The sequence below is a fragment of the Ciconia boyciana genome, chromosome 18 (genome assembly GCF_034638445.1).
Source record: "Ciconia boyciana chromosome 18, ASM3463844v1, whole genome shotgun sequence".
Classification (NCBI taxonomy): Eukaryota; Metazoa; Chordata; class Aves; order Ciconiiformes; family Ciconiidae; genus Ciconia; species Ciconia boyciana.
In genome coordinates, this window is record NC_132951.1 from 3,868,930 (window position 1) to 3,929,877 (window position 60,948).

Below are 60,948 nucleotides of genomic sequence, written 5' to 3' on the forward strand. Positions count from 1 at the left end.
AGGGCTGCCGCTCACCTCCATGTTATTGAGTGTGGCAGTCACAAATACCAGAAAAAAAGGAATGCAAATCCCTAGCAAACTCTGCCATCTGCCCCGTTATCCTCTGTCATCCTGGCCATCATACGTGTACTTTTCCTGGAAACATCTCCTGTGCTGTAGGTTGGGTGTCCATCTCAACAGGACAGCAAGTCTCTCTTGCTCTTGGCATGTAGGTAAGCTGCCCAGGTAGTATTTCTGTTCCCCCATCCATCCAGGAGTTACAGATGGCATGCCTCTTCAATATTTTATTAACTTCTGCTGCCATCTAAAATCCCCAAGCAGTTTAATTTCTGCTTTCCTAAATCTACTGAAATGGAAAGTTTACCCAGAGTGATTTTCAGCCAAGATGACTCAAGACAGAGTCCTCAACTGAACTCATTTCACTCTTCAACGGTAAAGCCATTCTGAGCTCTTTTTATTTGCAAGTAGAGATGGAATACAAGGACTGCCCTCTCGGACGGTTCAGCGGAGCACAGCTGATCTCTGCCAACGGGGTGCCTGGCCCCAGTGATGGAGACTGCTGCAGCTTTGCCAAGTGTTATTATGTGCAAACATACAACTGATTCTTGTAGCGTCCCAGGGCCCATCAGAAGAAACTAGTGGTCCAGGGAGGACGTGCAACCTCACTTGCAAGTAAACTCCAAGCTGCTTTCGAGTGTCTTGGAGAATCACTGGAAAAATAGCAACCTTTTCTCCAAAACACTTAGAGAAAGCAATCCACTACAGCTAATGCCTAACACTATGTCCTGAGAAAGAGTTAAAATATTTATTTTTAGCCACATTAAAACTAAGAGTGGGTTTAATAGCCATACCTAGTTTAATGCTGCCAAGGGAAGCTGGGTTGTGTTTAACACAGGCTGTCACTTGTGGGCTTGAAGCCTGGCACCGTGCAGGGGTACGACCCTTCCTCGCTGCTCACGTTGCCAGCACTGCTCAGCACCTGGTGGGTTCCTCCTCTAACCACGCCAGTGACTAACGCACACCCAAACCGGGGAGAAACCAGCCCACTTTTCCACCGAGGAGGTGACACTTACCTCTCCCTTGTCACATCATCACCAGTGACCGAAAGCAGACAGAAGGATGGATGACAGAGGCAAGTTCAAAGAGGTCCAGTTTCTTCCCTGCCACAGCCTCCACAAGCAAACCCCAAACCCAGGCTCCGGAGAGCAAATGCTGATGAGGCTCTGCCCTTCAGACAAGGGCCTCCCGTGTTTCTGTGGCAGCGGCTGCCCAGCCTCCTGCATGGCACACGCAGATGGTCAGGGCTGCTTCAAGGAAACCGAGGAAGGAAAGCAAAGTGATAGGATCAAGGGTGTAGACAGCAAGGATACCCGGTACTCACTCAGATGCAGGATTCCTCTCTCTGTCTGGCTGACAAACAGCAATTACTGTCCTCAGCTTGGTCCCCGGCACAGCTCCAGCTCTGGTCAAAGGCAAACTCCCACCCAGGGGAGGTGAGCTCCTCAGCTGGGGGTACTTCATGGCTTTGGGAGGGTGGAAGCTAATCAGCCTTCATTCTCACCAATTTCCCTTTCACCTGGCTCACTTGCTAATCCCTTGGCCATTCAGCCTCTTCAATTAGCACCCTCTCTGCAGGGGCTGAGGGCAGAGGAGCAAGCCTTGCTGGTACAGGTTTAATCCTTTTGTAGCCAGAAACGATGGTGTGCGACCACAGCCAGGGAAATGCCCTTCTCTCCCTGTGTCCTGTAGCACGGTGGTTTTGGCACTGGTACTGGTACCTCCTTGCTCGTGGTGATGGCTTCCTTGGCTGCAAAGCAGTTTGAGGAGATGCACTTCCCAGCTGGCATTCGCTGCTCGAGGCAACACTTACTTTCCTACAGATTCACCCCTCTGTTTAGTCGACAGGAGCAATTACCTGCTTTGTTGGATTTGTAGCGTAGCAAGCAGAAGGAGCTGGGGAACTGCTTGATCACCCAGACCTCCCTGAGAAGACTGAACAAATAAAGGAGTTGTTCTCTTTCGTTTATTTTGACCCTGACAGTTTAAGATTCTGCATAGTGGCTGCTGATAAATGGCAATTCCTTAAGCCCCCGTAACTCAATCTCCTGCAACCATCTACCCACATCTTGAGCACTGCCAACAGGAAGAAACCTTGTCTATGCAAGAAACATTGTCTATGGCAATTCACATTCATGGGGATGCTTTAGGCACCCAGAACAATCTAATCCTTATATGTGATTTGTATACACATTTACACATGTACCTTTACAGAAAGCACCTTTGTCTCTTCAGCTGGATGTTAAACTGCCATAAACAGAGCACCCAGAACCCAAAGCAACCGAATTCCCTGGTTCCTCTTGACAACTTTTGGATATTGGTGTTTATTGGTATATCTGCAGTGACTCCTGTAGTGAAGTTTCCACTGGTTCACAAGCAGGTAGATCACAAGGCCGCTAATTGGGATTCCCCGTGTGGCAGAGCAATCTGGCAGGGCGTGCTGAGCCCCTGGGCAAGCACAGCAGCCTGCATTAGTATTCCAGAGCGGCTCTGCTCGTCAAATTTTCCCTGGAATAATTATCTAGAATCCAGAACTGATCAACGAGTGGGTGACATGGCCCAAGAAAAATACACAGCTGGAAATGTACCAGTATGTCTGATTTCTCCAGCTTGCATTATAATCCTACATCATACTTTATAATGACTAACCCTCCGGCCGTGTTTTCACTCCTGAAATATATTAACGTCAGCTGCTTTGCCCGGTTCCAGGCATTAAAAGCACTGCTGGATTTGAACTGTAATCCTTGATGCAAAAGTGTAATCCAAGCAGGACTAGTACGTGTGTGTATAACTGGCCAAAATACCAGATTAAAGGAGTAGCATCTGCCTCCAGTCTTTGGAATTCCTGTGCCATTCAGTGCAAAGAAATGAAACGACTCACTGGTTTAATTTTCATTTCAAACTAACCCAAATCCCCATTTCTCATCTTCTGCCTGAATTTTGGGGAGGATTACAGGGAACCTTTTGGACATGCTCTCCCTCCCCAGCACGCAGGTACTGACATGCCTGGGCTCGTGCTGCAGCGGGGCAGGCAGGCAGGGTCCCACGCACCCCAGAGACACGAGCCCCCTTCCCCAGCCCTGCTCTCATGGAGGGTGCAATGAAAGGCACCAAAAACCAGGGGCTGTTTGTTTGGCACTTCAACATTCCTCCCAGGTTTCGGGTTGGCAGGAGGAGGGACGCGTGAGAGGCGCCTGGAGTTTAGGGAGGCTGCAGGACCGAGTGGAATAGTTTTCAATTATCATGAGCCTCAGACATGGTAATGAAAATAGCATCCTGCCGAGCTGCAATCGCTACCAGCAAGGACAGCTTCCTAAAGCATGCAGCAGCCTGTGGTTTCTCTCCTGCGTGGCTGTGTATCCTGCCTACACGCAAGCCGTGTTGGGCTGCAGAGAAACAGATACGAAAGGGGACAGACTCCTTGAAGCAGAAGGAACAAGACTAATTTGCAGCAGTTGAGGATCTGGCTGCTGGGTTTCTTGCTCTTGCTGGACCTGGACATTGGTGGCTGTTGCCTGGACCTTTAGGACCAGGTGCCACCCCACACTGGAGGCATTCACACGTAGCTTGGAAAGCTCACCTTGGAAAGTGGCAGGGATCGCTGTCTCTGCTCCAGGTTTTACTTGTCTCAGCTTGGATGTTATAAGCTGGAGCCCTGCAGCCAAGCTGCTTGGATGTCCCCGAACACCGTCCCCTGTCAGAGCATAGTGGGAGAAAGACCCATTTGCACATCCGCATCGTAGTCACTTCTTGTCTTCTTGCCTGTGCTCCTCCCAGCACCCTTATTTGCAATTTTCACATGTTTCTGCTCTGTCTCCCTGGACCATAAATCATATACCCAAGAAAGGCAAGCTGGGCTGACAGAAGACATCAGCAATAAGCCAGACAAGACAAGAGATACCATGGCAGCAGAAAACAGGACAGTGCTTTAATAATAGCATCTATTTTATTTATCATGCCATCTAAAAGTTCTCACTGTCTGTTTCTCAATACTCTGTGCCAGGGGACGGGAGGGACAGCTGGAATGTAATAAGAGCTGACCTGAGCTGTTGTGGAGAGCTTAAACAAAAGACAACTAGGAAAGAACCCAAATGTTAAAAAATAGTCTCAACAATACAGTTCTTCTGCTATTGCCTTGTCTTTCTCAAATATTTCATGGGTGATACACACTGATCCAACAGCACTGCTGGATCTGTCTCCCCATTTGGAATTAACGCCTGGGATGGGGTTATTGGGTTCTCCGTTATACCCGGTATTATTATTTGCATCAGAGCCAAACGGGTGTGAAATGCCACCACTGTGATGGAGAGCGCCTACCACCAGCTTTGCTTGGGAGGAGGTGATGACCCTAAGTGCCACGTGATGACAACCAGACTCCTCTGGCTTACAAACCTTCCTGGAAGAACATGCCATGCTTTGTCCTAGACGTACTCATCCAAAGCGTTGTCCTTCCTCAAGCTGTGCCGCTGCCTGGCAAGCAGCAAAGTGGAACAGGACCTTCTAAATATAGAGGGTTTTTAATGGCTGCAAGAGGTGAAAAATATCCTGGATCCATCTATCTTTGCAAGGGAGCACCATGGGGATTTCATAATTAAACTGTGCATATCCAGTTGCTATGGAGCTTTTACCAGTCCCTGTATCCATCATCCAGAGGAAAATGGGTCAGTGTAGCTTGCTGCAGTCACCGGTTCCCAAATCTGGTTCCTCCCTCATAGACCAGCGTTGGAGCCCGTTGCATTGGCGGAGGTGGCCACTGTTTGCACCAGCAGCAGGCTCGGTGCTGAGCAGGGTCCTCACGGGGACTCAGCAGCATTTTGTAGCTCCCAGTCTCACATCCATAACGCGGCCAAGCCTATGGGAGTCTTCCCCATGTCACACCGATGTGGGGACTCTGAACTCAAACCTTGCAAGGACCCATTAGAAAATCTGGGTTAATTTTTCATATCTTCAGCAGTGTCGGTCCCAACTTTCAAGAAAAAAAATAGAAGAAAAACCAGCCTTGCTGAAGACCACAGAACAGGCTGGTTGCTGTTTCTCTCCTTCATTTTCTGGTGATAAAATTACAATTCCAATTTTAGACAGGGATGTTCTTCCTGGAGGTAGCCTTTCTCTACTTAATTTTCTGTAAAAAACAGTCAAGAGCCTTGCCACCCTGTGAGTGATTCTTTGAGAGAGTTGGTATGACAAATAAAATACATCCCAGACACTTCCTTCAAACTGCTTTGGGAAATGCACGTGTGTTTCTTCATCACCTTTAACTAGGTTTATGTAAAAGGTCAGAGCAGCTGTGTCCTCCCTGCATCCAGAAGAGGAAAAGCCAAAACAGACAGCCGAGCAGCTGTCCTCAAGGTGGTTTTGACCTTATTAGATGTAGGAAATGTAGGAAAGCACATTAAAAAAATATTGCTGGTGCAATTAGGCAGATGCCTCTGAGACTGGGACAGTGCAAACTCCTGCACAGCCAGCATGGGCCCGTGGCGTGGGCTGGAGCAGCATCACCTCCGAAAAGTGTCAAGCGATGGAAAGCAGTGGGGTATGTGCATAGATTACGGGTTTAATTATAATCTCCCAGCCCCCTGTTTGGAGCAGTCAGAGGGCTACATTATTATTACTCACGTTCGGTGCAAGAACTTTCGGATTTTCGCTTTTTTAATCAGTCAAACCGCTGGAGATGATTAGTGCTTTGCTGTCTCAAAAATATGGTTCTTGGCAGGGAATTGCATCCCGGGAGCCAGCTACATCAGCTTGCTGCCTCCGGCAAGGGACAGCCACCTTCCCCCGGGCTCCGGGCACGGCCACGCACGCCACAAAGACCAGCTTCTCTGCGGCAGCAGGACGGGACCAGCCCGGTCCCCCCCGCGGGAGGGCAGGGATGGGCGAGGACTCTTCCCATTATTTTACCGTTGGCTCGTGTTAGCCCTAGGACAGAAGTGACACCGTAAAAGCCCTAATGAGCACTGCGTGCGGAGGGGAGACGCCAAGGGATTTCTTTTCTCACAAACACCCAGAGCTCCTGGCCAAGGTGGTAATTTATAAACCTCATTATGCCATCAAAACAAATTGGCTGGATGCTTCAGCGCGCCACAGCTTTTATGCAAACGCAACAAAGGCATTTTTTGGGACATTAATAGTAAGAGCTCAAAGAGGAAAAGGGCCATAAAAATGATGATGCATAGTTTTATGGTAAGGAGATACTTCTGAAGGGAAGACGTGATACTTGTGCACATCCAACGGCCATGGAGACCTCAGCCAGCCTTGGCCAGCTGCTCAGGCTGGGAAAACAACACTGAGCAACCACTAGAGGTTTGCAAAGCCTGGGAAGATGCTGGGGGACAGGGCAGGGGAGCCCCCGCAGCCCCCTCCCGAAGCCGTGGTTTTTCAGAAAAAAAGCTGAATAATTCCCCACCCCAAGTCTGGGCTCTTGTTAGCACAATCCTCACTCCTGCTGCAGGACTAAGCCAGGATCCGACCGCTTTCTGAGCAAAATGCAAAGTCCACTTAATGAGGCTTAATTAAAACGTAGAGACTAGTGCCGCGTCCTGCAGCTGCAGGCACCTCAGCTTTGCCATTAGTACCAGAGGGTGCTGGCAATTAAACAGCACTGGCAATTACTTGTTTACTGTTTCTGTCGGACTTGCTGTTGTTTTTCACTCTCTTCTGAAAAGGGATGCAGACCCCACGCACCCTTTGATCGAGCTGGAAACTGGGCCCCACTCCGAGTTAGATTTGGAGGGTTATCAAAGACTTGGTGTACCCGAGAACTGCAGGGAAAGAGAAAATTACCTAATTTTAATGTAAAAACTAATACTGCAACAGAAAAAAAAAATCCCATTCTTTGATATTTTCTAAACAAAGGGGTAGTCCCAGAGGTGAGCTCTGGCCCTGCCAGAGAGGAGGAAAAGCATATTGTGCAATTCTGAGATTTTCCAGTGCTGTTCTGTGCTCCTGAGGTTATACCTTGTACATTTATTTATATGCCGGTGACTTAATTAGATGTTTTTTGTCTCAAGTGGCAGCGAGATGAATCAGCACTCTCCGTACGCGTGCAAGGTCTCTGCTCAGGACCGGCTCCCGGCAGCCACATCCCTCCGAAAAGCCACGGCAGGGGAAGGGGGGGCTGCTCTTGCCCCTGGCCCAAAGCCTCCAGTGCTGCATTTTCTCAATGTGCCTTTGACAGCACTACCACCAGTGGGTAAAAGCAAGGGCATCCCCACACCATCAGTTGCACCTCAGGCTGAAGAAACCCAAGCCCTGACGTGTGCCCAGGGACGATGGGCTCGCTCAGGGGCAGAGGGTGGGGGCACAAGTGGAGCTGGTCCTGCCTCTCCCTCCCCTCTCATCTGAGGGACTCACCATAGATCAATTGGAGCTTATGTTGCTACAACTTGTCAGGCAGAAGAGCCGGAGAAAGCAGATGAAAAGGCTTCTTGTGATTAACCTCTTTTTGTTTTTTTCTTTTGCTCATGATCCCAGAAAAGAGCGGTGCCCCGCTGTCCTGTATGCTGCCTGGCTCCCAAGCCCTGGGAGCCCTGGGTGCTGGGGGATGGCTCTCACCTTTCAGCACAAGCAATGTGTCCTCTGAGACCGCTGCAGGGAACCTGCTCTTTGCAGAGCTGAGGTCATTTAACCAACAGCCCATTAACAAACCCAGATAAGCACCTGCAAACGCAGGGCTATGGTGGGGGTATCAACATCCTGCTCACCCCAAGCCAGCCCAGCTGGGCAGGTCACAGCCTGCAAAGCCACCCACCCTAAGGACCCGGATGAGATGGAGCCAGGGGACATTTGGGTCCTCAGAAGTGCTAATCTGCTTCAGGACATGGGTGGATGCCCCATCTGCCCCGCGCAGGACCCCGAGGGTGGCCCGTCACCCAGCGGGAGCGGCCGCATCCCAGTGCGTGGGCAGAGGCCCCCAGCACGTGTCGGTGCAGCTGCTGCAAAGGGACCCTGACTTCTGGGCTGACTTTTGCTGAACTGATTTTTTTTCCAGCAGAAGAACTGGTCTCTTGCTGTTTTATAAGCTAAGCCCACACAGTCATGTTCGAAGTGATGCAAGTCTGAATTACAAAGTTTTACACATTTCCCCCAGTATCTGGCTTCATTTTTCATCAATGTTTTCATGTAACATTGCCAATACCGTATTATAAAGAAAACGCACGACTCTGTCAGCCAGATGTCTGCACTCCAGCACATTCATTTGCAACCAGCAAATTCCTCCCGGCTCAGGAGAGGTGCTGCCCACCCAATTCCTGCGCCAGCAGCGCGAGGGGTGCGAAGCATGAAGCAGGTGCAGGATACAGCGATTCTTCCCAGCTCTCTCTTGCTTTCACTTGGGCAGGATTTTGCACTAGCAGATGGGAGTGGGTTGCAGCATTATTTGATTGCTACCTATTTATGGCAGTCTCACAATATTCTGTTCCACCAGGGCAAGAAGCCATTTGCAGGGGGTTGGACGTGTGAGTGGGAAGTCGTTATGAGTTGCTTTCCTTCAGCCCAGTGATTATGCAAGAGAAGATGGAGTGTCCAACCTGCAGCATTTGGCTGGAGGTCTGTCCTGCACAGACGGGTCTGTTAGAGGGGCAGGGAGAGCTGTGCCACCCCCCCAGCAGTGGCTGGTGGGACGTGGTGTCCCACCCGAGGATGGAGGTGACAAACCACCCTGCTCCCCCCGGCCCAGCTGCCAGGTGCCTGCATTGCTCGGCGCTTCATGGGAGTTGTAGTCCGCTCCCGTCTCTTCATCACACCCAGCTTGCTGCCAGACTTTGCTCCTCCAGACGCAGTTGGTTTTAGGGCTTGGACAAAACCTCTTTGCATTTGTATTTTCAGTGAGAAACTGTGATTTAGCAAGGAAAAGCAAAGAACAAGAGCCTGGCTAACCTTGCATTGCACACGCTGCCTGCTGAATGTCCCTTACAAACCAGCCTTCCTCAAGCGAACAACCCCATTACAAAGAGTTAAACAGCTCCCCAGGGCAAAAATCTCCTAAAATAATGAGAGAACAGTCCACACTCCAGCAAAGGAGTGAATTCAATAGGAACAGAGCTTCCCAGGCCTTTGCGTGGCTCTGGATGTCCCCTGCACCCCCAGCCCAGCCACTGAGCCCCGCTGCCCGTGGGAGCAGCTCCAACCGCGCCCGGAGGCGGTCGGGAGGATTTGGCAAGCACTTGCCTCGCTCGCAGCCACGATGCATCGGGAGCTGGTGTCAGAGCAAACTTCTCCCTGTACCTGGGGTTGCTGGTGTTATTACTTCTGCGGCAGAGACAATATGATTTATTGAAGCTTTTTTTATTTCCCAGTGGCTCATCCAGTGTTGTATGTGTAGGGAAGATAAACTGTCTCATTATTGCCCTGATCTCTAATCATGTCACATTTTCAGTTGCTCTGTGGTGACAGTGACATGTTGGCGTTTTGGTCTGCTCTGGTGCAAACATAAAAACAAAAAGAGGGGAAAGAGGAAGGGGAGCAAATGCAAGTGTGACGCTAACACCAAAATAACATTGTCCTGGCCTCTCCTTGAAGACCAACGCACACCTACGTGACTCTGCTCGGATCTGGAGGTGACGTGACGGCAGCGTGTGATGTTATCTGCGTGCATGAAGGAAATTTGGAGGTTTCTGAGTGGAATGTGCTGTACCACATGGAGCTGGAGCGCGTGCTCATCGGAGCAGCCGGGCAGCGAGCTCTGACGCGGGTGTGAGCCCAAGGTGAAAGCTGCGGTTCAGCCCATCGCCTGAGCTGCAAGCTGGCTCTCTGCCACGGCCCCCGAGCATCCTGCTGCTGGAGGCAACAGGGGCTTTGCTGCCTGCGGGTATCGCAGAGACTGCGCTGGTACAGCCCGTGCACCCTCCTAGCTCTGCCTGCTGGGGGCTGCATGCCCAGAGTGAAGGGAGATTGCTTACCCACAGAAGAGACCTCCACTTCTCATAGCATCGGCTCCAGGAGGTCCTGAGCAAGGGCAGCAGAGGTTTGTAAAGGCTCTGGGAAGCTTATTCCAGTTTGCAGAAGAAAAATGGGATTTTTTTTTATCCCTCCATATAGCAAGGCAACACACAGAAAGCAGGGAAAAAAACCCTGAAACCGGCCATCCACCTCGAAGCTAGAAAGGCGCTTGCAGAGAGGCCTTTCATCTGCCCCAGTGATGAATTCCCACATTTCTAAGCATACTGATGGCATGCTGCCGAAACACCTCTGGTGCCTCTCGGCCCTGGCAGGATTTTCCCTTCCGACAGCAGCATCTCCTTCCCTGGGCTGGGGTGCTCCTGGGTGCAGCGAGGGGTGCGAGTCGGGGCCACGCACAGCCCTCCACCCTGGGCACAGCCTCGACACGCAGGGGCACGGGCTGAGCATCGCTGCAGGCTGCGAGCCTCTGGTTACAGGACCTCTTCGTTGCCTTCCCTACAAGATGGCATTCGATATGTAGGGCAAAAGCTCCACAGAAAACGCTTAGGTTTTTTCATGCTATCATTAAGCAAGGGAATAATATGACCAGATGCTCTAAAAGGGACTGCTGGATTCATCAGTGAACAACAGAGAAGCCGTAATGATTAAACATATTAGATAGTGAAAGACAACAGAGGATTAATTTCAGCACTTAATTAGAGTACCTCTAATCTTCCCCTTCATCACTATTTTACTTCTCTTCTCTTCCCTAGTTTGTCCACATGTGCTTCCAGAGAGCATCCTTCAGGGAAGAGGGAGGTGTGAGATATGCCAATGTTTATTTTAACAGCTCCTTTTTTAGGGCTCTGCTGTGAACACGCTCCTCCTGTTGAACAGGCTTGTTGCTATGGGATAAAGTAATCCAAGTTCTCTGGTTTTGTGCTTTTCCTCCCCTCTGCGTACGCGCAGCTCTCGTTCCTCGCTGAAGGACACCCTTGGGTGCGCTCCCCAGGCACCGGGGCCCCGGCTGCACAGTCCCATGGAGTGTCCCTATCCTGCCCCTCCATTCCCTTCGTTAGTGCTTCCAGGGAATTAACTAGCTGCCACCAGTTTTATGCCTTCATGGAGTTTCAGCTGCAACTGGGCTGAAACCAAAACCAGCCAAAACCACCGGGCTGCCTGGGCTCCTGCAGTGAGCAGGCAGAGCCCCGGCAGCGTCTGCAGTGCCCGAGGACTCCTGCAAGGGTCAGGGCGGGTGTTTGACGTAACAGAGTACTTACGATATTGATTTAACAGATGGGAATTACAATATTAATACTGCATTTAATATTTAAAATGCAAAACGTATTACAGCAACACTGTGGACTATCAGGTCCGGTAGCCTGTTTCCAGCAGCAGCAGCTACTGCTGCACGCTTTCAGCAGAGAGCATTACAACTCCTAACACAGTCCATTAGATAGCGTCACCCCCAGGACAAATTTCCTCCTGACCCTTAGCTGACAACCATCATGCGCCCTGGTGCACGAGGTTTGATTGCCCTTCCGCAGGTTTTATGCCATCTGGTTTCACTGCAGAGGCTATTTTTATGCCGAAGGCTGGAACATTTTACAGCTCTTTATCCCAGCTTTGTGCGTGCCCGGGGCGGCGGGGCTGGGGTTCCTCGCCCTGGCTCCCAGCCGGGGACGGGCAGCGCCGGGCTCATCGCTGCTGTAATGAGCGGGAGCGTGAACATCTGGCAGTCGCAGAGCAGCTTCTATTCGCTCGCATTATGATAACACAGTAACGATGGCTGGTAATGAAAAGTCTGACAGTTTTTCCTGTGCAGAACACGGGTTTATTGAGTTTTTGAAAGAAAGTGTTATGGCTAAAACCTGGGCACAGAGCCCTGTTCGTTTACAACAGCTTACCCTCCTCTGTCTTTACTGCAGCAACGGCTGCGCTCCAAGCACCTGCACTTGAGCGGCGCGTGTGTCGGTAACGTGTTAGGTACTTCGGGATGCTCAGCAGAAATTCGGGATCTCCTCCTGCAGAACGCCCTGCATTTCCAGAGGCTGGTTTCCCTCCCGGGGACGAGTGGGGTTTTGATCCTAAAATCTGCAGAGGAAAACCGGCGCCCAGCCCTGTGTCCAGCAAGGAGACAGGCGCTCAGACCTGGCCTGGTATCGTCATCGTCATCACTGCTGTCACTGCAGCTGTAGCAGAGGATTGCAGCCCTGTTTTGCTCCATTCACCACAAGTCCCGAATGCCTCTGGCCACTGCTGCGTCAGTGATTTGGGCTGATTCTTCCTGCTGTTTCAGGGGAAATGATAAGAAAGAAGAAACGTGGAAGTTTGGAAACATTTCTCAGCTCCTGTATGAGCTCTTCAATGTGCCATGCAGCCTGTGCGTTAGCAGCTGAAGGCTGCCAGCTCTCGAACGGTGTTTGCAGGAGGAAATCTTTCTGGAGAGCACAAATACTTGTGCTCATAGACAGTGGGCCTCACCTGACACCTTTTCTTCATGCAAACTCCTCCTGGATTGCAGGACTCACCCAAGCATCATTTCTCAAAGTGCTCTCTGAAGCCCAGCTCCCAGAGCCACCCCCTGTCCCCCGGATGGTCCCTCTCACCATGGCACTCCAGAAAGCCAGATCTGCCCTTTCATCCTTCCACCACGTCTGCTCCCAGATGATCCCACCCTTGTGCTTGCTCATCCTGCTAGTCATGGAAAGCAAAGCCGAGTGCGTGGTGCCACCAGTGTATTTTCCCTGGACCTTGCCCCTGCGGCTGAGCACAGCTGACTGCCCGGTGCTCACGGCCAGGATCACTGGCAAATTCGTACTCAGCTGCTAATTTAAAATCCCAGCACAGCTATTGAGACTCACCCTTGTGGCTTCACATTGCAGAATTGCAATAAAACTTTAATTGAATGCCTCCTTCGAAAGGGGACCTCCCTGAGTTAATGTCAGCCCCTCCGAGTGACCCTTCGCAGCCACAGTATGTCTATTTTATTATGGTACGCCACGGCCAATTTGATGGGAAAAGGAGACTGCTCAGGCCACAGAGAGGAAATGCTTTAACATTCATTCAAAGTGACAGTGCCCTAGTGCAATATGACTGGTAAATGCTAAATTGCCACAGATGGCAGATTTATGTTTCCTTTCCCCAAGGTCCCTTGCCTGAGTTGCTGGGGGCTCGCTATGCGTGCTTGAGGAAGGGCCCACATTGCTGTGCAGGTGCTGATCTGCCTTGTAGACACCTTTTTTTTGGTAGCTGGGTGCTCAGAAAGTGCAAAAATGGGAAAGTATGCACAGAAGGGCATGAAAAAATGATCCTGAAAGTGATGAGGTCTTTAAAAGCCAGCTCAAAAAGCCAGAGGGAGGGCGAGAAAGAGCTCAGCCCTTGTCTGTCGAAAGGGAGCTGATTCACTGCAAAGCAGCCCCAGAGCTCGGAGGATGCTGAGGGCCAGGAGGGAGGAAGCAGCCTGTGGACACACAGCAGCTGGACGGGCCCTGAGCCCGTCTGGGTGCTCAGCCGGTGGGTGCTCGGTGGGTGCTCTGGGTGCTGCTGCTCTCTGTTCCAGACCAAAGCTGGTTCTCAGGGTCATTTCTAGCTCCTCTTGGAGGACAGCAAAGCCACGAAGCCGCCGGTGCCTGGAGTGGCCACGGCTGCCTGTGCCGTGAATTCCTTATGTAATCACTCCTTTGCATTCCGCTTTTCATTCTTTTTTTGGTTTTATTTGACAGATTTGCTTAAAAAACAGCGTGGGAATACAAATGACATGTTCAATACAGATCAGCTCATGGCTTTACAACATCCCAAAGAACATAAGTACCATATTATCACAAGTCCTCGGCACAGACTGAGAACAAAAGCCCAGCGCACGTCGCTTCGGCATGGTGCTGTTTGTCATGGCTTGCACAGATCCCTCCTCACGGCTCTGCCGCACGCCAAAGCCGCTTCCCTCGGTCTGCTCCCCTCGGTGATACGTGTCCTCATATGATGATTATACAACAGACTCTTAATGGCCATGAACTTATTCAGCCTGGTGCACCTGGGGACTATTTTACAGGAGGAAGAAGCTGTTTGGGGTTAGTTAAAGCTCTGCGGGCTTGTCTGCTGCAGGCAAGCTGCATCCCTCCTTTATACTCATCGGCTGCGATGTGAAGATGGCCATCCCTTCCAAATGGCTCGGGAACCATTTTTAAGAGGTTTTAAGCAAATCACTTAATCCCTCTCCAGGTCAGCGGAGCCATTGCTGCTCCCCTCGCTTCACGTTGGCTCTGCAGACTGTAGGAAGACCTCGGTCCTGAGCTTGTCAATCGGCCGCCCACCTCCCCATGTTTTTGGCCACCGCAGTAGATCAGGCCATAGGCTCACCCGAGGAACCCAGGCGAAGCCTGAGCAACAATATGCTTCGTAGGAGAGACCCATTTTTCCTCTGTGTTCATATCTGGTAGCTGCACTCCTCCAGCTAACAGCTTGCGCAATACAGTGAATATAATCCATGCCCATCTGGCTTTTATTTATTCATGATGGGCCTGATCCTGCTGTTGATCCTGATCATGATCCTGATCCTGCTGTTGGGAGGAGCTGAGCCTTGCTAACTTCTTTTTCACCCCTGCAGAAACGGAGGGTCTCGGCACCCACCGTCATCTGGTAGGAACATATCCAGGGTAAATTAATATGAAGAGGGATGTGTACATTTGTTTTTACAGTGCTGTAAAAGTGGAGTTATTAGGAAATCAGCCTATAATTGCCCTCTTAATGATTCTTACTCTTCTGCACTCATTCAGAGAGAGTCATCTCTATTGTATCAGGTATAAAAAGAGCAGCTTCATTGACATGGTTTATGACTTTATTAAAACCAAGGATTTTATATTAATAACTATCAGCTCCTCAGCTATATTTCCCCAGTGAAGAAAATGCGTGTATTGGTGTAGGTCCAAGGCAATTTGTAAACACAAAGTATTAAAAGGCTCAACAATTCTAAAAAGTTTTAATTGGAAACTCAACAAATTGCTTTGCAACATCTTAATGCTTCAATATGGAGCTCTCAGATAATGAGGAGCTAATTAAGGGGCCAGGATTCATTTTTTTATGATAACTGTCTCCATATGGGCTCTGCATTCAGTGCTTGCAGAACTAATGAAGGTCAGAGAAGTAACAGCAAAGGAAGAAAGGAAAATTTTTAGCTCTCAGTGTTGTGATGATGCTAAGCAACAGTCAGTATTTCTGCCTGGGTTTTAGGCCAGGTGCTGAGCGAGCTTCATTTAATTCAACGGGACAGTCTGTGTAAGCGCTGTCGCAGCTCTAAGCTGCATTTCACAGCCCACTGCTGCTCCCGTGGGCTTTGCCACCAGTGGGGGAAGGATGAGCTTCACTTCTGTATGTCAGCCCCGAAAGCCAGGCTCTCCCCTGCACACAAACCAGTTACACCCGGTGCTAGACATGGCCTGGAGAACGACAGAAATCTCATGGTGACGAGGTGCCTGTGGTCTGAGCTGGCCAGACACGCAGCCGGGCTATCAGGAGGCACGTAGCTGCATTCGTGTCCTGCCGTGCCCAAAAGCTGTGCAGGCGTTCTCTGGGGTGGGCACGAGGGCTCCAGGGAAGGGGCTTGTCTCCAAGCAAAGGATAGAAAAGGACGATGGCTTGGTAAACTGCAAGAATGAGAGCAAACCCCATCAGACACCCCAGGCAGGTCTGAACCAGCTGGAGAGCATTGGTTCAGCTGGCTCAAAGGATGAAGGACAGCAATGTTGTGACATGCAAAATTAAATCTGTCCAGTTACTTGCTCAGATACGGAGCTGGGACTCGGCATGGCTGATGGGGCTGGGAGCAGAACCTGGGTTCTGCATCAAACCGAAACCCTCACAAATATCTACTATAGTGCTTTCGAATTAATCCCTTGTAAAATATTAACAACACATGAACACACATACAAAAGTATGGTCAGATGTTTCTCTGAAGTAACTTACTGACTCCCATGACTAAATTTGGACCAGCAAGCCTCGTGCACCGAATAATTAAGTCATAGGCTATAGAAAGCAATCCTCTGGGACGTACTTGTCTTTGAATGGCTCATCCACTTGAAAAGTAATACATACCATTAAGTATATGACCATATGGCATCCATTTATAGAATATTGCACTACAGGCAAATAGGACAAAGGTACACCCCTTAAAGCACTTTTCTCATCTCATTAACTTTGGGTACATGTTACAGAAAAGCTTCCTCGTCTTTGTTGCGTTCAAGGACATTTTGTGCTGTTGAGTCTTGTCTTAAACAAATTGCACTAGGAAAATTAGAATCTAAATGTAGCTGTGCCCTAAAGCAAACAGCATTATTTTGCCTTTCTGTAATTCAATTTATTTTTGCAGATCAATGTTTTGAATCAAACGTGTTCTTTTGTCCTCTAATCTTGCCTAATGACAAAGCTGACTTTGGGTAATTTGGCACGTGGCAGTGCTTCGGTGTGGCAGTGTGCCTGGCTGGGTTGCTGGTAGATTCAGGTAGTGTCCTGCCATGTGCTCTGGTCTACCTGAAACATCTTCCCCAAAACTGGACAGTTTGGCTGGGACAATCTCCCTGAACACCTACAGAGGTCTTAGAGAAGAACCGTCTGGTGCCCAGGGCAATTAGCACAGCTCCGTGGCATGCAGGCGGGTAGGAACCAGAGTATGCAAAGCCCAGCTGCTGGGACAATAATCTGCACCGAAAAGCAATTCAGCGTGTGGCACAGCTGACAACAGCCGTGATCCAAAACTGCGGCAAGACTGCGCAAGAGAATCACCCCATTGCACTCGAGGAGCTGTGCAGCGAGCAGGTTCAGTTGGCTGTAAAAGCCCAACCCCTGTTGTAGGCATCGGCATCCGTCCCATTGATTGCAGCCGTCGCTGGATCCAGCTCTAAATCTTATAAAAACAGCGCGTTCCCCTTAAATGAGTTTGCACTGAAGAAATACATTAATTAAATAGAAATGACTGCAGGTGCCTTACAGCTTTTTGGCTTAACAGATTTCTCTTGTGCATTGAAGATCAATACTGCTGCCAATTACACCATGAGTCTCTAGCCCCCTTTTTTAGTTTCTTGGAGGGAAAACCACTGCTAAATATCAAAGATCTCCACAAACCTGGCAGTCCAGAGCCCTGGAAATATGGTGTGTAGCACAGAAATGAGTCCTCGGAGAGCTGTCCCCATTCTGGATACAGCCAGCATTTCAGTAAGAGGAGTAGTGCTGACACAGGGCAGTATCTCAAACCTGTGTAACTGGCTCAAACATCTGCATGTGGAGGATCGTTCATTGCTTGAGGTTTAATCCAGCTCTGGGAAATGACATTACACCATTTTTTCTTTCCCCTCTCCTCCCGCTGAAGAGCCCAGCAGGGACCTTCTGCTAAGGCTGAGAAGTTGAAATCCATATCTGCAATTTGCAGCAGTCACCAGTTGCTTATATTCAATTTCCTGACCTCGGTGATCCGTGCTCCTTCCAAGGCCCCTAATGCATCTGCCTGCCGAGTTCGAAGGCTGAACCTCATCAGCGAATATAGCTGTTCACATACCAAGTGGCTGAAAAATCATCATGCCTAGTGGTGCTAAACACGGTCACCTGCTTCTCTGTTTGGAAAGGAGGCAACAACGGTCTAATGGCACCAGAGCGAGCCCTTTGCAGCTTGCACAGGTACCAGGCATCCCCGCTGCCCACGAGATCCAGCTCAGCAGGCTCCTTGGGCGGGCAGCGAAGGCAGGACGGGTCCTGTCCCTTTGCCTGGGGCCGGTTGTGGCGTGGGAATTGCTGAATACTGCTCTGCCTGGGGCAGAGGGGAAAGACGGGACCCCACATCTCACACCAGAGGGAGCGATGGGACCCCACATCTCACAGCAGACAGTGGTGGCGGGATGAAGCTGCTGGGGGTGCTGGGTTCCTGGTAAAAGGAGCCCTGCCATGGGGAAAGCATATGGTGGAAGTGTGTAAGGGGAGAGCGGGGAAGTGCAGGATTAATTAAAGGTCGTTGAGAAGAGCATGTTAGCATCCAGCGTCTTAAGCTTCAAAATATCGAGAGCTTTAGGAGCATTCAGCTGGAAAAGTGCCTCGGATCATTTCAAGGTGTGTGCTGCGGTACTGCAGCATCCTGCAACGCTGTGAGGCCCCTGCTTTGGCAAAAACAAGGGGAATGATTGGGTTGAGTCCTCAGGCCCCAGCAGTAACAGTTGCTCATTATAATAAGCATCGCAGTGCTAGCTGTGTTAAATGGAAGGAGATTTTTACTAGCGTAAGACTATAGCAAATTCAGGATGAGAAGCACTCTAAGCATCTGAGAAGGAAAACGATCCAATTGCACCAGGCAGTCTGAGGCACTGTGTCTCCAAGTCTATTGACCGCGACAGACGACACAGTTTTCTCCTGTTGTAGCACTGATATCAAAGGCTGTCACCCCCCGACCCTGCTCTGCCGTCAGCCCCAGGACGGCGAGGCGGCTGAGCACAGCACCGCGGGCAGCCGGAGCCCCTGCCCGCAGTAGCAGGCAGCAGCACAGCCTGACTGCAGCCGCCTTCGCTGCCCCTCGCAGCGCAGAGCAGCCCTAGGAGCAGAGGGAGGATTTTCTCTCCTTGAAGCAGTATCCGCTCCAAATGCAAAGGGGAAGGCAATCCCGCTGTGTGAGCCCCACAGAGCAGAGAGCCAAACCCTCCGGCTCCTCAGCCTCCGGCTCCTCGCTGCCGGCCCCTCCGGCTCCCAGCTGCAGCTACCCATCAGGTAATGCCCCATGCAAGACGTAAGGAAAGTCAGGGTGGTTGCTCAACGATTACCCAGAACCCCCCACAATAACTCCCGTTACCCCTCCCCTACGCTTGGTCACTTGTACAGAGAAGACAATAAACAAAGCAGGGAAGTCTCCTAATATTTTTATTGTTCCTTAGATAACTGTGGATAGTACAAAGTTTTCCTCTTAAAAAAAATTAATTACCTTCACACTTCCATAAACAGGGCTTCCCATGGGAATCTGATGCCACAGAATTTCCACAGAAGCGATTTCCAACCACCATAATGCTATGTAGAGAGTATAACAGTAAGAGAATATTCTTGTAATTATCAACATGAAATTGGTTATCTGTGTATAAGGGTGAACACTGATCTTTTTTTTCTTTTTAGAAACAAAACCATCATTTATTAATCCAAACTACATCATTGCATTTACAACATTCATTGCATAAACTGGACATACAAAGTTTTGCCACCTCTGGTAAATAACAGACATACATTATACAATATATTTGCTGAATACATAAGTTCAAACAATATGGGTACAACAACTTGTTCATAATACATACTTAAACCATCGTGTTTAATAGTTACTAAGACACAGATCCATGAGCTACTTCGGGTCTCAGCACAGTTAATCTAAGTGACAAGAACACAGTTGAGAGACAGTAGCTGCAATGGAAGGCGAAGAAAACTAACCTGTGATAGGTCTTGTTCAGACAGCGAGAGCTCCTCACGGGTCAGCTTTTTCTGCTTAGAAATACAAATCACACATCCATCACAGCTGACCGTGATGTCGGGAAAATGTCCATGCAACCCACACACAGAAGAGAGCGAGTCTCCCAAGGATAAACTTTCAACAGTCATTGCCTTACTTCTTTAGTATGTACTATAGGTTTGCTATCGGAACAGAAACAAAACAAAACCCAAAACTTAAGTGGTTCTTTAAGTGCAGTTCCAGCTGCAAGTACATGGTTACTCGTGAGTCTATAACACAGGGCCAGACTTCTAGAAATGTAGAGGTAATGCTGATCTGTCAGGTTTATGCTGAATAATCCTCCATGATGTTGGTCTTAATTTTGGCAGCTGTTTATATATTTACTTACTTAAAGTGTGTTTGCTTGATATTAGTATTTTTTTTTAAATTCACTTCTCCCTTTTTTCCTTTTTTTTTTTTCTAAATCAGTTTCTAAACAAGGATGGACTACAACTCGTCAGACCTGATGACGTGGAAGAGGGTGACATTGTAAAGTATTTGGTGCCCATTGTTCCAGGCATAGAGGGCCCGATCCTTGGGGTTGTAGTCCAACATGGAAATGTGCGAGTACTTGTTTTGGAAGGGGATATCGATGTACTCATAGGTGGAGGCATTGGTCTGGTAGGCGTAGTGCACCTTGGTACCTCCCGAGTAGCCGTTGGTGACGTAGAGCGTGCCGCAGATGATGAAGGCCTCCCCGGCGCTGCGTTTCGGGTAGCTGGTGTTCCAGGTCTGGAGGCTCTGCAGGGTGTTGGGGTCCAGCTTGCTGATGACGATGTTGCCCGCGTTCTGGTTGGTGGCGTAGACGGCCCACAGCCCGTTCTCGTCCACCATGAGATCAATGTCCGAGTGGCCACCCCAGGCATAGTGGTACATGTTGTTGTAGCCGGCATAATCCAGGCTGCGAGTCTTGAGAATGGTCTCTGTTTTCAAGTCAAACCTGATAATTATGTGGCTTTGGTATTTATTGAAATAGATAGAGCCATTGTAGACCACTTGACCCGTGCCTGACCACGGGTGAGGGAGACGGTGAGAGGTAAAATTGTCAGTATTCATGAAATCTGCCATGGATTTATATTCACGGACGAAGCGGTTGTTGTGGTAGCTGTCCATGTACCAGACCTGGGCGAGCAACAGAAACACATGGGGTTAGAAAACAGCAGAAACCCGGCTGAGCCCTTTGCACATCACCCTAGAAACTGAGCTGGGAGCAAAATCCAGAGCGAGGAATCCAACCTGCTGGGGACTGGATTCCTTGGAATCCAACCTACGCCTAGAATTCCAAGGATTCCAAGGAATCCGATCTACGCCTAGAAATAAATCCGATTTTTGGAACCCCAAATCAGCCAAGAAATCAACTGAATAGCAAAGCTTTCCTGGGGGGTAACCTGCTATCTCCCCAGGAACCTGGGAGCTTAAGCAGTTCCCTGGGGGTGCTGCGTGACGGACACCGTCCTTCCAGAGGGCAATTAACATCTTTTCTCTGGCTAGACCCAGCATATTATGTTGATGCCGCTTTTGCTTCCCGTAAGCCCCATCGTGGTAGCACTCAGTAAATGACACCAGCTGCTGTGCAGAACTCCATTAATGTGGCGTGCAGAAGCGATGGATGCAATTGCTCATTGTCAAGGAAATTCAAACAAAGTCCATATTGGTTTAAAAATCATACACTTCTGCATCAAAAACTGAAACCAAGGCCACTAAAATGTAAGAGACAAAGACATCAAAATCTTGCTATCGGTAGATGAGGGAGAGATTTTAGATCATCATTTAAGCGCCAGTTCACTAGAGACACTGTCTAGACTCCTTAAAAAAAAAAGCTTTTGTCATATGAATCCAATGCCGAGGCAAATGACAAAGCTGTGCACTTAATATCAAGAAGAAATATCCAGCCAGTGAGGGACATTCTGTATGCAGCTGCTGCCTAAAAATAAGATAGCTGCTTTCTGTAGAAACTGTTTAGGAAGAAGAAAAAGTAAATCAAATAGCAAGAGGGAAGCCTTTAAGGATGCAGACTCGGGTAATGTTGTAGTGCAAACTTCTTTTGCAAATGCCTTGCAAAATCTGATGGTATCGTCTCCGCAATATGGCTGTCTCCAGGGTCCCTTAGAAGAGCAGACAAACATTTACACACGGCGTGTGCATGTAAACTGCTTTTGGCTGCTGGATTTGAAAGGCCAAGTGGGGTCTGCAAAAAATTTGTAGGGAACTTCAGCCCTCCGTCGTTACCTCCCTGGAAACACTGCAGAGGCTGGGGAATGAACATGTGGCAAATGGCTCTGATCTTCACACCTCCGCTGTGGGCTTGAGGATGGCTGCAAAAGCACCAGAGAAAAACCACCCATGTCCCTGAGCCCACGGCAGAGAAGTGCCTGCAGCCTGGGAGAGCTTCTGCTGTCAGACGTGGCACTGGAGAGCATTCCTCACTTAATGAAATGCCTGCGTTCAACTAAACCAGCTTGGGAAATTACAAAAAATAAACCCCAGGAAACCGATTGTCTCTCTGCTGCTCCCATTTCATTATTTGGTATTAAAAAATTACGCATCCCAGTGCATTGTGCTCAGTTTTTAGAGAGACAAAGAGAAGCCCAGAAGAGCAGAACCCCATGTCATCACGCTGGGGCTGCAAGGTGGCGGGACCCAACAGCATTTCATGCTTTGGAGAAGCGGAGATTGATGGATAGCAATGTCTCATCACACCGGCTGGCTTTGAGCAACCTTCTCCTGCCAATACACATCAATCCCGGCGCTCAGCATCCATTTGCTGCCTCGCCACCGGGCTGCTCCTGCGGGACTCGCAATTTTCCCCAGTTGTGTTCAATGATTTCATGACATGAACAAACGACCATACGAACCACCAAACACCTCCTGGGGCTTGGCGACGTAAGACGGATATGATAAACTGCCCATCTCTCCCCATCCCCAGCTTCCCACTCTCCTGGGCAGCCAGAGAAGTTCACTTAATTGTGCGTTTCTAATAAAATTCACAGTAGATTTATATATTATATACACATACACGCTTGTTAAGCTTGAGCTACAGGCCAGAGAAAACTGTTTGTCTACTCTCACGACAAAAATACGGTGCAGAAAAAGGCATGGGTAAAAAAAAATATTAAAAAATACAGCTTTGAGACAAAACTCTCTGAAGACATGGAAAGACCTTTAGCATTTGATCAACCAGCTTCAGCTGCAACAGGCCTGACTCTTCCTTCACAGATGTATAGATCACATTAGTGCCGAGGGATGCAGCAAACACAGCCCGAAGGGGACAAGTCTGTCCCCTCTCTTGAGCAAAACAAGATGTGATGTGGATAAAGTCTTCCCATCTCACTTCATAATTAGGATCTTATTGGGGCTATAGGTGAAATTTTGTTCAATAACCGTAAAATATGGAGGGGTCGCATTGGGGAAGCAGTGCCAACCAGTTGGCTGCTGGAGGGAAGGAGCCCGACATCTCAAGTCACTGATGCTTCATTGGTGCATGTCCACGGGCAAACAGAGCCAGCCCCGGGGGTGGCTTCTCCAGAGCATCCCTCGTCCTCTCTTAGCTACAGAAAGCCGATCGCAGGGCAGAGCTCTCAAAATAGCTGCCCCGAAACAGCCCTTGCTGGTGCCTTCATCCTTTGATGAAGGATGCTGCATGCAGGAGGGAATTACCATGCAGCCAAGTTCTGTGGTTTTTGTTTTGTTTTGCTGCCTGCAAATCCTCAGCAAACACTCGAGATATTTTCCATTCCATCAGTCATGGGAAGCCTGGATTGATTTTCAGCCAGTTATTGGCCTCCTACCTCCTTGGGATCAAAATAGAATGGTCTGAATGGAAAAAAAAAGACCAAAACAAAGCAAAACAAATCTCTCTCTGGCTGCAGTCAGTTAATTCCTCACAACAATGAAGGTGGAGGGCGGAGGACAAATGCAGTCAGATGACATTATCGGAGGCGCTGGCAGCAGAAGAGCAGCAGGGACCAGGACCACGGGTCCCTCTGCTCAGCCCCAGCTCCCTCATGGCTGCCAAACCCAGACGAGAGACCCAATATTTGATTTTTCCCTCCTGTGGTGGGCACAGACCGCATGGTGACACTTCCGAGACCGTGCCCGCTCATCACAGCAGTGAGCTTCACCCGCCCCCTCCTCATCCTCCCTCCCTGCGGGACCCTCAGCCCCCTCCCACTGCAGAGGAGGCCAGCAGAGCCCCGTGAGATGAATTAGGACCTTCCACCCATTTCACAGGGCACAACCCAGGCTTTGGTGCTTGGATGTAATGAGTTTTCAATGATCTCAGCCGCGCTGGTGGAGGTGGGAACACAGGGATGAAGCTGTCGTGGTCTTACCTTGTTCTCTCCCTCGGGAGCGAGAGGGTCCGTCATCCACGATCCGAACCTGGACCCCGAGGTTTTAATTGTGATTGGGTCACTTATTCCCGTCAGCTTGCCACAAGCTGAAAAAGAGTGAGGACATCAGACCACCGCCGCGGCTCGGTTGGCAGTGGGTCTTTGCCAGCCAGCCCCGAAGCCCCGATGAGGGGCACCAGCGCTGGCCACCACCCACACCACTCTGCCCACTGCTCTCCCCTGCTGATGGGCAGCTCTGTTTTTATTTAATTAGAGGTAATTAGGCCAAGAGCAACCGTCAGGTGCTTTTGTTTGTTTCACGCCTCTTAATAACAATTGTCCTTATCACACTGTCCCCAAGAAAACAAGCTCTCCTGAACCAGCCATACTGCTAATGTCGCAGAATAGAAAATGAGAAGAGAGCCAGGGTCGAGCAGCCAGGTGGAGAAATTAGCTGAATAGCTCTGCTCATTTCTGCTATAATAGAGAGGGTGCAGCCAAGATAAAAAGACAGACGTGTCTATTCCAGCCCTGCTGGAAACACGCATTTGTTACAGGTTATGCAAAGGAGAAAAAAAAAAAACAAAGGTGGGAAATTATACGCGATATAAATCTCTTTCCTGCAAAGACCATTTACCAGCTTCTACCAGCCACCTTCTCTGTTCCCTATCGTGTCTGCACGCTTAGGAGACAGTAATGAATTCACCAGGGTCTCCTCCGCCAGCCTGGGCTTCGCCAGCTCCGGGAGAGGAACCCAAATGCAGGATGGAGGATGGAGGGCAGGAGGTGGGGTGTCCCGAGGGCTCCTCGGGAGCTGCCCCGGGAACCCTGCCCAGACTCAGCACCACCACAACAGGGACGGGCACCCGCACAGCCCTACGAGCCAGGTTTTGAAGCATATTTATGTGCTCCACACTGCTGATTTCATGCCATTGAATTCGGTGGGCATGTCAGCACATTTACAAGCCCAGCTAAGTCCCTCGCTGTGTTTTTAAGCCCTAAATACAAGGTGAAGCAGCGGCACCTCTCCCCCAGCTTGCCGTGCCGGCTGCCTGTGGAAGCTTGTTTCCCTTCTGTGGCTCTGTCCCCTGACACTGAAGCCCGCATCCCTCCAGGGACCCCCGTGAATAGATGCCTGCAATGCTACAGCCTCAGCATCGAAGGTGCAGCCACACGCTGAGTTCCTATTTCCAACGATATCTCCAAATTTCAGCAAAGCTGCCATTCCGGTCTCCTGCAACGCCAGCATTTTAGCATATGTGCACTAAGGAACGACAGGCGAAGAGATGAAGATGCCGCGGGAGGGACTGGGGGCTGCGTTGGATGGTCTGTCGCTACGGGACCACTCGTTTAAAACGCGGACACATTCAGTAGACCTGCAGCAGCATCTCCTGAGCAAGGCAAGCTGAGGTCAGCGGCACCAGGGGGACAACTGCAACCTGAAGTTCAGAAGGTGTTTCCTGATTTCTCCTTTTTGATGGGGAAGCCTCTGGCGGGCTGGGGCAGGGGACGGTGGCGGGGACAGAGCGGCTGCGCCGGGTGCTGGGTTTGCAGGCTGAGCTGCAGCTGCACTGCAGTACAAATGACTCTGCTGCTCAGTGGGGGGTACCCGTGGCCGAGGCCGCAGGTGGGAGCCCATGGAGGTGCTGCTGAAACACGTGTGGAGCTCTGCCAGCTCAGGACAAGGTCCTTCTGCTCCAAATTACCAAGTAGAATCATAGAATCATAGAAGGGTCAGAAGGGACCATTAAAGGTCATCTAGTTCAAGCCCCCTGCAATGAGCAGGGACATCTTCAACTAGATCAGGTTGCTCAAAGCCTCGTCCAACCTGATCTTGAATGTTTCCAGCACGTGCGCTCCGCAATCTCTCTTAGCTGCCTCTCTCCTCAGCCTGTTCTCATCTGCCCCTTTATATTCCTGATTATGGCCATGGGACACATCCACCTACCTCAGCTCTGAGCTGTGGGCAAAGGGCTGACCTTAGCCTGGGGCATAAAATAGATGAAGATATTCTTGATATGCACCAGCATGACATGGCCAAGGGGACCATCAGTCTTCCCACAGCCTTCAGATACCAGGCAGGTAAAGAGAGATCCCACCAAAAAGCAGAGAGCTTTCTTGGCCTCACTGAGACACAATGTATGGGAATTCGTCCTCCTGCCTGTCTGATGCATTCAACACTGCTCAGCTCAGGAGGAGAGCAAGGTATGGACAAAGGGATGCAACGGGTTAAAATAATAAATGCTTAACATCTTGCAAATTCCCCTTGCAGAGGACCAGCCTTCCTCTAATCACAGATCTGCTCAACACTGCCTTCCTACATTGCTGTCACTTTATCTCTTTCCTTCCATTTCCCTGGAGAGAAAGGTTGTATAAAAGCTCATTGATTAAAAAAAAAAAAAAAGTTTTAAAAAAAAAAGCAGCAGCAGCTGATAAGGGTAAACTAGTGTTGTTTGCAAGTAGTGAGGCTACATCTCATACATGTTTAGCTGGAGGCGCATTCACAATAGCTCTTCAGCAATGCAAGAGGGTTGCTCTTACACAGGGCAAGGTGTTTTCTTTCTTGGTGTAGATCTATCAGAGGCACCCAGATGCTGGGGGGAAGGTTTCAAATGGATCCTGGAACCAAACGCTTTAAGGCCCCTAGTTAGCTACATTACCCCCCAGGGATGGGCAACTACAGCCTCTGTGATCCGCATTCACCCGTCTGTTCCTGCTGAGATGCACACCGCATTCCTAACGCCATCAGCTTTTTTTCCCCCTTCTATGGGGCCAGCAATGATTAAAAGCAGGAAGATTACCTTACTGGGGGCAGAGGGGACTCTGTCTTCTACTGCTTCCCTTGGACATGTCGCAGCTTGAATCAGAGCGGTAGCTCACAAGAGAGGATTCTTGTGTCTCCCTACGCTCCGGCACGAAGCAGCAGCCTGCGCAGCCTCGAAGCACCCACCAGCAGCGCCTGCCAGTCCCAGCAGTGCTCTCCTCTGCGGGTGAGGAGCTGAGCATGGGGCGGTGGGTTGGGAGCAGAGCTGGGGCGAGAGCCCAAGACGCCCAACGTCCAAATCCTTCCTCTATCAGACTCTACTGACTCGCACAGGGGAGTTTTTAAGCGTTGGCTGCAATTGCCCTAAAGCTCCTGCTTGACTTCGCAGCAAAGCCCTCCTGCCCTGGGCAGCCCAGCACCCATGGGTGCTGAGCTGTTTGCAGCAAACCTGCTCTCCCACTGGGATGGCAGGAGCATGGGATGCTACGTGCATTTCAAGTCACTCGGGGATGAATGTACAACAGGAAAGCACGACCTGGTGCTCCTCCATGAGTCCCCAACACAGGGGAAGCCTGTGAACAGCAGCTTTCGGGTCACGCATAGAGGATCTGTTTTCACTCCGGTTTGCCCAGCACTATTCCGGTCCCTGGACCTGTGGCCCATGGGGACCTGCATGTCCCTGTTCCTGGAAAACAGCACAAATCAGCTTCTTCCCGAGTAACCCTCCAGGCTGACCCAGCCAACGGCCCCCAACCTGCCCTCCTGCAGCTCAGCAGAGCACCAACAAAACACCACCTCCATGCACGCAGCCCCTTCCTCTAGCTGCATGAAGAATTTTCCAGCAGAAGACACGCTTTCCTCCAGCCAGTTACAACGAGCGCTACCATCCTCCCAGGATATTAACACCCCCGCTCCATATTTCGCCTAAGATCCAGCCCACAAGCGATGTTTAGCAGCTCAGCAGCAATTTATCCGCCAACGCAGCCACCCCGCCGACACCAGCACCGTCTCCTTCTGGACTCCACGGTTCTGCTCGGGCTGCTGCTGCTACAGCCGAGCGCCTTCCCAGCTTGGGCTTCCCACGAAGCCAAGGTCTGATCCCCCCCTCCACATCCCGGTCCCAGCCCTCCGCAGCAGGGATGGGGCTGCGGCAGTTGGGTCGTGTCCTGCCCTCGCCTCTGTTGCCCAGCTGGGAGCCCCCCATCCCAAAAATAGCTGGGATAGGGCTCTGTCCCCATCTCTGCCCTGGGATTGTGGGCTGGGATTTTTTGCAAGAGTCAGGGAAGGCTCGTGCTATCAAGCAAACGTGAGCCTGTGGAGTGCAGCCGAGTTAAATACCCCCTCGAATCAAGGAGTGACAACCTCTCCACTCCTCCAAGGCTCCTCTCAGGAACATTAATGGAAATGCTAAAATCCCTGTATAAATAGTGATCTTTAAGAGTGTAAACAGAGTAACAGATTGAACATGCCATTATTGATTTTTTTTTTCCTTCACACACATGCCAGGGTCAGGAAGTGTTTTCACTATTGATCCATCAATAATGCTTAGGAAACCCAAAATGCAAAACAGGACCTTGTCTAAGGAAAATGCTGCTGCACTGTCGAGCATCAGTGCTTCCCAGAGGATGGGGAGAAGTGAACCGGACGGGAACACGGCACATCCCCTCCTCTTCCCTTGTCCCATGCTCGTTGCAGCAGCTCCCTGATCCTGCTCTGGGCACTCTAAGCTGTATCCCGAGCTCTAGCAGGAGAACGCACACCAGGTGAGCAGCGTTGCTGGCCCATGCAGGAGCAAAGCTAAGCTAAAATGCGCTACTTGAAACTTCAGTGAATCCCTCTGAGCAGATAATTTGCAGCAAGCAGCAATCTTCAGCAAAAAGGACCTCATCATGCGGCAGCAAAATGTCTGTAAGGTTGTTATCTGAATTTAACTCAATTAACTACCATTTTCACTGGTTTATACTCCAGAGCGATAAACAACATTGGAAATTCAATCTGGGCTGTTTGCTGTTAAGTGACGAAATAAATCACTCTCCTGGGCGAGCAGCAAACCCTCCCAGGTGAACCCCTGCGAGACTCAGCGTCCGTCTCCACGAGCACCCAGGGGTGCTGCAATCCCCCAAGGCAGAAAAGCTGCCCTGACCCCACGGTCACAGAGAGAGCAAGAGGAGAAAGAAGGGACACAGCCAAAAAGCCCAAATAAAGCCTCAAAAAGATTCCAAAAAACCCCCAAAAGTTTCTAGACAAAGTTGCCTGCAGGAGCTCGCCATCCTAGCTGCCTCAGCCAGTCTTACCTGGGCTACTGCCTTGCTTGGATGTCCCAGCTGGAGGACCTGAGCATGAGGGGGATGTAACGAGCCAGGACATGGCCCAGAGCAGAAGGGGCTAGTGGTCCAAGAGCAAACTCTCTTTTCTTTGGAGCCCTGAATGGTTTGGGAGTTACTTCTTAAAGCCTGCCCAGGGTCTGCAGGAGGATCATCACAGCTTCCCTGGCTCCGGTAGAGTCAGCCTCGGCTGGGCAGCTCCACCAAGGCCGGCTGTGGGGTCCAGGATGGTTTTGTTTAAAGAACTATCCCTGGGAAAGGACTTCTACAGCTCAGACTCAAATCCCTGGTCCTCCTGCTGTTCCCTCTCCCTACCACCCGCAGCTCCTCCTCATCTTCAAGAGATGGGCTGAAGGCTATGGATGCAGCAAGCGGATCCCTCCTTGGGCACCATCTCCTCTCATCACACCCACTTCTGCCTTTGGCAGGGGAGGAATGAGAAAAGCCGTTCGTAGGGCAGAGCTGCCCTGTGCTGGCGGTGTGGGGCTGCTGGGGGGTTTGCTAGGTGACCTTGGTCACCCAGAGACGCCTGTGCCTCTTCCCCAGCCTTTCTTATCTTACCCACTGCAGGACTGTCACTCCCGAGATGTTTGTATGGTCCCCATGGGATAAAGCTCCAGGTATTAGGTACTGCTAACACAGAAAGCACCAAGTCATTATAACCTCGATCATTTCTGTCACCCACTGAAATTCAAGTGGGTGAGGACAAGGTCAGGACTTCCCTGCCACCCCCCAACCCTGCTGCCTTCCCTGTGACCGTCGCAGGGCGAGGAGAGGGACCGCAGATGTGGTGCAGAAAGCGACGGCACGACTCGCCGCAGCCTGTTCTGCCCCAAACCAAACCTGGGCACATCAGCACTCGTTAATAAATGAGAAATCAGGCTCTGCCCTCTCACTCAGCCGGGGGGTTATACCTGCCTGGGCAGCTCCCCGGGGGGATCTCAGTACATGACTTGCTGCACGCTCGTAGTTCAAATACCTCTGAGCATCCGGGCTTACGTGGAAATTCGCTTTCCTCTCTGAGATTTCAAGTGAGAGGCAGTTTATAAGGGACGTACAAGGTATCAGAGGACAGGATAGAAATGCAGGGGGAAATAAGGGGAGGCGGCTGCTTACAGAAGCGTGGAGGCATCTAGAAACAAGCAAAAGCAATCCCACCAGCAGAGACAAGAGAGAAACAAAGCGTTACCTTGCCAAGGATATAAAGTGCTCAGAAGAGATCTGATCTTCCATGAAGTTACCTGAGAGTGTAATTTCATATGTGCTACCAAAATAGACTGCAGAGCAGTTAATGTGTTTAGATTATCTAAATTGCTTAACAAGAAAGTCAATAACGTAAGGAGAAATTAAATCAAGTCAGAGCTAGGCCAACAAACGGTGGGGAGATTTCTGGCAGCTGCGGAAGGCAGTGCCCTTCTTCCCCCCTTCTCCACCCTCTGTTTGGGGTCAGATGCTGGGTTTAGCTACAGCTGCGTCTCCCCACAACAGACCCACAGGCTTCAGTCAATTAATACTCTCTGAATGAGATTACAGATGAATCTCTCGTGTTTCAGCATTGCTGGTTACTTGGCCTGATGGAAGGGGCTCCCTGCTCCCTCAGGGAACAGGAGAGACGGGTAGGATTTACATCCTGCACACGGCATAGTCCGGACCAACACACGAACCCGCACCAGCTACACCATGCTCTTCTCTACAGGGACTTGCAAGATGCAAAAGGAAAAAGGGAAACCAAGTCACAGCCTGCACACACACACACGCACGCACGCTACCTAAAGCGGTGCGCAGAGACCTTTGCTGATGTGCCAGGTCCAGTTAGCAAAAAGATTGGACATTGATGCATAAGCAAAATGGGTGCATGCGTTTGCTTTGCATAAGCGTTATTTGCAATAGGCCACGCATTTACCGCATTTCACCGTCCACTTATGCAAACGCTGCAAAAAGTCACATGCCTAGGTAAGGGCCCGATCCTGAAGTACTTACGCCATGAGCAACATTGCTCATGCAAGTAATCCTTAGCAGGACTACTCCCAAGATTAATGTTACTTATAGCATAAATATTTACAGGATCAAACCTGGCTGTGCGAGCTCATCTCTTACAGCCAGGCCAGGCACAAGGAGATGTCCAGTCTAGCATCTCTGTCTCCAGACGGGATGCGTGGTTTAACATCGATGGTGTTTAGCCGGTGCCACCATGTTGTTCTGAGCCTACCTAATTTTTGCATGCATGCACGAAGCCTTTCTTCAAGATTTGACACTCTGTTCTGAAGCTCTTCGTAGTCATAGGCGCCAATCTCTTCCTGGAGTTCGTTTAGAACTGACGTCAGATTCTGGACCTCCTCTTTAAACTGCAATACCAATTTTGCATCGGCTTTGTACTCTTCCAACACTGGTATCAAAGGCCTAAGTTCCTCCATTTTCGCTTTTATTGCCTGCAAGGTTAAAATAAGCTTGGTTCAGTGCTATGCGTGCAAAAATCTGCAACACTCTGCCTTGACCTGGTTGCTTCCTACGTGAGTGCAATGTTCATATCCCACAATTATTATCATTAAAATTATTTTAATTATTATTTTGGTCCAAATGATGTATTGGAAAGAACATATTAAACAGGCTGCAGAACACCAAAATATTTGGGAAAGGCCTTTATTTGTCATTTTTAGAATGCAACATCTTAGGGTTACATGCTTCAGATCACATACACAAAGAGTTCTTTTTTTTTTTTCTTTCCAAAAAATAAAATAAAATAATATATATATGCATTGACAAGGGTTTCAAACTATTCATGAAATGCATCTACAATTGCATGCAAAGGAAGATCTCGGTTGTGTGGTTCAAGGTTCCTTAGTGAGATATGGTGCTAATTTGGAAAATAATCAAAAAAATAAATGCATGGTGCAAAATGCTCTGTGGCCCTCTTTTCATGGTTACATGGGAGTGAACTGCTTCTTCAGTCACTGCAGCATTGAAAAAACTTGCTTTTAAGTTAGCCCTGTAAGCAAGAAAATGAAATACTGTTGAGGATCTAGCTCACTAACCTGCCTTATATAGATAGCCATTCATAGACAAATACTCTTACGGAACTAAAGAGAAAAAAAAACACAAGAGCTCCAAACCACTCACATTTTAATGCTGGCATTAGCAGAAACAAAATGCTGTGGCTGTTATTTAAAATGGTGCTTTGGCAGCAAATTAGACAAAAATTCCTTACTGTTTTTAGGCATGCTATAAAGAAGATAAAAATCAAAGTCATTATCAAATTTATTTTGCAGAAACGAAGACTTTTTTTTTTTTTTTTTAATTAAATGAAGGCCTTGTTTAAAGGCATGGTATGCAGCATTTTGTTAAAGATGCTTTGCTCCAGCAGCTAATGAGTAGACATAAATATGCATGCACCTACCCGTTAATGAAGCATGTTAGTATACACAGTATACCTGGTGCTGCTTAAACCACTGCGCAGTGGCCAAGTTCACAGCGCTCAGGGCTGTGACATCTGGCTGTCTGCTGAAGCAGCTCAGGGGTGAACGGGATCAGAACTCGGTTCTCAGCCTCATTTCTTTCCTTCCCATCCCCTCCTATTTAAGTCAAGAGGCTTTCCCTCCTGCGGTTGGCATGTGGGGAATGTATTTATTTCCTTATTTACTTGCACTTCCCGGTGCAAGCTCCCTGGTAGGCAATGGGGAGGATTAAACTCATCAGAATGGAGGAGGGGAAAAAAAAAGAAAAAAAAAAGAAAGAAACAAACAGAAATAAACTCATGCTTAAATCAGAAAGATGGTCCTTATATCCAGACTGCAGAGCTAAGTTTAGGGTCCTGCGGTAACTGGAGATAGGGAATGGAGGAGGTGGATTTGGTGAAAAGTTTTAAGAACCTTCTTCCCAGCTTTTTATGATGTAATCTTGGTATTTCAGTATTTAACATCTCAATTAAAATAATTCTGCTTTAAAACACCAGCCAGCTGGGCAGCTGCCTGGAAATGAGGATGGGAATCAGCTGGATGGCTGATCAGAAACGGCCCCAAATTTCACTAGAAATCTTCTCAATTTGTTTTTTACATCTATTAATCCACAACATTACTAAAATCTAATGTTCCAAATATTGCTGACAGCCTCTTTTTGGCAATTTCATTTGTTCTCAATCAAGTTCTTGAAAGTTCGACCATTGCTCGCAATGACAGCTTCATTTAAAAGGCTGGTATCTTCTCATTTGTACGACACCAGGACAAAACACATACAAGCCATCAGAAGGTGCTGGCTCGGCTGCCAACACCATTGCTTCAAAACTGGACATTTGCACATCCTTGAGACGTGCACTTTGCCAGCCCGAGGACAGCTGCGATAGTTGTACTTTTGGGGTTTTTTGGGGAGGGTTGATTTGTTTGATTGATTGCCCAGTTGCTACAACCGCCCCAAGGAGGGAAGCGATTTGGTGACGGCCCGTTGCGGTCTGCCACGTGCTGCAGAAATGGGAACGGAGCCCCAGCTCCTGGCTCTTCCCAAGAAAATTGGGTCCTGGGCACGGCGTGGGGAAGGGCTGCCTGGCCGTGGAGGGGAACCCACCTCGCCCTGACCTCAGCTGCCCCCGGGTCTCCCTGCAGACCCTCTCTTATGGGGCAAGCCTGCGCTGCCCTGTTTGAGGCACCCAGGTGGGTCGTGGGTATGGGAACATGTCGATTTACGCTTTTACCCTGTAGAAAAATGTATTGCGGCTGAGGATGTGATGCCGCAACCGGGATCTGGCCGTGCTTTGGATAGGAGGGAGCTGCATGGGTAGGCGGCCGCCAGCGCCGTGTACGACCGGACCAACAGCCACGTGAGCTGATGGGGACTGGGACCACAGTCCCACGCGCACCCCGCTAAATCCCTGGCCACCGCTTCGTTAGCAGTTTGGAAAGCAGACATACCTTAAACTGCCTTGCCAGGTGCTGCTTGTGGCTTTCTTCCACTTGTTTAAATTTTGATTCCAGTCCCCTCATCTGGTTTTCCATCTTCTCAACGTACTGTAGGTCTCTCTGAGTCCGCCTGTCCAACACCTCTATCGACTGGGACATGTTTTGCACCTGTCAAACGAGAAGGGGTTCATTAAGAAGGTGTCGCTTCCCCAGCAGCAAGGCAGCCCCGCTCACATCCCAATGCCGAACGCTGACCTTTTCCTGCACAGTCAACAAAGCTAAAGGGTAATCAGCCTATGCATTATTTACTAGTTAATCCACAGCATCTCCCAGTATTATGACCCCCATGCTCTCAAATAGAGAAAATTGGTTTCATAAACATTTATTCTGCTGCGCTGCAGAGAATAATTTAACAATCACACATGCAAATAAGGGTTGCAGTCAAGGCTAAAATGCAGCACTCACGATGGGCTCTTTGAGAGGCTGGGACGGCACCCGCCGTCGCGCGAGGAGAGGCTCTTAGTCGAGCAGAAGCACATCTGACTACGAGAGACGCTTCTGCTGAGGTGCACATTATCATTTCTTCGTGTACGCAAGTGACACTTACTGATTGCCTAAGTGCAAACTTTACTCCCAGCTAGTAAAAACTTCATTATCCAAACAGCCCTACTGTTTATACAGCATCTGCCACAACAAATCCAGCTGCAGGTGAGGGCATCCTGAAGCTGGGAAGTACCGCGGGAGCTCCTGCTCCTGCTCCGGCTGGCCCCGCTGGTGCCTGCCCATTCGGGCGGTTGCACCGTGTCGGCATCTTTTCTAGCCGAGCGATGCCGCATCCCCGCGGCTCCCCGCGCAGCACCCATCTGGCCCTGCCGAAGGAACGATGCAAGAAGGTTGGCTGGGCTCATCGTGAGAAAAAGAGCTGAAGGTGTAAGGAGGGGAGGGAAAGGATAGCTAGGCTGACCTGATTTTGAAGGTTGGCTGCCATCTGATTAAGATATTCCTTTCTCTCGTTTTTCAGGCTAGGAGAGGGGGAATGAAGCTCTGACTTAGGCAGGCACCTAAGCACCTATTTAGCATTAAGCAATGGGTGTAATTTAAGGTCTTTCCATCAGGGATGGTTGTGTTTGTACCACAGTATGTATGCTACAGGGCTTGGCCCACCACTGGTGCTCCTGCCACTGCCGCGTTACGCACAGAAATACGACTGTCGGCATTGGTAGGGATGACGCCTGTGTTTAAAATGAATCAGGCATCCAAGCATGCTGCTGCGTCATGGCCCTAACTAAAGGCATCCTGGTTCAACTCTCTTCATCTGTGGGTGTCTGAGCAAAACCCAAATGCGAGCCAGCACCGTCTCTGCGGATCCGCTCCGAGACACTTCCCAGAGCCCATGCTGCCACATCTGCTCCCATCTCCATCCTCACCAAAGCCAAGCGCAGACAGGCTGAGATGGGGAAAGAACGGTGCAAGTGCAATATTGCCTCCAGCAAATCAGACTGGGCTGCTGCGACTTACCTCGAGTGACAGCACGAGGGGACCGCGGGACACCCGCACACAGCCAGGTCTCGGAGACTACTTGCTGAAACCAGCATAGGTCAAATGCCAACTTTGGCGTCTGCATCTCTGAAGGGATCAAAATGCCCATTGCTCATGCACAATGACAAGAAAACTATTACAGGGAACTACTAAAAATGTATGGACAACCTATATTTCAAAGGCCAACAGTGAGGAAACATTTGGTACAACCAGTACAACTGCTCCAGGGGTCTAATAGTCTTCCTCAAGAAAGGTGAAGCTATTTTCAGTCTCTGAGTCCCAACACATCCCCCAGAGATGAGCCAGCACCCAATCTGACAAGCACCAAGGACCTGCTCAGGGAGGTGTGAGGAGCAGGGAAGAGCAGAACAAGATCCTCTTGGTTTGAAGAGGAAAAGACCAAACCTGAGCTCAGCCCAAGCCCGTGCGGCTCCCGTTTAGCCGTGCCTCCCCCGGGATACGTGAGCTCTCAGTGGACACGGCTGGATGCTAATTTACCAGGGCTGGATGTGGAGGAGTTTGAAGACCTCTCTCTATCCCGAGGCAGGAGAAGGGAAGTCTTAGACAAGCATGACTGGTCTGCAGATATTTTTATCCTGGTAATCCAGTCTATCCTCCTTTGAGTCAAGCTGTATCTACATAGCAGAATTGTTCCAATGGGTTGGAATAGGAATGACTTGTAGGGATCATACAAAATTAATCTAATTTATTCCACTAATGCCTAACCCCAATTAAAGGCCAAGCTTCAAGTAATCAGAAAAGAGCACTTCTGTAATGATACGCTGGTATCTAACCCGGCCGAGCGAGGCTACGGGGGCCTCCTTACGCTGCCTCTTGGACAGCAGAGAAGGAGAGACAGACTCCACTAGGAAATGAATCGGAGCATCTCGCTCAGGCTTCTGCTCTGAATCACCTCTGGAGGAGTCTGCCTCTCCCCTGACTGCAGAGAAAAATAGCCTCCTCACATGCCTCTAAACAGAGATGCCTAAAATTAGCTGCTGTGCTATTTCAGGGATGTGTTTTGCAAGTCCAGATTCTCGCTATTTGTTGCCCATATTGTTTTCAACCAGGCAAGATTCTGGCCAGATGTGTAGAAAGTCAGGCTCCATCATTCCTGATCTCCGACAGTGATGCGTGCTTCATCAGCTGAAGATCTACTTGTTTTCCTTCTTTAGCGTATTAAGCCTTTGATCCAGCAAAGTACTTTGGCACATGACTAGACTTCAGTGAGACTGTTCATAGCTTAAACTTAAGCATGTACATAACTGCTCTAATGAACTGAGACCGAAGGATACTGTTCCTCAAATTCCCTCAGCTTCATCCATTAACCGCTATCCTCAAACATTAGCTAAAATGCTTTTTGCCTCCATTGGTGGAGCATGCACTCTCAATGTGAAACCTCGTTTTCCATCAAGCTAATGGGAGAGAGATACCTGCGATTGTCTTGGGGAAAAGAGTTAATTTTAGCATTTGAAATAGAAAATTGATGCAAACAAAACTTCCAGTGCAGTTCTTGTCATTGCTTGACACTGAGTTGTTTCAGAATTAAACCAGAGTAACTGAGAGTCAATACTGGCTTGACGACCCTAGTGAGATTTATATGGTCAAAGCAATGGTCTAAACCCTGCTCAGCCTTCCTTGTGGATCAGCCTTTCATGCCAGCTCAAAAGAGCTGTTCTAAGCCCATCTTTGGGGGTTGAATTGGGATGAATCTTTAGCTTTGGGTAGCCGGACAAACTGGTGGAGCATGAGGCATCTTGAGGGAGATTTTCATGGTCTATAGGAAGAATTAGCAGAGAGATGGACTCAGCCGATGGACCAGGACATGAAAAGTTCATCTTATAAGACCTGCAGAAGGCAAAGTGAAAGCTGAGAAGAGATGCCGTTGTCCTCCCTATATACCCCTCCGAGTGAATATCAAAGGAACAAAAAGAACTGTTTAATCTGGAAATCAGTGCTGGCAAAGAATAAGAATTGGCAGGAAACCAAAAATGGTTTAACCATCAGAGGAGGAAGTCCTCCCAGATAACAGGGCCAAAAAAAAAAAAAAATCCGTTTGAAGATAAAACATAATCTGTTTATGAACAGGATTTAGGTGATGTCTTGGTTTGGATGCAGTCCAAGATCTGGAGTCAGCACCTGACACATATAAGGCTGGAAGGACTCCGTGTACTCCAGCCAAAGATGAGCTCAGACACCTTGGTGTCAAAACATGGGCTGAACAGTTTGTGCGGTGGCGAGCAGACCTGGCTCACCTTACCTGACTTAACGCCTGCTCTTTAAACTGACGGGGTGCCCAGGATTCACTTGCAAGCAGCATGAACTGCAGTTTCTATGCATATGCTTGTGCCCATGTGTTGAGGGTAGATGGGGTCTTGGCAGCTTTGAACCTCAAAGTACATTCAGCTGCTGAAGACTCTGTGCGGAGATTTTCATTGAAGATGCTGTAATTGGTTTGTGTACGCACAAATACACACGCACACACAGCTTATTTCTTGCCCTTATTTCAGCTTATTATTTCCATAGGTGACTGCCAGGTCTCCTCCTTTGAAAATCCAAACACAATTACCTCTTTGACACATTACGCTGCTTCATCTGCTGGCAGAGAGAAATCAGGAGATGCGAGTTTTCCCATCACAAAGCTAGAGTTAAAATGTCAGATGAGGGAAGGAGTTTTCACGTTTGAAATCCTTCCTGGGAAGCTGGAAGCTCTTCTCTGCAGTTGCATTTTCCTACAGGGATTTTCATTTCAGCCTTCGTCAAGATCAGATGTCTGGCACTAAGAGCCTATTTTTTATTTTGGGGTTTTCATATAGGTTAGCGTAGGAGTGAGATGCAGACAGATTAGCAGGCAGGTAACATATCCCCAGAACACATGTCTTGAAATACCGCTCCTCCCTCACTTTATTCATTGGCAGCCAGAGAGCTGCATAAGGGAAAAACCACCGAGCACTTACACCCTCCGCACGGGAACTGATGTTATCCCAGGTCTCATACGCCCAACCCGCCTGTCCATTAGCAGAGGGTATTGGGTCAAATCCTGCTTGTTTAATGCATATGAGCAGTTCTGGGAACACGATGGCTCTCGGATGCCTGTGTCAGCTGCTAATATAACGCCTGCTGCCTCTTAGACAAATGTGCTGTTGGACCGATTGCCGTTATTGCTTAGAGAAATAAAAGCTTGAGTGGGATTATTTTTAGAAGCCTCTGACATACCGAAGAAGTGTTTTAGGGCTAAATGTTTCCTGCCTCGCTTTATTCTCCTTATCACATAGGAAAATCAGTTAAGTGTAGGTTTAATATTGTTATGAGTGACTAATACATCAGCTTCCCGAAAGCAGCGGGATAGAAATTATTTTGTCATGCACAACACATGCCAACATAGCATTAGGGCATGAGGGATAATTACACATCCAGCACAGGAGTCCACTTACATTTTAAAGAGAAGAGCACCATTTCACATGAAACAGCATTTCTTCAATGAAATCTATTATCCGGAAAATTTCTTGTTATCGGGAATGCTTCCCTAATGAGATTCTTTGATCTCTTTGGACAGCAGACTATTAAAAACTAATCAAGTGGATGTCAACATTAGAAAGAAAACCACTAACTGTCATTTCTGTGCTATTTGATGTCGACAGCTTGTACTGTTTCATTTGACCTTTTTAATATCAGCTTGGCTAGGAATGCATGGGCTTTGGGTTTTTAATTCTACCTTCTCTCACCTTGTTGAGGCTCATCCTTTGAAACTGCTTGTGTTAACATAATGAAAAAAAATGAGTAAGTTACAGCTTGTTTGTTTGTTTGTTTGTTTTCTAGTGTCGTTCAATATTGTTGCTTTGATCTCAGCAGTTTTAACCTGACCTCAGGCCATGGTCCCTTTTCCTCTGTGCCTCAGAAACACTTAGAGATTTTAACTCCTGACTGCAGCTGATTATTCCCCACTACACGCATGGGGACAGCTACGGGACGGGAGGGCTGGCCCAAGGGGTCCATCTTCCCTGGAAACCAAGGCTCAGCCCAGCTCACTCGCGTTTTTACCCTCAATGTCATGCCAAACCAAACCACCTTTCCCAGCAGGGGTCAACCATTACCTTTTCTAATAGTTGTCTCAGCTGCTTTGTCCTGGCATCACGCGAGCACATCGTCTGTTGAGGTGCCACCACTGTGCATATACAACGTCCCTCGCTATCTTGGGCAGAGCTGTAGACCTGCCAGCTTTCCTCTGGGTTGGTAGGCAACACCTAATTAACACAGGGAAAGACGAGTTAAGCAAATGGGGGCTGTGGGAGGTGAAGGGGGCTGAGTGGAGGAAGCAGGATGGACGTGGCAGATACTGGAGCTGTGCTGGAAGCGGAGGGAGGCTCCTCCGAGGGCCCAGCTGGCAAAATTCACTTGTAATGCAAAAATATGGATTGGGGACAAATAAAAGAAGGGTCGGAAAAGGAGCAAGAGCTGAAGCAAGAAGGCAACGCAAGTGGGAAAGCACGGACATGAGGAAAGCCACGAAGCAGCGAGGGTTGCAGTGTGCTGTAAGGCACCGAGCGCATCAGGGTGGAGAACCCGCTGCCCGGCTGTCGTTACAAAGCGCTTGACTTCTCCTTGACACCGTGAGAAGGATGTGCCCGAGCTACCCGTGAGGATACGGTGTCCTGGCTGAGAGCTGAGCAGTGATCAATGTGCCTCTGCAGAGCTCTCCCGGATCCGGCAGCAGGAAAATCAGCTCTCCTGAGTAAACAGACACTGGGAGTTATGTTTCCCCCCTCCTCTGCCAGACTCTCCTGGCGATGGGGAGGTTCACCAGACAACCATTTCCCTGCAAATGTTCTGCGGGTCCCGGGCAGGGAAAGTCCAGTGCCGTGCCCTGCGAAGCAAGCCAGCAAAGAAGGGATGCGGTCCAGAGGATCAGTGCCTCCGTCTGAGCTTCCAGGACGCACCGCACAAAGGGAGCCCAGCCACAAACACAGCACGCTCCCCAGCCCCCCTTGTGCCCCCTGTGCTCTCCAAATCTGTCTGATCTTAATTTTCCTTTGATCTCACAGTACTATGCAAAATACATTATTTAATCGCAATTCAGCCTCCGATCACTTTGAAGGTACCACCGTTTTACCAACCAGAAGGGAAATGTTCTTTCTACTATTTCAATATATTACAAATAACCTTGCAAATACCCATGTTGACAGACACACACTGAGAGAGACGGCTAGGCAGACAGACAAACAATTTGATTCTCTAGCTAAAACAACCGGAAAAGAAAATGATAAATGGGTCTCATAATCCCTGGTAACACGGAAAAAAAAAAAAAAATCCCGGCTTCATTCACAATCAGCAGAACCACTACATGAAATAGTCATCTTCAAACAGCAGAGCTGTAATACGTTAGCTCTTTTATAAGGCACAAGCATGCAGCCTGGAGGCGAAAGGTGCCCATTTTTCCCTGCTAAGGCAAGACAGACAGAAGGATTATTTTTCTCTGCCATTTCCGAAGTGGCAAGACCAGGCACCGTCCCAGCCCCCCAGCAAAACAGGGACAGGAAACATACGGCACGACCAAAATATACCGCAACTTCTCCACTGTATTTTCCATCCCGTTAACGACTACTGATTAAAGGCAGGGCAGCAAGTGAGATCCTGCGGGACTCGCACCTGCCCTCCCGAGGTGCTTCGCCCAGCGGCAGCAAAGCGGCGACGAGGGAAACTTTGCAACCCTTTGGCTGAAGACACGGGGGGCCACCCGAGTCGCCCCCAGCCCGGGGCTAGGGACGGCGAAACCCGAGAGCCAGACGAGGAGAGGACAGGCGCTCCCCGCGCCGCCACCCCAGTCCCCGTCTCCCGCCAGCCCCTCCCGGCCCCGCACCGCCCCGACCCCGCTCCCCGCGCCTGCAGGGCCCCGGGGGGCACTTTGCAAGCGATGCCCCCCCCCCCATCACCCCGAGGGGCGGCAGCCCTGCCTCTGCCCGGGCGCTGCTCTCTGCAGCCGGGGGGGCTCCTGTAGGGCCCGCCGGCGGGAGGGGGGAAGCAGGGAGGGAGTCAGACGGCCGGGGGGGCCCCGGGGGTACGGGGGGGGGGGGGGCACCCGGGCAAGGAGGGATTTAGGCAGCCCGGGGAACACCCAGGCGAGGAGGGACCGGGCGGCCGGGGGAGCGGGGCGCAGCCGCCCCGGGGAGGCAGGGATGCTCCGGGCAGGCGGGTGCCCCCCCCCGAGCCCCGTCCCCTGCCCGCCGCCCCCCGCACTTACTCCCGTGCTGCGGTCCAAGGTGCCGCCCGTGGCCGCCGTGAGTTTGGTGGTGTTGAGCCCCACGAGGGAGGGCAGCGTCTGCGACATCCAATTGGTGATCATGGCCATGGTGCTGAGGACGACTCCAATCTTGAGTAAAGGCACAGACATGTCTGCGGGGGGGGGCGCCAGGCACCCTTCATTCTGCACCGGCGCCGGGCTCCATGCCGCTGGGGACGGGCTGCGCCAGCCGCCCGGCCGCCGCCGCCGCTCGCCACCGGCCCATCGTCCGCCGCCGCCCCGCCGCGGCCCTGCCCGGCGCTAGCGATGGTGCTGCCGGTGCCTGTGCCGGAGCCGGTGTCCCCGGAGCGGGGCTGCCTCCCTGCGCCCGCCGCCGCCGCCGGGCGCGCCCCAGCCGGAGCGGAGCGGAGCGAGCGGCTGCAGGAGGCGGGACGGGACCGGGGCGGGAGGGAGGGAGGGGCGGGGGGGCGTGAGCGCCGCGGAGCGCCCAGCCAGCCGGAGCGACTGCGGGGGGCGGGTGGGAGGCAGGGGGAGAGAGAGAGAAGGAGGGGAGAAGGGATTTGGGGAGGGGAGGGGGAGCGGAGGGGAGGAGAGATTGGGGGGGAGGGAGAAATTTTTGGGGTGGGGAGATTTGGGGAAGGGGAGGAGAAAAGATTGGGGGGGAAGAATTGGGGCGAGGAGAAAAGATTTGGGGCGAGGGGAAAAGGACTTGGGGAGAGGCGGAGAGGCTTGGGGAAGGGAGAGGAAGGTTTGGGGAGAGGGAAAAGATTTGGGAAGGGGGAAAAAACTGTGGAAAGGGAAAAAGATTTGAGGAGATGGAAAAATTTGGTGGTGGGGGGGGAAAGATCTGGGGAGAGCGGAAAAGAAAAGATTTGGGGAGGGAGAAGAGCGGCGGCGTGGGCACGGGGCGGGGGACGCGGCTCCGGGCAGGGCGGGGGCGGGCGGGCGGCTCCCCCGCTGCGGCGCGGCCCCGCTGCGGCGCGGCTCTGCGGCGCCCCCTGCCGGCTGCTGGCGGCGCCGCCGGGCGCGGTGCGGGACGGGGCGCGGTGCGGGGCCGGGGCCGGGGCCGGGGCCGGTCGGTGGGTGCACGGCCGCGGGGGACGCGGCGAAGAAGCGCCGTGGCAGGAGACGCAGCTTCTGCAGGGGACAAAGGGGAGCTGCTGCCAGCGAGGGCAGTCGGGAGCGGCGTTCCCTGCTGCGGTGCACGCAGAGGGCTGCATCGCTCCCGCACAAAGACACGAGGTGTGGGACCCAGGCAGGGCACCTGGCGGTCCCCAAGCCTGTGGTCTTCCCGGGCTGTGGGCCATCAGAGGATCCCCCACATCCCTGCTTGCTCCCTCACCGCACTCTGCAACCTCAGCCCTCCATCAGCACGAAGGACCCGATACACTTGAGCTAAATCAAAATGCCCTGGCAACTCTGCCTGCCCTCGGGTTGCCAGCCCTGCTCTTGCCCCATTCGCAGCAGGCAGGGCTGCATGGACAGGAGAGATGGGACACTGTCAGACACTGCCAGAGCGTCCCACCCCAGAGTCTGAAGAAAACTCTTGGCTTTCTGGGGCTGGTGTGGCTCTGAGGCAAACCCTGCTGAGGAACCCCATGGGCTGTTACACTGCAAACAGCATACAGCCCGTCTGTACGGGCCCGGCATGCAGTCTGCAGCGAGACGGAGCTTGTTCATGACTCAGTTTTCCCGAAGGCGTTTGCAGAACTGTTCTGGTGACTTCAGAACCAAAATCTCTGACCAACAGTGATCTGCAGTTCCTTGCGCATCCTTCCCTAAGTGAACCTTTAAACACCCTGTGCAAAGCAAATTATGAAATTAATGCCCTGGCCCTCTCCAGAGGATAGAAGTGACATCCCTCGCTCCGCTGCTATAGCACCAGCCTCAGCATGTTGGAGCAGCCACCATGGCCCTGCTCCAGGAGACCCTGCACTGTCCTATGGCCCCACCACCCCCAGACTGGCCAGCCCCTAGGAGCCACCACATCCCCACTGGTGTTTCATCAGCCCAGCCCCAAACTTGCCACCTCCAGAGCCGCTCTTCTGATGGCACGGTTCCTTGAGGTCGTGGGTTTCATGGCCCCCTCCCCAGGAGCCGGCTGGGATACAGCTGTGAAGGCCTTGACCCACCAGTCCTTCCTTGCCCTACAGCATCCAGGCTGGTATGCGGAGCAAGTCCCAACCGGGGAAGCAGAGAGCTGTGCCCTGAGATGCAATCGCTGCCAAGCTGGCCTGTCCCACCTTAATGGGACCTTGCCCCTAGCTGGGGACCTGGCCCTTGGCGTGGGATCATCCCAGCACACCCCAGCACTGCTGGCCTGGGCAAAGGGAGCGGGGACCAGCGACAGCCCAGTGGAGCTGTTTCTGCAGAGAGCGCTGGGGAGTTTCTGTAAAGCACTGAAATGAAGCACTTTTAGCAAGTCCACCAGGTGGAGAAAAAGAGATGAGTTAGAGTCTGAGCGCTGATGGCAGGTCGGATCCTGTCCCTCCAACAACACGGCGGCAGAATCACATGCTGGCAGCTGGGAGGCAGCAGTTGCTGCATGTCACAGGCTGCAGCAGCTGAAATGCCATTCCCTTCCCTCGCTTCCCAGCACCCTCAGACCGTGTCACCCCTGCCCTTTCCCCCTGCACAGGCCTGACGAGCTCTGATCTGGGTAAGTCAGCCAGCTGACAGGCCAATCTGCTGCTGAAATCAATAAGAAAACACTCCGGCCCTCTGAATCACTGTCCTGCTTAGGGCTCCCAAAGTAGCTAAACTACTTCCACCCCGTCAAATCAGCTTCACCCAGCCCAGGCACCCTTTCCACGGCAAAACTGCCATCAGGTCGTGCAGCGTTGTGCCGGAGGAGGTCAGCACCAAGGAGGTATTTCAGGCTGTGGTTGTAGGAACAGGTTCATTAGGCAAAAGCCTCGGATGGCTTCCATCTTTTAGAATAAATCACAGCTCCCTGTTCTGTTCCAGTTCAGCCTGTTCTGCTCTAACAGGTGCTTATGCTGTGCTCAGCACTGGTAGCAGCCGAGACCCTGATTGCTTATCTGATTTCATACCATATAAAATGCCTGAGTGCTACACTTAAATCATCTTAATGCTCATTTTGAAACTGAGTTTGTAAGCAAAGTTTATCCCTCATATTTGTCTACTCCAAACACATACAAAGGGAATTAGACCTACAGATACTTTATTATTTAAAATAGTATTCAGCGGGGTAACAAGCACTCATTTGCCTTGCTCTGGATTCCACCTGGACTAAAGAAAGACTCATTTCCTACCAGTGCACGCAGGTGATTTCATTCGTATGCCCTTCAAGTGCATTGCAATGATTAAAGCTTCTGCAGACAGGGACAGCGAGACACAGAGAGGGGAGCAGCAGCCACAAGTCCCTGCTAAGGAGGGGGCCTGTTTCTGGGAGTCTTCCTGGCGGCCGGTGCAGAGGGTCTGTGCAGGCGGGGGGAGGCCGTGCTCTGGCAGCGGCAGTCAGCAGAGCTGCTCCACTTCCCTGGAGCAAAACCCTTCATGTCAGCTGAAAGAGGGGCTGTGTGTGTAATAATGGGGGAGAGGAAAATCCAGGTGATTTTCCTTCTTTCTCTTGCTTCCCAGTGTTTATGAAATAGCCAAAAGCAGAGTTTCTTTGCGGAGTCTTTTCTTTGCTGGTAAGATAAATGGAGTTAAGGTAGGGACATCAAGAAATTGGCTGTTCTTCCATACCTTTTCAGAAAGTTCAGTGACTTAATGCATTAATGACCTGTGCCGGGAGCGGGATGGCCCTGAGCCCATAGGGTATAACCTGTGCTGCAGAGAGCCATGGCCCTTCCCCAACACGGTCAGACTGCCCGCAGCACGGCCACGCAAGCCGAGCCCACATCAGCTGGTCCAAAGCGGAGACCTGACAAAAAAGAGCCTCCCAGAAGTGCTGCTGTTTCCCTTTTTTAGGGGCGAAGGGTTATTTGGAGGGAAAAGGCGGTGGTTGCTGCTGTGCAATGAGGTGCTGCCGGTCACCTCGTGCTGTGCTAGGCTGTAGGCATCAAGCAGGAAAACGGCCCCTGTCATCTCAGTGCCTGAAGTGGGTGACGTGCAAACATGGAAACCTCTTCCCTACCCTAATGATTTCCCTGCTTTTAGAAGCCCAGCATGACAACAAAATGAAACACAGACAGCAAAAACCCAGTAGGGACATGAACTTGATGTGGGAGACCTGACATTGCCTTTACTCATGCTAGAGCAAATCAGAGGAAACCCTAGTGAAATCAAGAAGGAGGAGACTCAGATGACTCTTTGTGACCTGATCGCATTCACCGATGGGCCTTTCCAGCGCAAAGCAGGATCTGGCCTTAGAAGAGCAACTTTCCATTGTAACATCTGCAGAAAACTGGTCAGTACCAGTTTTGCTGAACTGGTTGAGTTCACCTTTCTCCTGATCACTTTGGGTGTTTTTGCACAGGGCATTGCCTTGAACAAAACCCTCATCATCTCACCGAGTTTTTCTTGTCCTGATGCGCTCGCTACAGCCACCCTTCCCACAAGAGCAGGGGGTGCAGAGCTGCCCTCTCGGTGCCAGCCCTGCTGTAAGCAGAGAGTCAACAGCAGGAAAAGATGAACTGTTAGGGAACAAAAGATCCTATTTGCATGCATATATTCTGAGCAGAGAAAGAGGAGGAATGCTAGATAAAAGCAAAGAACAGAGTCTTCCAAAATAGCTACTTAGTGGAAAATTCCGCTGCTGGGAAGTGATAATGCAAAATCTGACTGTCTGCCTAAAGGAGCCCTACAAGGGTCAAGGTTTGCAAACTGGCCAAGGCGTTCGTGTGTGTGCAGGACACAGCGGTCATTGTCTCCCTCTCCTGGCTGGTTCAGAGAAGAGGTGCTGAAGTTTCTCTTGCTCCCAAGCTTACGTGGAGATGTGTGTTACGTGTGTCTGCAGACCACAGTCAGAGAACTCCTATTTAATGCCTGGTGAGAGGACGGGATCTGCTTTAAAATACATACACCTGTATTTTAACAGCCTCAAATCTTGCTGGTGCTCCAAGCTGGCTCGGTAAATGCAGGAGGCCTCTCAGCTCACACCTGACGGAGGATGCGTCCAGCTGAGCTGGTTGCTCAGTGGAGGGCACTGCCCCAGGCACCTTCCCAGGGCTGGCAGCTCCTGTCCTGGGAGCACAGGGCTCAGTAATTTGGCAGGGCACTCAGGCCTGCCCTGGGATTGCTCTGTGGTGCGTAGGACAGCCCATACTCCAGCTCTTTCCAACTCCTCCTCTCCGCACTGGAGACCCATGAGATGTGCCGTGCCCTTTGGCCAGAGGCTGCAGAAAAGGTCTTGTCCTTTCCAGAAGGTCCTTGCTGTGTAACTTCAGGGATCCTCCTCGGATACTTTAAGTAACTTTTCTTCAAAACTCCCTCCTGTAGTTGATGGAGGGGCTCTGAACCGGCCTCTTGAAGGACTCTGCCTCCACTGACTCTTTGCATCCCTCCTGGAGTCCTGGCTGATGCCGGGCTGCCAGGGACCCTATTGCTGCCCCACTGCCAGGTGCCGCGGCACTTGCGAAGGAGTGTGGGCTGCATGGAGGCAGGCGAGCTACAGGGTGGAAAGGACCACCTCCGTCACGCAGAGATGGGAGAGCACCCCGAGGACCAGCACGAGGTGCTGCGCTCCCTGGCACTGCACCGCGTGCCCGGCAGCCGAAGGCCGTGGGGATGCTGAGCAGCACCGCGTGGGGGTCCCTGCAGTGGGGCTCAAGGCTGAGGGTAAGGAGCTGCCGGTACAGCCCAGCCCTACCTGCTCAGCCCGCTCAGGCCTGGGCTCCAAGCCCACCCCAGCACCGTGCCGGGCGGCCACTGTGCCCCTCTGCTTTCTGCCTGGCACCACGGGGTTACGGGGCGCAGAGCCCTGGACTCTGCTCCTGAGTGAATGATGATGTTTCTCATCCTTCTCTCAGCTCAGTAAACATTTACTCTCTTCCCTCACGCTCCCCGTTGCCTGAGTTTGTGGCAGGAGGTAGCTGAAATGCCTCTGCACCAGCCTGTGGGCAGCAGGAGGGCTGTGAACGGCGCCAGGCAGAAGAGGCACCCCACCTGCCCTGGGAGACGGCATGGGCAAGTTCATCCTCATTAAGGAACACACACTTTGTACCCCCATCACCTCTGGAGTGTGGGACGATCTTCTGTTGCATTTGCCATGGGGCATCTGTCCCTCAGCAGGTCACAACTGCCACAGCAATAAATGGTACCAGGTTTCCCTGATTTTTAGGTCTGACTTCCAAATGTCCTTGCTTTTTTTGCCTGTTTTTTGTCACTATCTGTGCTACCGTCACTCACACAAGCCTCAGTGCTGGAGCTGGACCCTGTCACCTCGGCACTGTACCCATGCAGAGCAAACTTCCCCTCCCGTCACAGGGAGGATATGGATGGACAGGTGGGGAAAGCAAAGGAAGGAAAGAAAACGGCAATTAAAGACCCCAAAGTGCTTTAGAAACAGCAACCATGATGCTGCAGATCACTGCCAGCTCCTGGTGTGACTTTGCGTGCAACTGCCTGTGCTTGGTGCTGAGCTTGGCTCCAGGAGCAGCCACGTTTCGGGATCAGGGAAGATCCCCCAATGGGCTCTGGGAAGTTAACCCCCAGCTATGGACACTTCTTCCGCACACAAACCGCTCTGCAACCTTTCCTTTTGTTATCCGCACGGCGAGTAGAAACACTGCAGCAGAAAAAACATGCTCCTTATGTTACACTGGAACAGAATAATCCCTTTTGCAGGTCTTCACTTCACTAAATCTGTGTTTAGCTAAAGCTGCTCTTGACATTAAACTCATGCTCTAACAGCGAGTGCCAATACATGTCAGAGCCTCTGGGCTAGATCAGAGCCCATTAAAGCCGGCGCAGGTTTCACGGGTGCGCCAGTGGGTTCCTGTTACTCGGATGTTTTGGTTAAGGATGATGATTTTTTTTGGCATATTTCCCTGGGTCAGTCACACGCCTCCAGTCAGAAAGTGCCTTTACACTGAAAACTTGTTCTGCATGTTGCTTGCTAGAAAACACGGCATTGCTCCAGGGTTGCTCGCTGCTGCGTGCTCCTGGACTGAGGGCTGACTCCTGCTATTGCCCCGTTGTTATCTTTCCAGGAGATCTGTTGCATTTTAGCTGGTTTTGAATGCTGCCTCCCAGCTGGGGTGGGGAGGGAGGCTGGGAGCCAGAACCTGGGTCCTGAATGGGGAGAAAGCTTCCAAGGGCCAAAACCCAGGACAAAGCTGACCCAGAGGTCGGGACCGTGGCTCCTGGGCTCAGCTCCAGGAGGGCAGTGGCCAGCAATGGCTACAGTCTACAGAAGAAGGAAAATCAGGATTTTGAGGTGCTTGTCCCCACAAATGGGATTTGCTGGTGCTGAGACATGTCTCAGGCTCTGTGCCTCAGTTTCCTCAAGTGCATCTTCCCCTTTTTGGGGGACTGCTTGACTGACTCAACCTCCCAGGTATACCCCTGCCCACCCGGGTCTCCCAAAGAGCCCAGCCGAGGCACCCGCAGGCAACAAACCCCAGAGGGACACTCCTTGGTGTCCCTGTCCCTGCCTTGTTCCCTTTTGTTCGTAGCTTCATTGCAGCAGAGCAAAGCCAACGCTTATCACTCATAACTCGAGAATTAGCTTCTTCCACTGTCAACGCAGTCTACAGCCTTCATCTATCTAATTCACTCAGATAGTAATTAGTTTTGTATTACTTTACGCAGTGATGCTAATACTGATTACAAGGACCGATAACTTGAGTAATAAATATGACACAGGGCTGAAAATTACCTTTCTTTTTTATTGGTTAAAGCTGAAGTTAGTGAAATGAGACACAAATTGGTTTATGAGACGAGGCAGCTGCCTCCTGTTACGGGCTGCAGATTTGCAGCTTAATCCTACTAGTTTCCATGTGTCTCCATGACAGGGGAGGGAAGATCCCGGCCACCAAACTGGGCACTGGGAAGTCCCCATGGATGGAGGGGAGCCAGCACGGCCGGCCTGGGTGCTGCTGGGGCAGAGGGGCACGGGCAGCTTTGGGGAGGGCAGGGTGCATCCCTGGCAGCTCTCCCCCTTCCCCTGAAAATAGCCCCAAGAAGGACCTGATGTGCTTTTAGGAAAATCAATGGCAAAATTGTTTTGTTTTTTCTTTTTTTCTTGCAGAAGCCCTAAATGTTTAATAACTGCCTGCTCCAGGAAGGTATTTCTTCCTGTGTGGTTTCACTGATTACTGGGTAAGTGGATGTCAGAGCACCGGCTGCCCTGTGCTGAGCCTGCGAAACTTTGAGGAATGCAAAGAGGTTTTCACCGGTAATATCCCAGCAGCTCGCCAGCAAGCACGAGGCATGACAAAGGGATGGGTCGGACAGACAGATAGACAAGCAGATGGCATCCTGAACCCCCTCTGCCGATACTCCTGGCTTTACTACAGCAGCCCAAATCCTCTGCCCTTTTGGCAGCACTCTTTCCGCACGTGACAAGCGGATCCTTAGAGAGCACAAGCTGGCTCTGCTCCTCCATGGGCACCAGGACAGCTGCCCTGGGTCTCACCGAGAAGAAGACAAGGAGAGAAAGCCCCACGCTTTTCCTGGGAAGCCCTCTGCCCAGAGCTGCGTGCACAGCCAGAGCAAGGGTGCTGCACCCCAGGGTGCCCGAGCAGCAGCTCTGCTCCCCCAGCCCAGCACCCGTACCCAGCCACTGCACCCCGAAGCCAGCCCGTTCGACTCAGCCGAAATATTTGTCATTTCAGGTTTTGATCACTGACCTGTGGAGAGCCAAGGCAAGGCGCAAAACAAATTAGGAGACCTTTAGTAGCTAGAAGAAATCTCTGAGCCTTGTGCAGGTCTTGCTCTGGGGCTGGGGCTCCTGCCGCCCCACCTGGGGGCACACGGGGGATCGAGGAGCAGGCAGGGGCTTCTGCAAAGGACTGGGATGTTGGGGGGCATGTAGGGGCAGCTCTCCCCTTGTTTCACACGGGGAAAACTACCATCCACCTTAGGCAGGTCTCAAAGCCCCTATGAAACCTGGGTGTGCAGCCCGCAGCGTGTGCATCACCCGTGTGCTCCCAGCCGGGCGCGGGCATCCTTCCTCCCACCCGGGGGGACCGTCAGAGGATGCTGCAGTTCCAATACCTTGAAGACAACTCCCTCCCCTCCACGAGAAGAGCTTTCCCAGCACCCAGCTGGAAGGACAGCCATGTGCTCACCCCCTCCAACCCTGTTAAACAGCCGTCCCTCTCCCCATTTCTTCTTTTCTTGTGTGCTGGCCTGCCAGTGTCACTGCAGGGAGGGAGAGGAGGGGACAGCAGTAGCTTCTGCATCGTCAAGGAAAGCTGCCTAAATCAGCAACCTCTCTCCCCTGAACCTCGATCCCTCCTCCCCCAGCACGGGATCTCTGTAGGGGATGGGAGAGACTCCACACATGTGATGGAGATGTGAATCCAGCACTGAATTAAACGTGGAAGACACTGAGCTGGGCGGTGCCTGGGCTGAAAGGCATATTTGGGGATTGCATCTGGCAGCTGTGCTACAGAAATGAGATGCTAAAACTCTGAAAGGGCTCTGCAGTGCCAAGCGAGTCAGCAGGCACGCTGGCGGGAGAGCTCTGCATGGCCTGGCAGGACTCAGCTACCTGCAGGCAGCAAAGCCCAAGTAGACGCTGCAAACCAGAAACCAGCTCTAGCTGAAGGCAGCTGAGCAAAGCCAGGGCTTAGGCAGGGGCTTCCAACCTCCCGCCAGCGGGCAGGGACAGGCTGGGAGGTAACTCTGCCAAAGTCAGCCCGCAGCGCTCAGCCCCACAGTTCAGAGCAGATCTGATTCCCCATCCCCACCCCGATTTAAAGTTGGGTGAAAAGTTGGAGTGCTGCATTCACAAAAAAAAGAAAACAAGAAAAGGAGAAAGTAGCCAAGCACAGCGGCATCCTCAGCACAAGAGGTGATAACTTGGTGTCCTTGGAAAAACCCACCAATGCAAAGCGATGGAGGCTGACAAGGCCGATAAGGGACGGTGGCAGCACCCGGGGAGGGGGGTACCACCCGGGTCCCCAGTGCACTCCGTGGGGCTGGGCAGGAGGGGAGGCTGGAGGGGCAGCGTGGCAAGGGGCAACCCCACCACACTGCTTCGCCACGATGCTGCCATGGCCCTGGGCTGGCCGTGTCCTTGGCTGGGCCGGGTGCGTAGCAAGGAGCCCCTTTTTGCTGATTCCCAAGCAACGCTGGCGGTCGCTGGCTGCTTTGTCCAGCGCGGCGCATGCGCGCTGCCCGTGCATCCTCTCGCACACAATGGGCTTCCCCTGGGCACTCACTTGCAGCTCTGGTTCCTTCCCACCCCTCCTCATCCACACAGCTCTTGGATTTCTTTGCTTCCCCCCCGAATGACTACCTTCCCATCCCTTCTCGGGAGGGCTCCATGCAATTAAGGCAGCGCTTACTTTAGCCATTTCTTCCTGGGGGCAGCAGAAATACTCTGAGGGTGCAAAGCCAAAAGGCTTCAGCTACTGAAACTTCAGCAATAGGGCAGTGACAGGAGAGAGCATTGTCAGCAGGAGAAAGGAAAATAAATAATCTACATAAAGCATCCAGGATGAGAGCCCAGCTGCTAATTGCTCCTACATTAAGAAGCCTCCATTCCCCTCCTATTTATAGCTTCTTTTTCTTTCTTTTTTGCTTCCAGGCAGCATCACAATTAACCCCACAATCTAGAGCATCCTCTTGCAATTACTTTTCTTCCTTTCCTCAGTGACTGGGAAAAAACAAAAGGCAACCTCCCTCCCTGCTTCTCCCCAATTATCTTAAAGAAGTCGAATAGAGTTTTATTTCCACTTGCAAGAGATGGCTTTTGTGTGCCTCCTTTCCTCCCCCCCAGCCCCACTACTCACTCAGTCCAGGGGCCGGGACAGTAAAGGCAAGCTTTAAAATACGGGGGGGCAGGGGGGGAAAAGAAGGCGGAGGGGGGAGAGGGAGATAAATAAGATGCTCCTCTCTCCCACAAGCCTGTCACAGATGGGAACATCAAGGGACATTTAAATGTCACCTAAAATCAGCAAAGCTACCCCCACATGAGGAGCTGGCGTGGAGGGGAGGGGGGGTGACGAGGAGGGACCGCCACCGTGCACTCGCGTCGCGTCCCCGCGGGGACCCGGGACGGGCAGCCCCGAACTTCGCCGAGCCCGAGCCCGAGCCCGGCGGCGGGGGTCCCGCTGCCCCCCCGTCCCCCCACGGCAACTTTCCCCGCAAGTGGGGCGGGCAGGGGGGGGGTCCCCCCGCACCCCCGGCCCCCCCGGGGTGGGGCACGCCAGGGCAGCCCCCTTCTCTCCCCGGCTTTGGGGTCCGGTCTCCTGAACCCCCCGACCTGCTCCCCCCCCCCCACCACCCCCAGCAGCCCGGAGCGCCCACCTGCACCGCGGGCTGAGCAAAGGGGGTGCCCGGGGAGGGGGGGCACGAAGGTGCAGCTTCCTACTCCAGTTTTCTTTTGTGCTCTCGAGGTTTAATAGAAAATGGCGTTGGGGAGAAAGGGGGAGAAAGGGAGAGAAAGGGGGGGGGGGGTGGGAAAAGCAAGAGAGAAACCTACTTGAGTGAGTTCTGTGCCCATCAGGATGAGAAAGCAGAGGGTCAGGAGCTTGCTTGCCGGTTGCATGTCTCGCACCCAGTTCTAGGCACCTTGCATGCAGATCACCTCCCGGGCGAGTCTCCCTGTGCCGATCACCGAGCGCCTCGCTGCCTCCTCAGTCCTTTATTGTTAATATTATTTTAATTTAAAAAAAAAAAAAAGAGAGAGGAAAAAAAGACAACAAAATGCAATTAAAAAAAAAAAAAATCAGAATGATTCTCCGGGCGGCTCTCAGCACCCCCGGGAAGCAATGCAAGAAATCTGCTTAGCAGAGCCTTCACTTTGCATATTTATTGGGATCCCAGTTTCTCTCCTCTGCTCTCGGTGCTGGCTCTCTGGCAATTTTTTTTTTTTTTTTAATGGCTCCCTTGATCGAAAGACATTTGCGAGGAGAAATTCAACGGAGCACGAAATGATTATCTCTGCTATTGCCAAAAGTTTGCCTTGAAAAGGGGGGGCGATGGGGAGAGGACAGGGATTAAAAAAAAAAAAAAAAAAGGAATTGTCAGGGCTGGCTACTAGCAGGGGATGGCTGTGGAACAGGATGTGACATCAACTAAGGCGGGGGAAATTTAACTAAACACGGCGAAGGGAGAGGGGGAAAAGCAGCGCGGGGAGCGGCGGTGCGGGGCGAGCGGGGCCGGCTGCTGCGGCCGCACGGCGGGGCCGCGCCGGGGCTGGGGCCCGGGCGGGGGTTAACCCCCTCCCTCCCTGCCTCCCGGGACCTCCAGGACCTGCTCGGCTGCCCCTGCTCTCCGGGGGTGCCTGGGGCGGGGGGTGGGTGCAGAGGTGGGATCCCAGCCCCCCCCCCCAAGTACGGACCCCCAGGCGAAGGTGCTTTCCCAAAGCAAGCCCCCCAGGAGGGCTCTGAGCACCATCCGCTGTAAGGCTCAGATCCAACTGAACTGAAGGCAGTAGGAGCACGGTGACAGCCCTCTTGCTCTGCTGGGCATCCTCCCTTGCATCCGCTCCCAGCACCCTGCCAGGGTCCTGCTGCTGCACCGGGGGCTTGGCCAGGGGGGCTGCAGGCAGTGCCCACCCCACACTGCTCTGGCTGTGCCTTTGCCCTCCCCAAGGGCTGTGGGGACTGTTTATCCCTCATTTCTCTCCCACACACCCTCCTTGAATGCTTTCCAAACCACAGTTTTCCCAGGACCTCATAAATACTATGAAGTCTCTTAGTATCTGGCAATGCAGGTGAATGGCACCATCCTCCTTTTCCAGAGGTGAGAAATGTGATGCAGATCTTCTCTAATGATTGTTGAATGTTTTAATAGAAATCACTTGCCACAGGCCTGCAATTAGCAGAGGCCCCACAAGAGGATTTCCCCCCTTGATTGCTCATTGCAAAGGGTTTCTTCTTCTAGAGTCCTCTGGTACTGGTTATTACTGGAGCAGGAGATGGGCTCTCTGTAGCGATGAGCTGACGCAGGGCCTTTTCCAAGTCCCGGGATCACAGAGCACGGTGTTCAGCAGAAACCAGGACATTTGCAGCATGGTGGCCCCAGGCTGAGGCTCAGTGGGGACAAGCAGCTGAGAACAAACTGGAAAAAGACTTCTGTGTGTTGCCATCAGCAAACGGCCGAGGGATGGTTGCCCTGGACCTCCTGAGAGTGGGCTTCAGCAGCACCCTGCAGCTTCAGGCAGCTCCTCTCTAGGAAGGTAACCAGCACATTAGTTTAAAGAGAGCTTAGGAAAAGGCAGTCCAGAGAGCAGCTGTGGGAAAGCTGGCATGTCTCACTATCCCACATAGATCTGTCTTTAATACACTTCCCTCAGCACCTCCCTTTAAGGTCAATGTTTTATAGCCCATAAAAGCTGAGGACCTTTAAAAAGCATTAAGCTCCCCTTGACTTTATCAAGAGCAGAGCAATAAGGCCAAAAGCATCAGTGGTACGACAGGGTTTGAACACATCCTCCCCTGGTGCCTTAGAAAGATTTTTTTCTTTACCATGGGCATCACTTCCCCCCAGCAGGGATCGCAGCGGGACACCCTGCCCGTGAATCGGTTCTCACCAAAAATCAGGGGAGGGAAGGGGGACTAGCGAGTTACACGTGGCTGTATTTCTCTGCTGGGTGCACTGTTTAAAGTGCCTTCAAAAACCACCTGAGCAGCTTCCTATTAACCCTGTGACACAAGGCAGCACATTGTTGATGCAGCTCAGGATGCACCATGTGAGGGCCCAGGTGCAGCTGGAGCTCACAGGGCTTAAAATAGATTTGAGAGGTGCAGAAGACTAGCAATGAGAGTTTCTTTCACACAAAAATTTTCAATGATGAGATCAGCTTCATCTTAAGTTGCCGGGACCATGGAAGGTGACTTCAGTTTGGGTGTCTTAGACCTCAGAACAGAAGATCCCCCCCTTGTTTTCCACACCGGTACCAGATAAGGCTCCAAAATGGCACCTTTTCCAACTCAGCAACAGCGTGTCCCCAAAGGGGAATCTCTTTTCTCCACCTCCTTTGCGTTTATACACATCTAGCTTCATTGACCTTCATGGTAATAGTCATGGCTTGCGCCTGGGTAAATGACAAAAGCATCAGCTCTGCAATTTGTTTTAATTTATTCCTCTTTTGAAGTCTTTCTTAATTAATATCAAGAACCTTGGTATTGAACTTGAGTTCCAGGCTCCAGAGTGTGAGTCCCTGTACGGTCCTTCCTCTGGGAAAGAGCCCTGTCCCACAGAGCTCTGCTCCCAGGATGTAAATCACAGAAACCAAGAGAAATAAAAGGAAAAAATTGCCCAGTGTGACACAGCAAAGGAGCCTGGGAACACAACCTGGATCTTTTGATTCCCACAGTGTCTCACCCCGACTTTGAAAAATACCTCCAGAGATTTGGAAAGGGTTCAAGGTCTGGAGAACCTGCCCGTGGAACGCGAGTAAAGAGGCTCCAGCTCTTTCACCAGCAAAAGGGAGGGCTGAGAGGAGGCTGCCTGGGGGAAGGTTTCTGTACATGAAGGCTCTTTTATCTGATAAAAAAAGCCAAAGCAAGAGTCCACAGTTTGGAGTAGAAATAAGACCTGTTTTTTTCCTCAGGGGAAGATAATCAGACTGTGAAATAACTCAGCTGAAGGTACGGTGCCCTCACCATTGCTTGACATAGTTCAATCAGAGCCAAGAGCCTTTCCGAAAGATGCATCCCAGCTCCTCCAGAAATTACAGGCAAGATGCCTTCAATGAAACTCTGCTGTGTGGTGCAGGAGAGGAGATCAAACCACTTCTGGTTTCTCTTCTTGATTTATAAGATGCAATTTAGGCCAGCACTCTGCTCTCCAGACCACGCTGCCCTCCAGGGCAGCCCACTGCCGGGACGCAGACTGGCTTTCGGTGCAAAAGCAGGGGCAGGGGACGGCAGGGGACGGCAGGCAGCCCCTTCCTCTGCGCTGGGAATTGGAGGCATCTGCAGAGCCACGACACCAGCAGCTGGGTGCTGCCGTGCCCTGGGGGGACAGGCATGGGGGGACAGGCATGTGGTTCCCCGTTTGGGTCTCGCCTGAGGACGCTGACGCTCCCCTGGCAGCCAGCGAGCTCCTGCCTCCCTCTGGGCTGGGTTTTGGCTGGTTTGGTCCTTTCACGGAGGACCTCGCAGAGCCCCATCCACTGATTTCCCTGCACAGGGCCAGATGGTGGCCCTTAATTCACATGGCCTAGTTCTCTCTGCCCTTTACTAGGATCTAGATTTAAAGAACAAAACTCTCTATTTTCACCTCAAAGAGCAGGGTGATTGTCTCCCTCGCTGGGAGCTTTCCTGGCTCTGCAATCTCTTCTCACCTCCCGCCTCTCTGAAAACCTCTCGCAGAGCCAAGTGCTTCTTGCTCACTGGGGTCCTGCTCTTTTCCTTCCTGCTGAGATGAAGGCTGTTCCAGGCATGGTGAAAATAGCTTCACGGTGCTTTGTTACCTACGGAAAGGCACATTTCAGATGCAATTTTTTCAGAAGACCTATTTTCACACTCAGTCAGTGAAACTCAAATTCAGTGAAGATGCCTTTCCATCCTTTTTGTGCCCTTTCCCCTGAAATTTTGGTGTCAGGTATACCAGGGTGAACCTTTACTGGAGACATGGACGTTGAAACGCTCCTTAAGCCCAGCCCTGCTGTTTGCTGCTCCCTGCATGGGCATCTCCTGCAGAAAACCTCGGCAAAGCAAATTCCTTCTTGGGAAGGGGTTCCCTGCCTGGTCCCCCCAAGCAGCATATAATCATACTGGTACTGCCCAGTTTCTCCTTGCTGGGATGCCAAGGGATGCTCGCACCGAGGAGGGACTCTCCCAGGGCTGCCAGCCTGGTGTGCTTCAGCTGATTCACAGGAGCCAGGGCGGCTGTCAAGAAGAGCTGGGAGGTTAAAGTCAGCTCTGGCAGCACTGATACAACCAGGGGACAAAAGAAAGTGAACTCAATGGAATAGGAGAGATCTTCCACTTGCAGTCATTTGGGCAAAGAAGTAGGAGACTTTCAGCAGCCCCCGGCTGGATACGATGGCACCAACAGTCCTTTAGCCCTTGTATTTAGCCTCATCCCCTGCTTGTGACACCAAGGAGGGATGGAGAACAATCTGCACCTCCAGGAGCAACCACAAATAATTTGCACAGTCAGAAATCGTCACTGGAGTGAAACAGGCAACCAAACTCATGGGACAAGTTTTGCAGCAGCTCCAAGGGAGACACGGCCATTTTCATTCACTTCTGCTCATGGCTGGACTTGGACGAGCCACCCAGCAGCACAAGCTGCCCTTTCCCCAGCACAGCTCAAGGTGCCTTCCATTCTCTGGGTGGGAAGGGCTGTGCTACCTGGTGGTAAATATCCAAATTGAGCATTGCAATTGAACTACACTGAACAACGGCTCCACCAAACACGAACCCCCCAGGAGACCACTTCATGGACCCATTTAGGGATATACCTTTGTAAAACCTTCCCACCTCCTCCCCTGTTCATCACTCTTGTACAATCAGTGAGGCCAGATGGATCTTGTCCCCTCCTGGGGCCACTGGCTCGGCTGACATTTTGATGGTGGTCCTTCAAGGGCTGCCCAGTGCAAAACTGATTTTCCAAATAGACCCAAACTATTGATCCCTTTGTCAGAAAAACGTCAGGGGGAGAGATACCAGGCACGAGCATCGCTGTCATGGGGCTTCAGAGCGTGTGACAGGAGGAATCGGTGCAAGGACCCCTCTGGGAGCACTCATTCAGCAGGCAGCGATGGGTTAGTAGCATCTGATACTCGAGGAGCAGCCAATCTATCCTCAGAGGAAATCATACCTCTGTGATCCTCCTGAATAGCCCATTTCACGCAGACAGACTCAATGAACACAGGATGTTTTCTTCTAGCAGCCGGCATGCCACCGTGGCTGCCTGTGCATTAGTTTTTCCTCTTATCTTCTCTTAGAAATTGCCTCGGGATCCCACCTACAGAGACTGGTGGTTTTTACTGGCATCAACCCAAAAGAAGGCAAAACCTGGTGTTTCTTGGAAAATTGGCCCACTCTAGTAGAAGATGCTACACCTGAACAAAGCTGTACATCCAGCCTGCCCATGGTCACTTAATGTCCTTTTCCTTCCCTTACAAAGTGGAAATACTTTTGGAAAATACCACCCCCCCCTTTTCTTGCAAGTTTATACAGCATGTAGTCCAAAGTGGCTCTGGGCCATGATCAGACAGTGCTGTGGTCCAAACAGTAAATCTAAATTAATGCACTTCCTCCTGTTTCATTACCAACTTCTGTAGCATCCCCAGTGAGCGTGCGGGTTCAGCTCTCCTCCCTTTCCACGGGGAAAGGCACCACAAAGCTGTATGTGCTGCTTTAAGGCAGGGCTCCATGTACCTCGGGCAGAGCATCACCATAACGTGATGCGGTAGTTGCTAAGGTAACAGCACCAACATATTTTTTCATGAATAGCAAAGCAAATTGTCATGGAACAGTAAAACCCACATACGTTGCCAGGATATATGGTTCTGTTGCCCCAGGGTGACAAGTATTTACAGGCTGTTTGTTTTTTGGTTTTTGGGTTTTTTTCCATATTGAAAAATGATCCTACATGTGCCCACGTACTGTTTATGTCCGGAAACATGTTGTTTGCAGCTACCTTTTTCCGCTCACAACAGAGACACCAAACTGATGCCGTGCGTTTGGCCGATGCACTCGAGGGGGCTTCATCTGGATCTTCCAAATCACCCCCACGCCTGAGCCCGCTCTTTGCTTTGCTCTTTGGCTGCCCCAGCTGAGCACATCTTCAATATCTGGCCCCTTAACTCCTCCCCATTCACGTTGGTGGGTTTTGCATTTGATCCCCAGGTGTGAAGGGTTGAGGAACACCAGCAAGCAGCCGCCATTTCCCTGTTCCCGGCTCTCAACACGAGGATAGCACCAGGGCCGAGCACGTGCCTGCTTGCAGAGCCGTCTGCGCTGGTCTGTGTGTCTCTGCTCTCGGGGCTGGTTTCCAGCCCACAGCACCTTCCTGCCGGAGCCTCTGTTGGCTCAGCCCCTCCTGGGTTGTCCCCTCCTCACCTTCACCACCCGCAGGAGAGCCTCTATGGACATGCAGAGGGCACTGGTCATGAGGATGGCATGGAAAAGGCATGGATTAGCCACGTCGGAAAGGTGACAACACCCCCGGGTCCCACGCAGACTCGGTGGGAAGGACCACGAAGCAGGAATAGGGCTCTCCCCACTCCAGCTGGGAACGGGAGCTGGAGAAGGTTATGCTTTTTCCTGGGTGTTGAGCACAGGCAGAGCTAATGCTCAGGGTGCGGGACTCGGTCGCACCATCAGCAGCGCGTGGTGGGGAGCAGAGCTGTGGGGTGTCAGCAGCAGCCTCTGTCCAGGAGGAACACGATGCTTCGGCCAATGCCTTCCTGTAGGCACCACAGCCGCAGTCTGCTCACTTCTCGGCTGCAGAACGAATGTCTACATGGACACTGGAAAAGCTGCCTCAGTATCTGCCCATACCCTGAAGTGCTGTAAACAACCTAGGGCCAACTTCAGCTGATTTCAGGCAAATTTCAGGGATTTACCTCCTTCTCTGAGGACCTGATCTCTTGGGCAGTTGGTTTGGAGTCAGACAAGGCCACTTCTCATGCATTTTCACCTGCTGTCTCAGCACTGGGGATTAAAAATGCACCCAAAGGACAGAGGAGACAGGAATAAAAAGCAAGATGCATGCATGCATCCATCTGAAAACATGGCATGCTTTTTTTTCTTTAAGAAAACATCTCTCATTCTTTGCAGCTCTTCACCGTCCTGCTCAGAAGTGGGTTGAGGAGCAGACACCACCAGACTTCAATTCATCCACTAATGCTTCAGGGAGACCAAGTGAGAACAGGTTAGAAAACAGCAGTGTGCACAAGGAATGGTAAGAACCAGCCTTTTCCATTGGAGAGAAGAAATAATACAGCAGCTGAAGAAATGGGGAGGTGCAGGAGACAAATAGTAGGAAGGGAACTGGAAAAGACAGACCTAATGGCAAGAGAAAAACCAAACCCCAGCCAGGTTGATTTTTTTATAACGTTTGCAGCTTGTCTCTTTGTTTGCTGCACTGAATCAGCACACGGCTGGCAGCGGTGAAGAGGACGGGGCGGTGGATGGATGTGGGAGACAGCAGCATCAGTGGCTCCCAGCCTCGGCAGCATCCGGCCTTGGCACTGCAGCCAGCTACACGCCTCTGATTTCTGCAGATGCCGAGTCCTTTCCCCATTGCCGCATGAAGTCTCAGACGACCCCAAGGCAAAGTCTGCTGTCAACCGCAGTGCCCCAGGCAGGAACAGATTTGTTACAGTCTTCTCCGTACAATTGTCTTGGGTTCCCTTTTCCCAGTGCAAGCAGCATGCCG

General features: G+C 51.4%; 1 protein-coding gene across 3 annotated transcripts; it reads right to left on the bottom strand.

Annotated features, from left to right (window-relative positions):
- Nucleotides 1-18,826: 18,826 nt before the first annotated feature.
- Nucleotides 18,827-53,601, bottom strand: OLFM1 (olfactomedin 1). Of its 3 annotated transcripts, XM_072883358.1 has the most exons (7): nucleotides 53,404-53,601; nucleotides 53,084-53,243; nucleotides 39,377-39,526; nucleotides 33,756-33,911; nucleotides 31,067-31,286; nucleotides 23,770-23,876; nucleotides 18,827-20,560 (listed from the first exon to the last, which is right to left on the bottom strand). In XM_072883358.1, the coding sequence occupies exons 2-7, from the start codon at nucleotides 53,147-53,149 to the stop codon at nucleotides 19,886-19,888; spliced, it is 1,374 nt and encodes a 457-aa protein (XP_072739459.1). In that variant the 5' UTR covers nucleotides 53,150-53,243; nucleotides 53,404-53,601; the 3' UTR covers nucleotides 18,827-19,885. The 3 variants fall into 3 exon arrangements, with proteins under 3 accessions (XP_072739459.1, XP_072739457.1, XP_072739456.1); XM_072883356.1 differs by having other exon boundaries at nucleotides 53,084-53,601; XM_072883355.1 differs by lacking the exons at nucleotides 53,084-53,243; nucleotides 53,404-53,601 and adding an exon at nucleotides 41,521-41,955.
- Nucleotides 53,602-60,948: the final 7,347 nt, after the last annotated feature.

Coding starts and splice junctions, on each gene's coding strand:
- OLFM1 (XM_072883355.1), bottom strand. CDS start 41,670: ATGTCTGTGCCTTTACTCAAGATTGGAGTCGTCCTCAGCACCATGGCC. Junction 23,877..31,066: donor TGCATGCATGCAAAAATTAG/GTAGGCTCAGAA, acceptor ACTCTTTTTCAG/CTTGTGGCAAGCTGACGGGA. Junction 20,561..23,769: donor CTCCCGAGGGAGAGAACAAG/GTAAGACCACGA, acceptor TTGCTCGCCCAG/GTCTGGTACATGGACAGCTA.